Consider the following 72,089-nt stretch of genomic DNA (forward strand, 5'->3'; position numbering starts at 1 on the left):
TCATTAACACTTTTAAGAAGAGGCCTTTATTTTGTAGAAGGCTGAGACTGTAGTTTCTTAGGAAACAGTCAGAATGCTGTGTGAAGTACTGGCACAGAGTTACAGAGGCTATAATATTGTTTTTTCTTTCTGCTGGATAACAAGCATCTCTGAACTGACCACATTTCAGCCCTCTCACTTGATATGAAACACAACTGAGCCCTAGCACCAGGTCTTGTGAAACTGTGTGCAAAAGTAGATCAATATAGAATGAAAAATGAGTACTTTAAACCATTATTTGCCAAGGTATGCTCATGTGTTTGGTAAAATGCCCTATGGAAACTCCCCATAGGACTTTTGGTTACCCAAAATGTATACTGCCAATAAAAACATTACTGTATGGCAACCTCTTGGTGTAGAAACATAATCCTGGTCTCAAATGAAAGGTACTGTAACACTCTGAGGTTTCTTGTAGACTATTTGGATTGTATGTCAGAGGTTCTGATTTAGAATGACTACACAATATATGGAATAATTACACAAAAGTCTGTATTTTTGGATTTTCTTTGTTGTTTCAATGGGTGTGTATAAGATGGACTAAAACGTGTTTAAAAAAAAGAGTTGTTACTGTTTCAAGCGTTCACTATCCGAAATTTGCCAGATAGAACAAATGTGGGAGTGCTTTGTCTAGGTCACTAGTCAGGGTCCTGACAAGCTTCTCTGGAACACAGCAGCTCTGCGCGGCATTACTGCTCGTGGTCGCGAAGTGCATCACGGCATCACGCCGGGTGGGAACTGCGCTGGCAGCCTGCGCCTGAGCTAAGAGTATATTACCATTTAATATAAATGGTGACCAGGGTCCCGAAATGATCTCCAACCACCTCAACAAAGCCAGTAATATTGGGACCCCTGGCCAGGACCCAACAGGGGATTAGTATGACAGTGCTCGCTGAGATTTCTTGAAGTCGTAAAGTTCAGCGGGAAAATGAAGACGGTTGAGTTTAGGCAGCCTGATTGGGAAGACCGTCATTTACCGCCGTGGTGGCTGCACCAATCTTAAAAGAATGGGTAGACTCGAGAGTTAACAAACATGACGAGCCGAGCAATGAGCTTGCAGTTGCAGAGTTCGGGTCAGTGCAGGGGAATACAGCTTGCAGTTGCAGAGCTCGGGGTCAGTACAATGGGAATAGAGGAACTGGTGCAGTTGCAGGCTCATGGCCCGTGATTTGACGATTTATGAGTGAATCACGATGACATCCCAATTTAACTATCTACGATTACGGTAAGCTGGAAGCAGTGGAATACTGTAACTAACAGCAAGAAAAGTGGTGAGCAGTAGAATTATTAGAGAGGATTCCAAGGGACAGAGCAGAGCTACAAGCTGGTGTAGGTGCTCCCTTGGTCAGCTAGGAGAGTAACGGAGCAGAGCTACAAGCTGGTGTAGGTGCTCCCTTGGTCAGCTAGGAGAGTAACGGGTGTAGGTGCTCCCTTGGTCAGCTGAATTGAGCCCAGATGCAGAGGTGTGCTTGGAGCTGCGGGATGTGGATCCCTGCTCTGGACCCACAACCGACTTCCTGGCGGAGGTACAGAAGTCGTGGGAAAAGCCATACTCGGCCTGGTCCCCAGTGCAGGGCTTCGGCCCTTTTTCTGCCCTGGACCAGGGGCTGGCTCGTCTCCCAGAGGTGGAGTAGACGCTAGCGTACCACTGCCCCCAGGGAGCATCAGCCCGAGGGCCGCCGACACTACCATCCAAGTCCTGTCGGGTTATGGCTGGCCAGGTATCTAAGGCGTATGCCTGTGTGGGGCAGGCTTGCCGGGCTCTCAACACAGCGGCCGTTCTCCAGGTGTAGGCCGGGGGAGAGTATGTGGTTGCCCGCCGAGGAGGAGGGGACCTCGACCCCACCCCAGAGTGGCGGAGGGCCCTGGACCTCTTTCTACGAGCATTGAGGTGCGCTGCTCTGGCGCAGGGCGATGGGCCATTTGGTGGTGCTGGTGCGTCACCTGTGGCTCACACTGTCACTGTCACTGTTCCGTTGCTCGACGCGCCACTGACCCCCTCGGGATTGTTCGGGCCAACCATGGGCAACATGAGGCAGCGTTTTGAAGCGGCACAAAGGAGTGCGGAGGCACTAAAAAAAGCTCTCTGCCTCGGCGAGAGGGGATCTCCCACCCTGCTGCGCAAGCGGCGACAATGGCCATGCACCGCGTGCGGGCAATGCGCAGGCGTGCGCCGTACCCACAGTGACAGCAACAACAACAGCCACAGCAGCAGCAGCAGCGGTCCGCTTCACGCTCAGCCCCCACCGGCCAGCCCCAAGCAAGCTGACTGTTGGGGCAGGAGGTTGGCGAGCCGATCCCCAAGTGCGCCAAAGTGTTCTCCCAAGTGACAGTTCGACTGAAAGCCTAGTTTATCAGAATCGTCACGTCTAGACACATGGCCGTTTGCAATTGTGATTCACGAGATATTTGCTGATTATGATTTCACCCTATGCCAGGGCTGTAAGTACTCGAGTCCGGTCTTGGACTCGAGTCCGGACTCGAGACCGTTTTTCTATGGTCTCGGACTTCTATGGTCTCGCTAGTATTTGGACTTGGTCTTGTCTCGGTCTCGGCCACTGGTCTTGCCAAATATGGCTTTTGGTCTCGACCGAGTCCAGGTGTCTTTAGGGCCATCAAAATTAACGCCGCCATTCATTTTGAAATACATAATGCGTTACAAAATATTAACGCAATAGTGTTTACCTTTGTGGGGTGCTGATGTCACATAACGGAAGCCGCAAAACCTAAAACCGCAAGTCTGAGAGTTTATTTTACTGTCTGTGGAGTTAGCTGAAGATGAAGAGGAACCAACATTTAGCCAATAAATAGTAGCTTTACTGCAAACTGCTTTTCACTCTTGTTAGATAACGTTTACAATGTCAAAATGCACCAACAGCAACAGTTACATAAAGATGATACTTTTCGAGTCCTCTCCATTAAGATCCAACTTGAACGTATGCTACTCCATTTAATTGAGAGCGCGTCTGAGCGCACACGAGAGGGAGAGAAAACGATTGGCAGGCTCCAGCTGGCTTGTCGTTGTTGATGATAATTGATATCTCCTTTTTAATATAAGAAACTTATAAAAGGAAGGCAACAAAGACGAGGTTAGAGGAGATTGCTGATTTATCCGATTTCCACTACTGACCAGTTAAGGCCTAAACTGAGAGCCAGGGCACTTTGACATGTAGGCTGCACTCACTGTGATTTGAAAAATGGACAAAAATATGAATTGTCTTTGCCTTTGTGTAATGGAACTGGTGAGTCTTGAAGTCTTCAACAATTTGTTTACATGAAGCACATATTATGCCGATTGAAACACATTCCACTCAGCTAGCTAGGTGACTGGCTCAGGCTCATCATTCACTTTTAATTGCAAACAGAAAATGTCTAGCTAGCATCATGTCATTACATGCTTCTATTTCCAAATGAATGAAAGCTGTTTATACCAACTTAATATCATGCTTATCATTGTTAATATTGTACAATACATGTGGTACAAACAATATTAGAGCTTGTGGACTAGCTATAGGCTATATTTCAATGGAGCTGGTAAAAAAAAAGATCATTATGAGAACGTGGCCACAATGGGCTTAAAGTGACAGTGCACCATTTACAAATGAGTTAATCGAGATTAATTCATTTCAAAATATATATTTTTGATCGTTTGACAGCCCTATAATAATATTGGAGAAGGGGAATGGCTACACTTACAAATCCTGGGTGTGTTCACACTGTTTTTGCTTTTAGATAATAATAATAATAACCCAAAATGATTGTCTTGATACTGTCATGCATAAGACTTTTTTTTATCCTGGACTCGGTCTCGAACCTTTTTGGACTCGGTCTTGTCTTTAACTCGAACCTCTTTGGACTCGGTCTTGACTTGGTCTCGACTAGTCCTGGTCTTGGACTTGACTTGGACTCGACAAAGGTGGTCTTGACTACAGCCAGTGACGGACTGGGATTAAAAAACGGCCCTGGCATTTTCACCAACCAGCGGCCCACACAGGGACGCGCATGCACTCGCGTGCATGTGCCCGCAACACACAGATATAACTTCACATGCACGGACATAACACGTTTGTAGCTAACTGAACTCTAACTTTAATATGCATAAAGACTGAACCAAGAACATGGATATATCAATGCACAACTCCAAAAATATGAAATATGAAAATGAAAAAAGAATAGCCTAGAATAGGCTACATGGATTTCTATGCAACGTCACGAAAACATGCGTGCGCAAGAGGCAGAAAGCACCATAGAACAGCATAGAGCAGTGCTCTCCATGAAAAGAAATTCGTTTTTGTGCTGAAAACTGCACCAATTCGAAATCACGATGGTTAGAGAATGTTCAATATGTTCAATATCCCTAAAGGAATGCATTTCTTCGCCAAAAATGACAAAATACGATGTTAATGCAATGAACGGCAAACTCTGAAATATAGCCTGAAATGAGATGTTATTATCATTGAGACAACAGGGACCAGGGGTATAGAAAAAATTCCGATTGTAGATTACAGCAGCCAACTATTTAAGTCAAGTTTATAACACTGTGGCACCAAAGCGTCTTCTGCCCCACGGCTGCGCGCGAATGTAGGCCTAGTTTTGTTGGTAAACGGGAAACCCATCAGAGCAGCCGCTCCACAAACGTGTCTTAATTAACGTCATGCAGTTAACAAGGTGCGAAGGAACTTGCTCATCAGCATCCAAGTTCATTATAGGACCTCTTTCTCTGTCGCCATCAGCATAAAGGCCTCCAAATTATCCTGTGACAATCGTGTCCTTAGGCGATTCTTGATGAATTTAGGAGTAGAAAAACTCCGTTTGTATGCCACTTGAGTACATGACAGTGTTAGTAGGAATTCATTTGCTAACCATATATAGTTGTTGGCACAGGTAAAGAGGTTTAACTGCTGGAGAAGGAAATAGCAACAGATTGCACAATTCTTGCAGGTAGCACATTTCTTGCTCACCAGGTTTATTTCTGTATCTTCCTATATCTCCGCGGCATCATCAAAGTCCGACGCTTTGACTGTATACTCGTTTAGAGGAGACTTTTTCAGGCTGTCCCAGTGCGTGGCGAGATGTGTCAATTCCGACTGTAGATTTTCAACCGTAGCACCTTCACTGAATTTAAGCAGACATTCTCTTATGTTTTGAAGTGCATTTGGGGGCAGTTTATTAGCTTTTATAAGAGGAAAATTCCGAGGATCAAGGCATGCTAGATCGGCAATTCCCCGTGCTGAAGGAAGTAGACGCATTCGGTTTTGAAATTCCCAGAAGTCATTGCTTCATGTAGCCTAACTTTTGTAAACCAATAATAAAATAAAAGATACAGGCAGCATATTTATTGAATTCCAATTTCAAACAATGCACTTTTAAATCATTTGATTGAATAAGGTTACAAAAGAATGATGTAAATATTGAGGGTCACCATGTAGTGTAGAGACTCATGTCTGGTATAAATACTGATCAGGTTCATACTTTGAAGGAGGAAAAGGGAGTTGGAGATAAATGGCTTATTGGAAGCCATGTAACACTATTGATGCTTGATAGTGGGCCGATAGATATTGTAAAACCGTCTTTACGATAAATGGGCCGCGCAAACCCGACAAGCATTCCGCTCCGTGATTGGCCGGCCCACGAGGGGCCGCGACCCATCTGGCATCTGCCCAAATGCCAGACCGTCCAGCCAGTCACTGACTACAGCCCTGCCCTATGCCTCCAAGCAAGTGTAACCTGCATTGTGTTGAACCTGCGCGATTCAGCCCTGCACACCCGGACTCGAACCCGCGAGCAGCAGCACCTCGGATCGGGAGGCGAGCGCGCTAACAGTTGAGCCAGTAGCATGCCAGCAGCACTCTTGAGGCGTCGGGGAGCGAGGTTTACCAACGTTCCACAAGCACAGCTAAGCTAGCTGGCATCCGTTACACAAGCCTAAAGGTAGAGGCTACTCTGTGAGATGAAGTATCTATGAACAAGCCCGACGCGACCGAACACTAGCTGTTAGGTAGAAACAGGCAATCAGCAAAACAAGTGGCTTCAACTGGCATACATGTTTGCGACATGTCTCTCAACGAACGAGTGGGCTTTACATAACAGCTCTAATACGAATGCAACAACTGCCTCACTCCAAGAGTCCCCGTGCAGACGCAAATGAAAGTCTGTAAACAGACGGATTTAATGGGCAGCAAGTTCTGCATGAAACGAGAGAGCAAACCGGTGGCTACTGCGAGCACGAGCGAATGCTGCAGCGGTGCCAGCAGGTGAGCCTTGACTAACGGCTCCCACACACAGCTGCGTGCATCGCGTTGCTGGAGACGCATCCCATTCACTTTAAATGGGCTCACGTGATCCGTTGCCGAACTGAATTGTGGGTCCGTCGCGTCGCGTTTCTCCCGCCGCTCGCGTTGAGGAGTTCAGCTGTTGCTGCACCGACAGACGGCACTGGCCAATCAAGCCAATCTACGGACGGCACCAACCAATCACATTACGGTTTTACTTCAAGTCATTTGCATATCTACTGTCGGGAACACCCACTGGCATGCGTTGACGAAACGCAGCTGTGTGTGGGAGCCGTAAGGGCCTGTCCACACGGAGACGCTTTTTAGGTTAAACGCAGAGGTTTTGCTTCGTCTTGGCCGAGCGTCCAAACGAATCCTGTAAACGCACTGCCCGAAACCGCACTTTTCTGAAACCTGGTCCCAGAGTGGAGAAATCTGAAACCGTAGCCCGTTTGAATTCGTTTAGACAGCGAAACCGCACATCCTGCTTGCGTATCGATGATGTCATTGCCACACCTCAGCTGCCCTGGACTTGCACTTATAGTATTGCCTAACAATACTAGTTTTCATACATGACATTACCTACGATTACACTCTGTAAGATAAATATCACAACTGGTGCTGCGCAGCGCCGATAGCTTATGACTTGGTGGACTGAACACTGTTTTTCCCGGTGTTTTTTAATGCATTCTAGCTACTGTCAGTGACGCGAGAGAACTTAAGTTATTAGGAAAGTGCGGTGTAAGTTTAGGCTACATTAATTTGTGCGTAGTGCCAGTGTCATTCATTTATTTTACATGTCTTACAACATATATACATGCATTCACAGTCGAGTGAAATCAGATATAAGCATACAAAGACGGTTAGAACTCACGTTAAGCCGATGGTAGCACACTGAATGCGAATGCGCGATTTGATGCAGGCAAAAGTATTGACTGTTAACGAAGGTTTTATAGCAATAGTATAAATGTGGCGACAGAATAGCCTAGAACTTGCGTTTAGTAGCCTAATTGCAGTGATAGCCAAAACTAATGTGAATCACGGACTATCCTACAACCAAAGAAAGTAAAGGTAGTAGGCCTACCTGCATTAGCCAAATAAAGGACGGGACTGCACCCTTCACAAACCGTAAAGTTGACAGTTCACCATCAGTCCACACAAACAATTCTGGTTTCCTTGCACTAGCCATTTGGTCGTAGCCTATTGTGTCTGTTTGTAAAGCGCAAGTTTTGGTCAATTTCTGTAAAGAAACAGTGCCACCTATAGGCCTGGGGTATGAAGTAACGTGTTGAGTCGTGTTGAGATGGATCCGTTTGGACGCAAATATTCTTGATGCGGTTTCAGGGAAGACGGAGGAAAAAAAGATCGGTTTTGTACGTGTGGACTAGGCCTCTGGTTAATGGGAAGTGGAGGCGTGGCAAGGTTTCCTCACGTTCCTCATGAACTTCCGTTTGCAACAACATAACTGTGACATCTGTGTAATTCCAAATAGGAGTGAATACCAGGCATTCCTGGCACACATTGGAAATGTGACTTCACATATTGTAAGCAGAGACTTTCTAATGTTGAGACACAGCACTCAAAAAATACTCCATAGAAATGCATGGGGCTAGTTTGTCACGCCAATATGGCCGTTGTCTACACATATCCCACCCCTTCCTCGGCAAAACGTCGACATGTGAATACGTTAAGCCAATCATGTGGTGTGATGTGAATACATTGAGCCAATCATATGGTGTGTTGTGAAGACATCGTGTGTCATGTGTTGTGATCTCGCCGCTGGAGAAAGATTGGTGTCGTGAATCCTTGCGCACGCGCAGTTCGACCCAAAGACTGTGCCCGATGAGTGCCCATAAAACGTTGGTATATGGCCACCGAGTGGAGGGACTTGCCTAAAAGGACTTTGTTGTAAGTCAGTGTAGCATCAAAATGCCTTCTTTTGAGGCAAAAAACTACATTGTGTTGCTTTAAAGCAATACTCCGGAGTGAAAATAACTTAGGAATTCTCAAGATGCCGGCGACTGGATGACAAGTTTAAGGTAATGCACTGATTTCCTTAACAGTCCTCATTATAACCTCTCTGTACACAACGTTTACAATACTTTCATTGTCTGTAGGGACCCTCTCCACACTACTACTGAACCATTTCATTGTTAATGCAAAAATCTCAAAACTCCTCTGATTAATGTATTTAAATTTGAACTCCATCCATAAATAGATCCTTGGTGGTTTTACTCCAGATTATTCCTTTTTTCAGGAGTCCCTATTCAAATGATGAAAATTTGCATCAAAAAGTTGGATAGAAACCCAGCTAGTGAAGACAGTGAAGTTTAAAAACAAATGAAATACTAAATTATATTATGGGCTTGTTATATGTTAATAAATAGTCAGCATCATATGTAAATAATACATTTGACAGATAATGTGTTACAATTTGTCTCATTAAGATTTGATAGATAATGTTAATAATAATCACAGAGCACATAGGGTTTTCAATAACTATTTTAAGGGCTGAAAAAAACGGTTAAACCCAAAGACCAAAACCTGCTCAGTTGCTGTCCTTCTGAGGAATAAAATAGCCGTGCAGATCCATGTGAACAGACACATCCACCTCTGCACGGGCAATCTCCTCCAATGTCTTGGCATTCAAGATGAGCATGAAGTTGGGTTTTGCAGGATTAAGAGACACGATCGAGGACAGAAGGACTCCTGAAATGAAGTCAAAGGAAAATAAGGTCATAATTTTTGGAAGACTAATGGCGCATTATGAATCGTTGTGGGTGGTATTCACTTTACATTACAGCACATGCTGTGTTCTGTAATAATTCTCAGAAATAACATCATATTGTTCTGTATTATAGATTATTATAGATTATATATTGTATTATATAATGTTCCTGTTTTGCTTTCTGTGCATGCAACTAACCATCATCCTCCTCAACAGCATCAGGTGAGGCCACAAAAACCGGCTCAGAGATGTAGCACTCGTCATTAGTCCAGATTTTATGAGTTCTGGTGACAATGTCCACTTTGGCAATCTGCAGGAAAGATGACAGATAGTGTAACCCTTATGAGCAAATTAGTTTTTGGTGTTACTTTATGACGGAGTGCCGTCACTACAGTTGAGTATGCGCTCTGACTAAGAGGGCCTGGTTGGTTTAGTAGCTCAGAAACCCAGGTTCGAGGCCGGGTGGGGTTCTTATCGGGTGCTGAAAAAGCATTTTACCTTATTTGGATGTGGAGACCACTCCACTCTTGAGCCGTAGAAATATCTGTACTTTTTGGTATTGAATTTATAATTAATCTGTGGCAATTCTAAACCTGAGAAAAAACATAATATAATAAGATTCCAGGAAAACGTTTTGATCAACAGCTTATTTGATCAAATGCAGCAAGCTAATAGCCAATGAAAGAAGGAAACCTACCCACAAACAGTGTATCAGGTGAACAGAAGACTGAGCCATCATTTTGGGTCACTGCTTTGGCTGATGTGTCCTCTAGTGTTACAAGGTTTGTGCCCACTGGAGTGTTCTGATTCTGAAGGAGAGGGTGTGACCAATAAACACAATATAAACTACATGTACTGCAAAGCGGTACAAAATATGACCACTGCTCAGTCCTGCACATTCTCTCCACAAAAATAAATCGTGCTTGTATGCCGTGCTTGTATATATATATATATTGTATGTATGTATTATATATATATATATATATATATATATATATACAACAATTGGGTTCTATGGAAATATTTATTTGTTTCTGATTGGCCGAGAGACGTTCCATGAGTTGGAATATCCCTGGACATTTCAACTCAGACTTTGCACAGCTAATAATAAATCACTCCGCGATACAATGCGAAGATTTGACACAATGTTCTCATCCCAGCTCTCCACTATTTTAAGCAATGGGTTACTCCTTAGCAAACCGTAACGAAAGACTGCTTCACCACATCTGTGGATTAAGCCACACAGTCAACTCAATGTAAGTAAGATAAACGAGGATGCTAATTGTTCTCAGCATTGCCAGCATTGTGTATAATATGATTATCACTTGGAGGAGACTTGTAGATAACTAACGTTAGCATAGTTAGCTAACCGCTGCTAACGTGCTAGCATCGTCACGTCAGGCTGTGCACAGTAGGCTAGTGTAACATTTATTCACCATAAATTAATAAAGTTGAGTGGTTATGCAATGTAGGCTATGTTTCCGTTTTTTTGCAGTACCATGTCCCTTACATGACATGGCCCAGTGTCCTTTTAACATGCATGCAGCAAACCTAGATATGAATGTGATTTCAGCCCGACTTTCAACATTTCTTTCAAGAAGACACGTAGCTAGCTGCTAAACCACAAAGACCCTTAATAGTGGGGGGCCTTAAGCACATTTTCGCGCAAATTCATCTAAAAGCGCCAAATTTTGCACAGATGTAGCTTAGGTCATACTGAAATGATTTAGCTAGGGCGCCGGAGACAGCGACCCTTGGGGCCAAGATGGTGGCCAAATCCAATATGGCCGCTGCGCGAAAAGGGTTCCGGCTATAACTTTTGAACTACATGAGTTACAAATACAAACTTGATATCTTTTTCAGCTTAATTGATCATGGTGAATACATTGGAATGTTAATATTTATGACCCGGTGCATCTGGACCCCTTAATCCTCCAATTCCAATATGGCCTTACACCCCATTGTTTTCGCCAATTTATCTACAAGCACAAATAACAGGGATCTGGAATGTTGGTTGGTTACCAAGCAACCCTTGATGCTGTCTATTGAAAAGGGAACTATTTTTTGATGCGTAAGAACGATGTCGAAATTAAACATTTTTAAACAATAATGGGATGTTTTCAGATTATTTAGTTTGTGGTAGAATTGTTGTATAAAAGCAATATAGCACTCGTGATCGTGGGGTTGGTCATGGATATTCCCACGGCCTGCCGGCCGAACAACACCCGTGGGAATATCCATGACCAACCCCACTCTCACTCGTGCTATATTGCTTAAATATATGTAGCGTAGGGTGGTTGAGACAGTAACCTAGCGTTCATGGGCTTCCTAAAAACCTTTCTCAGAGTGAAAAGCTCCGTCCGGCATTTTTTGTATTTGTTATTTTTTAAATGTATTTGTCTTGTCTTGATGTCATGGGTACGCTGGCAACTACGCAGCTCCATCCGGCATCTTTTGTCTTGTTGTTATGTGTCTTGTTTGTGGAGCGCTTTGGATTGCACTATGTGCATGTTAAATGCGCTTTATAAATAAATCTGACTTGACTTGACTTGACTTGACTTGAAAACATCATCATTCCGCGTCATTCACGTCCAGTGATGGGCAGTAACGCTTTAGAAGTAATGCGTTACTGTAATCCAATTACTTTTTTCAAGTAACGAGTAAAGTAAGGGATTACAATTGCAAAAATAGTAATTAGATTACTTTACTTTCCTGCAAGCAGCCTGCGTTACTGCGTTACTAAACCGTGATTTTGTCATAGGCAGTAAAAGAATTTGGGATTTTGCCATATGGATTTTGTGAGACTAACTCGTGACAATGATGTAGGCTATAGCTGTGTGATAGCCTACTGGCCCGTTATAACAGAAGCCAGGGCATTATAATATTCTGGCTGCATTCACTGTGATTTGGAAAATGGGCAAAAATATAATGTGGTCTTTGCCTTAATGGGGCTGGTGAGTGTTGAAGTCTTCAATAATTCGTTTCCCTTAAACCAGCGTTTCTCTACTGGTTCGCGGAGACATGCCAGGTGGGGCGCGAAAAACAGGAGTTTTTTTTTATTATTTTTTTTATCTGTAGCCTAGGCCCAGGTAGCACCCGATGCGCAATGGACGCACTGTGTTATTCATAGGGAAGCGCTCGTGTCAAGGCAGCGTGAGCGCATGTTTGAATCTGCAAGCACGTTCACTAATGAACATTTCTTAAAGCTGGCCTATCTTTGCGATATATTTGGAAAGCTCAATGAGTTAAATATCCAGTTACAAGGCAAAGACAAGCACCTACCTCACCTAGCAGATAAGATTACTGCATTCACCAAAAAACTTGAGGTATGGGACAGGCGCCTCGATCGCAACAGTAGCCTATGCCTTTGAGAATCTGAGTGAAATCGCTGAAACGTCTGCTTCGGGAGCCACTCTTGTGATCCCATGTATTAAACAGTAGGCCTACATCACATCCCTGCAAAGTTTATTTCAAAAATATTTCCCAACCAGCAGTGCTCAGTATGACTGGATTATGGATCCATTTAATGCAGCATGTTGGTATTTCATTGAATATATTGTACAATGCTGTAAAATATTGGCTTATGCTTCCTAATATGTTGGAAAACAGAAATATGTGTGTTTAATTTACAATGGCACATTATGTATTTATGTATTATTATATCTGCAGCACCAGCTGATTTTAACTCTGCTGAAGAGGATACATTTAGAACTTGTCATTATTTCAATACATTTGACAATTTTAAGCTTGACCTACCACTTTCTTAGAGCAATGAAGGACAGGTGGGGCTCGAAAAGGCCCCCCTGATCAAAGTAGGGAATGAAAGAAAAAGTTTGAGAACCACTGCCCTAAACTAAGCATTTACATGAAGCACAGTAGCCTATGCCGATTGAAACACATTCCACTCAGATAGGTGCTACCAGGCTCATATAGGCTATCACTTTTAATTGCAAACAGAAAATGTCTAGCTAGCTGTTTATACCAACTTAATATCAGGACTATTGCTAATATAGTGCCAAATGTGGAGTTTGTGGACTAGCCATAGGCTTATATTTGAATGGAGCTGATCATTATGAGAGTTGTATGCTCTTAAAGTGACAGCGCACCATTTATAAATGAGTTAAACTGCATCAAATTAGTAGTATTTCTTAAGAAATATTTTAAACTAACAGTTCTGCTTTGGGCACCATTACCATTTATTTACATCTATTCGAATGAAGGAGTATACACACCAAAAAGTTAAGATTGAAACTAATAAAACCAAGTTTTAAAAAAGCGTATTCAGGTTGTGTATAGCTAGTGTGTTTTTGTAAAGTAACTAAGTAAAGTAAATAGTAAAGTAACTAATTACTTTTGAAAATAAGTAATCAGTAAAGTAACTAGATTACTTTCTTGGATAAGTAATCAGTAGAGTTGGATGTCTCGAGACCGGTCTTGGTCTCGAGACCGGTCTCGAGACCACTTTTACGTGGTCTCGGTCTTGTCACAGTCTCGACCGTCTTTGGTCTTGGTCTTGTCTTGGTCTCGGATCCCTTGGTCTTGTCTTGGTCTCATTGTCTTGGTCTTGCGGTCTCGGGTCGACATAGTTGGTCGGGAGATTTGCAACAAATATGTCCATGATACAAAACATAACATTCGATAATGCAACATTAAATTATTTCGCCTTTCACGCCCTTCAAATGCAACCTTTCAAATGCAACCAATCAATGACATACATGTATTTTGTTGTGATTAAGAAACTGGCGCTCATCCAATCAAAAGACGCAAGTGTAGCCAGCGCAAAACGTTAGGTTTACGTCGTAGCTGTCAGTCTCAGTCAGACCTAGTAATAATAATGTCAGCGAATTCCGCCATCATTAAATTTGCATTCACGGAACATAAAGAAATTTGCAGTCCAGGGGCAAGAAAGAAGCATTCTGCAAAATGCAAGTTTTGCAAAGTCTCTCTCATTGTCATGCAATTGCTATAGCCTACATAGTTTATCTCACCCAGTCTACGAAAACATTTACAGTGAGTGAGCTCACAGTCACACACATTCATGACATGCTCTGTCTCTGCATTGTTCTGTCTGTAGTTGAATAATACCTTCTTAAATTTAATTTAAACTGGGACTGAACCTCTTACCCCAGCAGGGTTCTCAAGTCTCACGCAATGGGCGTGAGACACACACAATTCAACAAGTTCACACGCCACACCTTGCATTTCTCACGCAGAAATATTACTAGGGATGTCAAGGTATCTGCATAATTATTAGAGGAGGCGCAGGGATACGAGAGGATTTCTCGCAGGGTTCAGAACTAGCGCACCGATCACCAGCAAAAAAAAAAAAAAAAAATAGCCACCGACATCCAATCAAAAAATAGTAGGCTATTCGTTGTATCCGGGTAAAAATTCAAAATAGCACATCCCCTCCCTACAACCACGTTTTGCTTGTGTGGGGTTACACGTTTAAGATTTCAAAACTACACCAACATCCTTTTTTTCAGAAATTCAACTGTCTGTTATTTGGTAAACCAGCCTATGGTACTTTACAGGGTGTGTAAATCAAGCCTTTTCACGGACATTTGGCCTAGCCTATGGCAAAATTATTTCTTATCTATAAACTAAACTAAACTGTCAGTCATTAAGAAAACCTAATGATTGTGTCGTTATAGCTTTGTGTAAGCCAGACATCAGCAACGTTCATTTTACACGACCAATCACTCTCGTGGCTGCCTGCACTTTCCCTGTTGTCACGACTGCAACTTTCGCACTCGTTTGTGCTTTTTACCCATCTGAGCCTCCATGGACCATGTCAACAATGAATAAAAATTAGCTTATTATTAACGAGTGTTATCAATTTGAGCGAGTATGCTACACATACATTTTTTTCTAAACATACAGGACTGCTGCAGACAATGACCTGCCAACCACCATAATGTATAATGAACTTGCTGTCCTCGGTTTCGGCATGCACATGCTTAGTCTAATGATTCAGTGACAATATAGGCTACTCAAGTGAATAAAGCAATTAGCCTAATAAATAAAATATTTGTCTCACTCACTACATATAGGCCTACATCTCGTAAATTGGTGAGCCATAGAATATCCCAGCGTCACGATTATTATATTTCAAGATTCCAATCTATCCCACCTAAATATGAAAAGTTATTTCTACTGACATGCTTCCTGGTGACATAAAAAAACAAATGGTTTCCCTTGATAAGGCTGACATAAGAGACATAGGCTATGCATTATACTTTCCCAGACAAAAACAAGATATAGGATGTATAGATTACAATGACAAATTCAAGGTCTCAAAGGGTTAATGCTTCTTTCCAATTTTTTTTTTTATAATTAGTGAGTGAGTGCACCCCCCCCCCCCCCCCCAATCTCACTCCAAGCTGAGCTCAAAACTTGAGAACCCTGCCCCAGTATGCTGCTCTTATTCAATTGATGCAAGTTATGGTGTAACACCAGAGACTTTCTAATGTGGAGACACAGCACTCAAAAAATCCTCCATAGAAATGCATGGGGCTAGTTTGCAACGCCGTTGTCCACACATATCCCACCCCTTCCTCGCCAAAATGTCGACATGTGTATACATTGAGCGAATCATGTGGTGTGAGTTGACTACTTTGAGCCAATTATGTGCTGTGTTGTGCATACATTGTGCCAATCATGTCGACACTGGAGCACGGTTGGTGTGGTGAAGCCTTGCGCACGCGCATTTCTGCTGATTAGGATGCCCGATGAGTACCCAAAAAGCGTTGCAATATGGCCGCCGAGTGGAGGGACATGCCTAAAAGGACTTTGGTAACACTAGCTCGCTAGCTGTTTTTTTTTTTTTTTTGGTCTCGGTCTTGGTCTCGGTCTCGTCTCGACTTTGTCTTGGTCTTGACTCAGTCTGTCTTGGCCTTGGTCTGGTCTTGGTCTCGGTCTTGATACCCTCTGGTCTTGGTAGTGTCTTGGTCTCGGTTTAGGCGGTCTTGACTACAAGTCTAGTAATCAGTAACTAATTACTTTTTCCAAGTAACTTGACCAACACTGTTCACGTCATGTAATGTGTGAGTCAGAGGTCGGAAACTGGGGCTAGATTTTGCTAACAGAGTTGCCCAGTTAGGGGCTCGTCATCACTTTTGTCGTCACGTTGTAGTTCGTTTGTAGTCCATGTGGCCTTTCATGTCCAACAGTTTTAATGTGAACTTGGGAATTTGCCCTTTTTATCACTTGAAAAGCTGCATATCTTTCTTTCACGAGCATCTTACACTATATTTTAAGCAAATACAGTTGTTTGTTTAGGATTAGTGAGTGTATGTTTTAGCCTTTGTTGTGGCATCCGTGTTTGTCACACATTCGATGGCAAAGCACTTGAACACTTGCTGTCGGAAAAACAAAGTAGCCATGGGGGCGGTCCTTGTCATTCCGAGGTGCTCTGAATGCACCATTAGCGCAGCTTGAAGGCCGTCCCACTGACGCTGATTATTTGGATCAGGTGGCACAAGTAGCGCTTCCTTTTAAATGTGGAGTGAGATGCGGAAAGGAGAACAATAGTGCGGTGTGCGTTGAAGAGTGAGCTTTGTGGAATAAGCTGTGCAAACAGGAGAACCTCGGCCTGGTGTCTGTGCGTATGGTGACCAGTAAATGGTACACGCAGTTTCAACTCTACTTTGCTCGCATAATAGCGAGTAGGGAATCCACACTGGTTTGCAGCAACAAGCAACGCTGATGCTGGCGAGAGTGTGCACAGCTAGTCATCCACACTGGTATAAGTTCATTGGTTCGTCTAATTCATCTTGGCTGGTCTTAAAAACGAGGATTGCCTTCGTCTGTCCAACAAGCCACTGTTTTTCCTGGATCTAACTATTTCGTTTTATTTCAATTCATGTATGTCTGTGCCTCGGAAGTCTACCACATCTGTTGAATGTTTACTGGGAACGTAGGTGGGCCTAGGGGGAAGCCTGCTGGTGGTAACCTGTTAGCTTAAATGTTTTGTTTGTTTCTTTGTCTGTTTGTCTGGCAGTCATTGTAATACGTATTCGGCCTGGGAATTGTGCAATATTTCTTATGGGGACAGTGCTTCGTTTGCAGTGCTCACTAGTGTGAAGTGTGAAACGCCGTGTCTGTGTGTACGGCCCATTTGGTGTGAAGTGCCTCTTGCAGATTGGAGTGTTTTAGATTGTGTATGTGAAAAGTATTTATTAATGTATTCAACTTTATACACTGTAACTCATCTGGAAGACCTATTCATTTATTGTAGAGTTTCATCCACTGTTGCCTATGTGGAACATTTGCTTGTCCTGATTGCCGAGCAGTGTATTTATGGTGTCTGTCTAGTGTCTAATAAATGTATATTTTTTGATTACATCAGTTCCATTCCTCTTCCTTCATTGGACATAACCTGCCTAGATAGTTTGAGGGAGAGCTCTGTTTGGTGGCCTAGCTTAGCTATACAAATTGTGAGCTTGAGCACCCCCTGGGGGTCATATATATAATATATATATATATATATGGGCCCTATCATGACATTCTAAAGTGCATCGTCACTCGTCAAAAGTCTATTCAAATTTAGTAGGATGTCCAGTTCACATTGGGAGGGGTTTCGTTCTCAAAAGTGGAGCGCATGGCGTAACAAGGTGTTCCTGGGTCTTTTAATCAGTCATATGGGTGTGTTTGGGGCGTAACATCATTTTAAACCAATGAGAATAACACCTGTCATTCCCTTTAACGGCGCAACGCGCGATATGTCAAATAAATGCATCGGTATTTTGGCATTCAAAGGCGCATTTGAAGGAGGCTGCTTGCGAGACCGTATGGAATAGTCATTCTTAAACCATGCTTTACTAAAACCTAGCATATCCTTCACGCATTTGCACTCGTCTATTATTTGAACTCATTGACAAAGTGAAACTAACTTCACCAAGGAGTCAGTCAACGACAAGACAGTTATATGCAGTTACTTTCACTATTGACTGACAATGGGTTACCATCGAAAACATAGGCTGGAAAAAGCAACACTTACCCTAATGTTGCTCAAATGACTGAATAAAACAACATTTATCCTGCAGAGGAGTTGCTTATATCTCGTGACAGTGTCTTCAGCTGTGCTCCATACGTGTCTCGCCTCTCCCCTAATCACTTTTAACCGTCATTACCAATTTGCAAATGATGGTGAATAACTACTCATCATGAGATGTACAGTATTTCGTAATATCTTTATTCTAATTATGTTTCCCATTGTAATCGTGCAATTTGTAATGCTTTGCATGGACGTGCGCTGGTGTGCGTTCTTGAATGATAGAAGGATGGTGCGTGCACCTGCCAATATGACTGTTGACATGCGCTCTTAAAATAGCATATGAACAACTCGCCATTGACTTCTGACCAGGTTTAGGTGGTGTATGATAGCGATTTTTAGACAATGCGCCAGGTCCCTCCCTAGGTTGTTAATTGCCACACCCCTGGGCGCAATGCTTAAAAAATAAACGTGCAAAATAACGAATTCAACTTTCCGCGGGTGAATAACTAGTATTACGCCATGCGCTGGTGGCCCAAAATACAGCCCTATATATATATATATATATATATATATATATATATATATATATATATATATATTAATTATAAAATAAAATTGCATGCAGAGATATTTACTGCCTTGTACCTTGTCAACAGTGATGGGCAAAACGAATCTCTGACAGACTGGTGGTGAGAAGATCTTGTTGTTTTCGATGAACTTGTCTGTGTCCTGTTTCAGGTTTTCAATGTAGAACATTTCGTACAGGTTGCTGTCTTTGTATGCAATCAGATCAAACACAACATGGCCGTTTTCCTCGTAAGAATTTATGTGGTGGAACACCACAAAGGGATCTCCATAGAACTTTCTGGAAATGGCTTTCCCAGTGTGCCGGTCGATCAGATGAAATATTGTCTACAACAGACCAATACAAGTCATGTAATATCTGGAATGTAAAGTGAAAACGTGCGTACTTCAAAGTACATTTGTCACTTACAACATCATCTTTGTCGTATGTGAGGCAGGCTCCCCAATTAACCCCTCTGAAGTAGGCCGTTGCAAGCCTGAGGATGTCAAGCTTAAAGGCTTGCTCCACGAAGACGATGTAGTTCTCAGTCATGCCAAAGCTGTGGAAGTAACTCGGGTAGAGGGCTGATCTGAAGGGGATAGAGCACACCTGCTCCACTTTACTCAAGGATGGCTGTTTCTTGTCTTCATCTGCAGACAGATAACAGTATTTCTGTAATGCAACAGTTATTGTTATGTCAATGGTTTTTAAACAATGAAACTATTAACTATAATAGTTGGGCAGCCGTGGCCTACTGGTTAGCGTTTCGGACTTGTAACCGGAGGGTTGCTGGTTCGAACCCCGACCAGTAGGCACGGCTGAAGTGCCCTTGAGCAAGGCACCTAACCCCTCACAGCTCCCTGAGTGCCGCTGTTGTTGCAGGCAGCTCACTGCGCCGGGTATTAGTGTGCGCTTCACCTCACTGTGTGTTGAGTGTGTTTCACTATTTCACGGATTGGGATAAATGCCAAATTTCCCTTATGGGATCAAAAGATTATATATACTTACTTATTTACTTATACTTAAAATATGTTAATGTTATCTTGTCCATGTGTTGCTGTGACTGGCCATAACACTTTTTTCTTGTTGATACCTGATGCGTTGGCTGGAACTTTGAATATCATGTACTTGGGTCGGCCAAAACCCATAATCGCTGTGCCCATGTTGTAGGTGTTTCCTTCTTCATCATAGTGAGGGTGTGCAGTAGCCAAGTTCACTGCAATATGGTTCCTGTAATTTACCTGAAGCAAAGTTTATCACAGTTCATCAGTTTCATAACTTTATAAAGGCCTCTCACACCTTGCTCAATGATAATGTGGACACACACAACTCATAAAACACAACTCATACAACAAAGCAAAAAGACTATGGAACAGTCTTGCACACCACTGACAAAAAAACATAACCATATGAAAACTCAGAAATGAACATTTAAATCATGTTTTTTATTCTATTGAATTGTATTAAATACAAATGTGTTCATATTTGAACTCACTCTCCCAACTGTCTCCAGAGTGTGTGGGTCGACCTGGTTGATGTAGTTCACTTCAGATGCAGCATAGTAGTCCTCACCATATCGTATAATATTCACAAGGTTGTTGTCCGTGAAATCCGGGATGGCATTGCTGAAGTAGGAGAAAGCCCTTTGGAGAGGCCAAAAGTGTCATGGGTTTTGAGATTACTCCTGCTTTATGTAAATTAATTTAGAACTGTTCCTTTGTAATTTCAACTGAACAATGAAAATGTATTGCATTGAAATTCAGGTATTACTTTGAAAATATGCTTTTGCAGGGATCAGGATAGGCCATAGTCCCAAATTCAGACACCACAATCCTGTTGGCACCTGTGTTCTTTTTGAAAGTATCACTCTTGAGAAATTTACTCCGGTAGTAGACATCACCTGGAAAGTGACAGCATTCACTATCAGTAGCTGTTGTATTGCATTGCAACTCAGTGCAAATAGTGATGTGTGCTCTGCCCTTCCTTCTCACCATCTTTAAAGGTGAAGCTATGGAGGAGAGCCATGCCATCAAACCAGTGTTTGTATGCAGTATCCCCAACAGAGAACATCCCAGGTCCATTGCGCACAAGGGTTCCCTGTAACCATTCAGGAACTGTGCCTGAACGCACACAAGAAACACAAGAAAATTATAACAACCTGCGGTTATCAGCTAGGGTAAACCAACGGTACAGTTAATGATATTTATAGTGATACTTTCATTTTGGTAATAATCAATCATCATAACGTCACCATATCGTTCTCATCGAAATAGCATGCGCAGATGAAAAATGCAACGCCAAGAAAATTATGCAAATCAAGCTATCCCAATTGGTTTGGACATAAACTATAACCATCCGTCATCAGTGTAACTAGATGAGTAATACAGAGACACTGTATTTTTTGAAACTGTAGATATTTTATGTAAGTTTCAGTGGAAGTTGATACCTGATACTTTCGCTTTTACAGGCTCCGGGGTCTCTGTTCCATTTTTTGCAAATACTTTGTCCATGATTCCGTGCTGTCAGCAAACTATTTTCCGTGTGGTAAGTGAGGTTGCTCTCTCAGTCCAAAAGGTCACTATGCTCACCTACTTATGCGTCGACTATATATTACAGCCTAACAACATGTTTTTGTCTTACGTAACGGACATTTGTCAGCGAATTGGCGAGTTTCACAGAAAACTCAAACTGTACACATAGTGCACTCTTCAGAATTTTTTTTCCTCTGGTGTGTCTGTTTATTCACCATGAGGAGGACTGTTAACCTACAGAACTGTCTTAAACTAGATGTACCGCAGAGCGGTACAAAATATGACCGCCGCCCAGTCCAGCACATTTTTTCCACAAAAAGAAATCACGCTGAAAGGCCTATATGATTCTAACTGTCTCACTAAATTGCATTATGCACACTCAATTCTCACTGGTATCTGCTAGACAACAAGTCCCAAAACATGATTAGTTCATAGATTTCACATGTAAAATTCATTTTATACAACCCCACCTCCATCTTGCCTGTTCATAATTCTGAGAAATTCTTGATTGTTTGTGATATGTTTATGTTATGTGTGTGTGTGTGTGTGAGTGTGTGTGTGTGTGCGTGCTTGTGTGTGTGCCTGCGTATGTGCCTGTGCATGGAAGCGTACATATGTCTGCTGTGTGAGTATATGTCATACGTATAATTACTGTGAGTGTGTGTGTGTGCGTGTGTATCTGTTTGTGCACATGTGTGCACATGAAATGGGTTAACATGACCCCTGGAGGCAAATATATACGGAAAAAAAATGGTCATCCTAGGCCCTACAGTTCTCAAGATATTCACAGAGAACTGTGTCTGGCCTAACCTCCTTTCGGGGGGTCCAGTCCAGCGGGGGGGGCTACAGATCAAAACGAAAAATGACGGTTCCATGCTATCCATGTGGGGGTACATGCCCACCAAGTTTTGTGTACCCCGGTCTTTCAGTGTCCCGGGAATCCTTGTTGGTGTACGTCACTAAATGTACACATAAATTATTTTATTGTAAGGCCCCCCATGAACGAAAGTACACAAAACTTGGCATGCATTCGGAGGGTGTCATAATGATCCTACACTTTCAATTTCGTGCAGTTTTGATCATGTCAGCCAGAGATATTGTGATGAAAACACCTAAATTTTTGCTTTTTAATTTTTAACTAGGTGGCGCTATACATGAAATAAGTGGTAATGGGATGGGTTGACATGGCTCCTTGAGATCAACATACAAAAAAAAGGTGGACCTCCTAGGCCCTACGGTTCTCGAGATATTCACAGAAAACTGTCTCCGGCCACCTACAGGCCAGTTGGTGTATAGTAACATAAATTAATTTATTGTGTGGCCCCCCATGAACGGAATTCCACGAAACTTGGCGTGCATTCAGAGGGTGTCATAATGATCCTACACTTCCAATTTCGTGCAGTTTTGACTATGTTAGGTCACAGATACCTGCGATTACAACACCTCATTTTTACTTTTTTGTGTTTAACTAGGTGGCGCTATACATGAAATGAGTGGTTATGGAATGGGTTGACATGGCCCCTTGAGATCAACTTACAAAAAAAAAATGGTCCTCCTAAACCTTACGGTTCTCGAGATATTCACAGAAAACTGTGTCTGCCCTACCCTCCTTTCGGGGGGTGCAGTCCAGCGGGGGGGCTACAGATCAAAACGAAAAACGATGGTTCCATGCTATCCATATGGGGTTACATGCCCACCAAGTTTCGTCTACCCCGGTCTTTCAGTGTCCCGGGACTCATTGACGGAAATTTGGACATGCGAAAAAGAAAAAAAAAAAAAAATCTGACTAAACCTATATGACCGCCGCTTCGCTGCGCGGCGGTCATAATTATTTAACTGCGATAAGTGTTTTACTATCTAACCCTATCAAAGGGACCGGAGACATGGCACACGCGATGCAAAGTTAAAGTCAAAAACGTCTTTAGGCAATACAAACTAAGTAGCCTGTAGCTGCCTGGCCATTTGAGTTCAAATCACCTCTGATGCACACAGACCATTGCAATATCTTAGAGAGACACACATTTTTAAACTTTGACAATTTTAAACACTTCAAGTATGCTTGTTTGGTATACAAAGTGCTGCACAATCTTGCCCCCCCTCCGCTGCATGGCTTTTTCCAGACTTGGAAGTGGAGGTACAGTAGTACACGGGCCTCTGTAAAAGGGGTCTGTATAATACCATTCAGACGCACCGCTTTTGGCCAAAACGTATTGTCAGTAGTAGGAGGTAAATGGAATAGCTTGCCCCTCCCAATAAGAGAGTGTCCTACATATAACACTTTTAAAACTCACTGAAAACAGTGGCTCCTAGAAAACCAGAGATGCACTCACCTTTAACTGCCACACATGTAATTTCATCATCCACACACGTTCACTATCAATTGAATGTATAGAGGTGGATGAATAATGTCTTCATGTATTTCTGTTTTGTTTTGTTTGTTTACTCTGTCAATGTACTGCCCTTATGTCCTCCTTGTCTTCATGTATTTCTGTTTTGTTTTGTTTGTCTGTCGTGTTTTGCTTATTCTGTTAATGCATATGTCACCCTTATGTGTTTAATTTTACAGTGTGTGAGTGCTGTATGACTGCTGGCTATATATGTTTTGTCCTATGTCACCTGCCTAGGGACTGCAGATGAAAAGTAGTTATTTTTACTAATTCTGGCATATTTACATGGTGTTTTTTACACAATATTCATTAATATGCATGGTCCCCTATCAAATAAACCAATAAATAAATAAATAAAACAGCCTTTCAGCATAAAAAATCCTCTCATGCAACTAGCTAAAAGTACGTCTCTGGATAACCTAACATAAACACTAAAGTCTACATAAACACTAAAGATAATTCACAAGAAAAAAAACTGTTGCTGCTCAGAATGCAATACACAGAAATAGCATCTCACCAATAAATGGCCAACTTCACAAAGCTTATCTTCCAAAGCCGACAGTGGTCCTGATACCTCACTATCCACCCTCTGGGATTACAGATTGGCCTGCAGTTATTTACCCATGGGCCTTTTACAGCATGTTCACTACAGGCCATTGTTCACAGTAACACCACAATGGACGCCTCACAAAGCAACCAAACAGCCAGTCCGCTGTGTGCGAACAGGTCATTTTATGGGCCTGGAGTGACATGAAGATAACTGACGTCAGCATGCTTTAAATGTGCAGAGCTTTAAGGCTGCCTGCACCAGTTCACGGGTAGTGGCAAAGATGGTTAAAGGTGTCCTTGCAGAGGTGGTTCTGCTAGCGATTTTACACATAGCCGCAACGCGTGGTCAAGACCCCACAGAGGCGCTGGGCTGTCCAGAGCACCAGGAGCCTTTTGACGGCTCCTGCTATGAGTTTGTGGCACAGCAGCGCACCTTCCAGAACGCCCAGCGCTGGTGCGAACGAGGCGGAGGGCACCTGGCGTTTATTCTGAACGATGAGACCCAGCAGTTCCTCCAGCGGCACATCCAGCCCCAGCAGGACTGGTGGATAGGGCTGGCCCCGACGTCCAGCAACCTCACCCTGGACTCAGCTGCGGCAGAGGGTAATACCAAGGCTGTGAGGGGTTTTAAGCTGATTGCCCTGATTTGACAAGTTGTTTTAGTATTCATCTCAATTTGTGTTTTTAATATTGAATAAAGTGTATAGGCACAAGCATGAACATACTGTAATAAGGAATTCTTACTGTATTTTTTACTTGCACATAATAGTACAAGCTGTTCCTTCGTGTTGTGTGCTTTCTATTTCTGTCTTTTCTTTAGAACAATGTTTCCAGCGTTTTTTGCAATCATTTCTTCTAAAGAAATTTAGAGGAACAACAGGAATAACTGCTTAGGTTAACAACATTCTGCATTATGCTAAGCTTAACCACATCTTTGTTTACCAAGATTAACATTACAAATATCTTTACCTTTTCCAGATCAAATTCTCTGATTTGGTTGGATAAACTTATATTTCTTAAATATGTTACTAGACCACTTGTAGGAGAAAATGTTTAATGCATGATTTTCTGTAGTGGGTGACCAAAAACAATCTGTGAACTTTAACATCTGCTTTGTTTTTCATTTGTCTGTCAAATGATGCTGGACATGTGGTCACTGGACTAGGCTGCTTTTAAAATCAATGTTATCGCTCCCTTCAGCTGGCGTCCAGATGAACGCCTGACAGCCATCCTCGAAACAGTGCCCTCTGCCTATCTCTGATTAGCAGCTGTCTGTTGACAAAAAAATATCGTCTCTTAATGTGTTTACCCTCATGTCTCTGAAATAGGTCCAAGTATAGTGTTGTGGCTAACGAAGCAGCTGCTTTATCTTCTGCACAAAAGAAAAACATTATCACTCAGACCATTGCAGGGCCTCTATTGTTCCATTTATGGGTTTTCCTCCTGTGTTTTGTTTGAGTAATTTAGACCCTGCTGGGGTGAAGCTGCATTTTACGGTATATTTGTTCTGTGATGTTGGAAATGTATTGTTCTGATATGAACAGCTTTATTACTGTGGACCTGTTCTGACAAATCACATTAAGGGTAGAGTTAAAGGCTGAATTTGGAAATATTAAATGAAGAAGCATGTTTGGGAAAGTTTATTTTTTCTAATATTAATAATATTATTTTCTCATAGGAACACTCTCCTGGCTCGATGGCTCTGATGTTAGTTACTCTAACTGGGCGAGTGAACCCTCAATAGGAGCCAGGTGTGGTTACATCCTCCAGGGCTCTGGCTTTCAATGGGAGGCCACAGACAACTGCACCCAAGAGATGCACTTCGCCTGTGAATTTGGTGAGCCTTTTTTCCCCGTTCTCTGTGTGAGGTGTGTACAGGCCTGTGAGATAAGAACTGTCTTAGTAACACTCTTTCTCCCCAGAGACTGGGAAATCTATGGCTTGTGCAAACTACAATGCAACACTTCAGTGTGGCTCTGGGCAGGTGATAGAGGTGGACGACAGCTTCTTTGGGAGGAAGACGATACACTACTGCCAGGGGTTCACCTCTTCCTCCATCACGTCCTCACAAGAGGAGTGCAGCTGGGTGGATGTAGTACATTTAGTAGAAGGTATGATCTTCAACACATCTCTATACCGGTATGCTTCATATACTGTAGGCTTACATTTACACATTCTAAATGTGTAAAATGCACATAACACATATATGGAAATATGTTCAATAATATTATGATAACTGTTTAATAAATGATAAATGTGTAGATTTAACATGATTTTCCAGAGAAACATAGCTTGCAGCTGTAAGAAATGTGGAACATTTTTCTATATACTATATACTGGCACAATAGGAATCACTGTGACAGTGCTGCGGCCTATTGTGTCTTGCTTTGTGCCCGAGATACAAAATCTCTGTATGAAGACTACTATGTGCAAACAGCAGTTCAATTAGACGCTCTCTGTATAGAATTAAAATGAAAAGTGCTATGCATAATGTTTGTGTGGTCACTGATAGTTGAACCACAAAAGGATCTCTGTCCTGTAACAGGCTCTGATGACTGAGATAAATAGAGCTTGAACATAATCAAGTCAATATTTACTGAGGCTCCCAGAAATAACTCTGTGTTCACAGAGGAGACCTACGAGCTACAGGGATGAATAGTCAACACTGTATGTATGGGCTCCTCTTTATAAAGTACAGTGATTATTGTGAATCCAATGCTTGGCACAGGGATACGTTCCGTTGAAAAGAGAGCCTTGCAGAAGGAGAGAAGAGGGTAGACCAAATGTCCTGAACAAATGGTAATGCACTGATGGCTATTTGATTTCAAGGGCAGTGTCACGGACTGCAGGCCTGCCAAGCTCTGGCAGATGCATCATCCTTTGGAGAACCATGCCCTGGTCTTGGAAGCTACTTGTCTGTGGAATATCATTGTAAAGATGGTAGGAGGTCTCTGTCTTAATTGATTGATTGTTTATGCTTTCCAATGTTGTCCATATTAATAGATACATAAAATATGATGGCTGATGGTAGTGGTAGCAGTAAAACTGTGGACTGTAAAAATGTCACACTAAATGAATGGATCAGTATTCAGAATGAAATGAGTGATTATACAGCAACTGTCAATACTAAGTCTCAGGGAACTCTATAATAAGACTCTATTGCTGTAAATGGCAAATGTCAAAAATCTGTGGCAAGAGGCTCTTTTATCTGCAACACATTCATAATTGTTCTTTAGGTCTTCACCTGCTCATGGGCAAGTTGGCTGCTGTCTTTGACGACGTCACAATCAAGGTCAAGTGGCTTTTGCACCCGTTCCAGGGTAACCTGACATGCACACTCATTGCAGGGGATGGCCACATCATTGACCCCTACATTCCTGATGAGTGAGTCCAAATGCACATCTCTACCTTACACTGTACATTGATTGCAGTTGTGCACACTGCCACGACATATAGACTACACCCATATTCACAAAGAAGGTTGATAATTTACCTTGAAAGTAGTAGAGGTGATGATAAGGACAGAGATGAGGCAATGGATGACCTTTGGAATGTAGAAAGGATGTGTCAGGTATAATAGCGTTGGCATTGGCATTAGGCATGAATGCCTACGTTGGAGGGAGAAAATGGGGAAAGCATTGATCCCTGGGGATCAATAAAGTATCTATCTATCTATCTATCTATCTATCTATCTAAAGTAGGCTGAGATGGGATTCTTTCTGATTGAAAAGAGGGATAGAACATGGAACACAAGCCTGCATTCTAAGCTTCTGAGGAGAAGGCGTAGCGGCATATAAAGCACTATGGTTTTTTTTTTTTTTAACTTTTTCCAGTCGCATACCACATGGTAGCTCATACTAGTTTGACAGTGATTGCTGTGTTCACATTGCATGTTTGACTGCTCACACTGCAAGACAGCCGACAAAAATGGCATGCCAGAAATCCAGTTGTATCGCACCGGAGCTTGAACGCTGATTGTTACGTCTTCTCATCGCGTGTCTTGAGTCTGCTCAAACGACATGAGAAATCGGACAGGAATTCAGGAATCAGACTGTTTTGGTCAAAATAATCGCCCAGTTTCTGCTTGGCATAAGTGAGGTTTAGTCAGTCTCTCCTTTTGTTAGGTCACAGGCCAGTGTGGTGCATCAGTACAGCCATCCAGGGGTCTTTACTGTCGGGGTGGAGTGCACCACCAGTGAGTGGCACGTCACTGCACAGAAGACCATCACCATCCAGGAGCCACTTGGGGAATATGGAGTGGTCAAGTGCTACAGCATGGGCCAGCCAATGAACAGCACAAACTGCAAAGCCTTCGCTAACAACCCTCTTACAATCCAGGTCAAACTGGACGCAGGTAACCAAATTTTTCCACGTGAAGTACACAAGAGAAATTAGTTATAGATTTGACAACGATGAACAACACACAATTTCACTTAATTTTTACAGGAAGCAATGTCACCTACAAAGTTCAGAGAGACGGCACATTGTTGGCCTCGTCGTCCGCTGCTGTGGGCATAGTCCCTCACAACATCACCCTGGGTCCAGAGGAGGTGCAGAGCCTGGGTCCAGGCTGTCATCGGCTGACGCTGCTGGCCTCTAACAACGTCACGGCTGCTGACCCCTCCACAGCGCTGGAGGTGTGTGTGCTGGAGCCGGTGCAGGGGCTGCAGGCGTCCGTGTCCACCCAGGCCGGGCCGTGCCCCGAGGCGTACCTCCACATCACCGTCTCTCTGGACCACGGGGCCCCCGCGCAGCTGCTCTTCCAGATATCCGACAGTGACAACAACACCGTCCAGGAGACGAGAGAAGTGGACAGTGGCAGTCTTCAGGTTTTCAACATCTCAACAACCGTCCAAGGTTTCCACGCCTTTGAAATTTGATTTCCATCACAAAGTAATCCATCACAGAATGAGTCGTCATGAAATGTATGTTGTATATGTTTGATTTTAGGAATGGCACAAGTGAAGGTCAAAGCTAGGAATACATTCTCAGCCACAGATCAGGATGCAGGAAATACAACAGTCGTTTGCCTCCCTGAGATAGAACTACTGTCAAATGATACTCAAAATTCAGTAGGTTTTTGTCTCAATGACATATACAGTTATTGAGCCCTTACTTGTTTCCCTGTAACTCTCTTGCCAATACTACTGGACTAACCCTGATCTAAACATCTCGCATTACATTTATACCTAGACAGAGGAGCATCTGAGAATTCCAAGAGCCAGTGTTAATATCCAGATGGACCCTAATGAGCCCAATATTGGTGACCCAAGCGTCAAGCTTGAGATCAATGGATATGGAAATTCAGATTTTCTCTGGGAATGCAGTAAGTCTAACATTTATAGTTCACAAATGTACATTGTTGTATGTTGACAGGCAGCACGTCGGTGACAATTTAATATGGATTTTTTTCATTTTTCTGCCTTTCAGTTGGGAATTGTATATGTTCTGACACCTCTGCTGAGAAGAAAATTGTGATTCCTAAGGAGTGCCTACAAAAACCTTTTGAATATGTGGTATACTCTCTGACTGTTACAAAGAAGACAGGAAATGAAGAAGTGTCGACGGCAACCAAATGTGTAACCCTTATTCCAAGGAGAGAAATAACTGTCACAATACAGTGAGAATCTATTTTGGTTCAATGATAATATTTTTGCAGTATTCAGGAGTTAAAGTACAACATATTGCTGGATGTCATATTGCTGGATGTACTCCAGTATTATAGTTTTAGTTTCATTGTCGCATAGGATACATCAGTACCTTAATATGTGAAGAAATACCAATTCAGATTCTGTGTTTTTTTTTACCTTTCTAAATCATTTCTACCTCAGACAATAAGCAATGTCTTTTTCAGCTGTCAGGACTGTAACTCTATCAACATTCTAAATGACCTCAACCTAACAGTGGATTGTCCAGGTTGTCAGACAATAGTGTGGTTAATTGAGGACACATCTCCAGTCCCTGTAAGTATGTTCATTTATACATTAACATTCAAAAGTAGTGGATAGTAGTAGATAGTGATATGGCCTCCCTGGGCAGATTTAATTAATATGTCGCTTGTGGGGGGAGTATAACATAGAAAAAAACACTAAAATCTAACATTACAATACATCTCATTCAACACTTGAAGTGCACCAACAAAAAGGACATTTAGCACACAAAAAACCCATTCAATCCTCACACACATTACACCTTTTAAAGAGTCTTACAATATGTCCAACCGACACACTAATGCTGACAAAAATAGAAATATAACTGTCTAGAATCATTTTCAATCTAAGACTCCATATTGATTGAAAGAAGTTGGGGAATGATTTGAAAATAATGACGAATGATGTTTTTTGTTGTTGAATTTGATGTATTTGTTGTTTCATTCCAGGCTGCCCTCAGCTCCTGTTACAGCAATGGTGAAAAGCGATTCCGAGAGGTAGCGAACTCAGTCAGCTCATGGGCAGTCCCAGCAGCGACCCTTCAGAGTGCACAGCAGCTCATCACAGTCATTGTTTATGGTAATTGTCTTGTGCTGGGGTCACACACTGTGTGCATGAATCTAATAGTCTCTGTATGTTACTCACTGGTTGCTCTTCATCTACTACATTCACTATAGGCACAAAAGATACAGGAGGTGGTAACATAGAGTCTGGTTATAGTGAATTTGGCATTACATTACCTCAACCCGGTGCCTCAAGTGTGACCACACCCTCAACTGTGACCGCAGCCTCAACTGTAACCACACCCACAACTGTGACCACACCCTCTAGTGTGACCACACCCTCAACGGTGACCACACCCTCAATTGTGACCACACCCTCTAGTGTGACCACACCCTCAACTGTGACCACACCCTCAACTGTGACCACAGCCTTGAGTGTGACCGCAGCCTCAAGTGTGACCACATCAGCCTCTGTTACATCGTCAGCCTCTCCCGGGACAACTGCAGGTCCACCCAGTGTCCTGTCATGCTGGACAAACCGCACTGCTGGAGATGTTCTTTCTCCATTTACCTTCACTTGCAGTGTAACCCAGTCCTTCTGTAGCCTTGCACCTTGCACCTACTGCCTCAACACTGCCAGTGGTAAGAAACTAATTTTGGTGGCATGTCAATGTCAACGTTTTGACAAGTTTCTGTGAGTAAGGTAAGGTGGGGATCGCTTGGAATGCAATTCATTGAAGGTGTCATGATTTGTTTATTTTTATTCTTTTATCTTCATCAACATGTACATTTTGTTATCTCTTTTACATCTTATCTTATCAAATGTTGTAATTGTTTTTCACAGGCAATTACCTTTATTGTGGTAATAACCCTAGCGAGAGGTCACTCTTTCTGCCACTAGGAGACAGAAGTAATGACTACACCCTAACTGTGGTTGTAACTTTGCAGAACTCAGCTGGACAAACCTTAAACACCACAATTCTCGTCAAGGTTTGTGATACCTAATAAGATGATTGTACATTCTTTCATTCATTCATTTTGATCAATTAGCTGCTCAAAAACGATATAGAATGCAAATGGAATGGTAGCATGTTATCAGCAGGTTTCAATGTTAGGCTAACATATTACACAAGGTTTCTATAGAAGGAGCACACTCACATCCAATACAGCCACTAGAAAATGTGTTTGAATATTGTTCATCATTGTGCCCAACACTCTTCTGACAAGATGTGATACAGGGCGTGGAAAATAACACAGCAAATAGCAACACAACATACACTGTAGGCCAAAATGTGCAGCTCAAGTAGGATCTGTCATTTAGATCCATCTGTCTTCTGTATACGTAGGCCTACACAGTAAAATGTGTAAAATCTGAAGTGTTCAATTCCAATATTCTTTAAGAATTTATTATAACACTGTGGGCCCTATCTTGGCGATCTAAAACCCGGTCAGTAGCGAAAAGCTTAAATGCATTTAGGGGTGTGTCCAGTCCACATTCGGGGTAGTTTTGTTATCAAACGTTGGGCGCTTGGCGCAAAAAAGTTGGTCTTATGTTTCTTAATCAGTAATCATGGGTGTGTTTTGGGGCATAACATCCTTTAAACCAATCAGAATGACATCTGTCATTCCCTTTAACAGCAAGCAGTGCGACTTCAAACAGCGCATTGGTATTTTGATGGTCACTGACGCATTTGAAGGAATCTGCTTGCACACAAGACCATTTGGAACAGGTATTTCACTAAACCATGCTTAACTAAAACCTGTGACTAGAAGAGTATAGGCTACACGTATCTGCCCTCGTCTATTATTTGAACTCATAGGCAATATGAAACTAACTTCACTGTGGTGTCATAGTCAATGACAAAACAGTTATACACAGTTAATTACTTTCACTATTGACTGACAATGGGTTACCATCAAAAACATAGCCTGAAAAAAAGCAACACTTACTCCAATAATGTTCGAATGCCTGAATAAAAAACCTAAGGACATTTATCCTGCAGAGGAGCTGCTGCTTACATCTTGAGACAGTGCATCTTCAGCTGTGCCTCATGTGCGCCTTTCGCTATAGACCAGGTTTTTCTTGGTCAGTGGCGTAATGATTTTTAGAGGGTGTAAGATAGCGATTTTTAGATCATGCGCCAGACCACACCTTATGTCGTTAATTGCCACACCCCTGGGCACATCGTTTAATAAAGCGCATGGCGATTTATTGAGTTTAAAATAGGAATAAGCTTTGCGCTGTGATAAGATCGACAAGATAGAGCCCTGTAAGTGTTAAACACTGTAAGGCCACTTTTGATCTGGGAAGAGTAACAAGCTCTACTGAACTCTTGTCAGAGAAGTTTTACCACTTAAACTCAAAATAGTGTTAACAGACACTGTCCAATTTGTGTATTATATTCACCTAAACACTGATGAAGCTATAAAATCACAATAGGTTGATGTCCACATTACATACCTCTGTGTCTATCATCTAGGTGAGGAACTCTGTTTTGGAGTCCTCTGTGCAGGATCTCCAGAACCTGGTGTCAAATCAGGTGGCAGAGTTACAGAGCCAAGGCCAGTTTACAGGGGCAGCCTTAGCTCAGATGTACCAAACCGTGTCCAGTGCATTGAATGGAGGCTCCAATGACAAGGACAAGAGTGCAAGAAAAGAGGTACCAGTGTCCATCATTGAATGCTATGTGTCCAATTCTTCAGGAGAAAAAAACGGCACTCTTCAGTTAACTTGCAGTGTATTCAATACAGATTAGGCACAAAGTGGCATTACAAGTCTGACTGGTCATCAAGCTAACATTAGTGGATATTTGAACAACACAGAGCATACGTTTCTTTGACATTATATCAAAACTCTTTCTTTCACATTCTGTTATTATTTCTAGATAATTTTTTTATATTTTAAACTAAAAACACTACACATAGTTCTTCTAATTAAAAATAAGCACAAATGTTTATCCAAATAAATTTCATATGACATATAATGGGGATTATTGAGATGCTTGTGAGTAGCCTATGGTAACGCCTGCAAGATGCTGAGACGTGAAGTCCAGTTCATGATTAGTATTGTTTTCCTTTCAGCTCAGAGAGCAGATGGTCACCAATATGTTTGTAGCAATAGAGAGTGTCCCCATGGGGAGCCCAGAGGAGGTGCAGGCAGTCGCCAGTGCTGTGGCCGAACTTACTAAGCAGGATGATGAGCTGACCACAGACACACAGGTACAGGACGACTTCTGGACGTTTGTATTGTACTGTGCCCTATTTGTCAAGGAAAGATTATCTCTGTCACATAAGGCTTGCAGTACAGTTTGAGTAGGAGTGGCCACCCACACATGGACAGATCTGTAGTTTACGGGCCCCAGGAAGTGAGAATCCTGGACCTGCATACTGGAATCAAAGGGGTGAGAGGGGGTTTGAGGAATCCAGTGTGGTCATTTCAATCAAGGGGATTGTGGTCCCATTGCAACTGCTGTGGCTATAATTGTCCATAGTAGCAACAGCCTTTGGCTTAACCAGTGGGAAGACAGCAGTGGCAGTAACATATGGAATTACAACTAGATTAGATAGATAGGTAGGTAGATAGATAGATAGATAGATAGATAGATAAATATATAGTGAGATAGAGAGAGAGAGAGAGAGAGAGAGAGAGATTGTATTAATCCTGAATTTACACATATAAATATAAAACAGTAATATGTTTTGTTTCCTTCCGGACAGATCCAGGCAAGCAGTATTTTGTCAAAGCTCAGCGAGTCCCTCAACTCACTTCCACTCCCTGAAAGTAATGTAAATGAGAAGATGTTAGAAGCATCCAAGCCTCTCATTGAAGCTGCTAGTAACATCATTGTGGTCTCAGCAGCGACAGATAAACAGGTACTTCTTCACTTCTTCTGCATGACAACCGTGGTTTTAAATCACATTTTGGTGCAGATACTCATATAATGACTTTAACGTCTTTTCCAGAATGAGATCTCCGAGCACTTACTCAGTGCTGTAGACAACGTCCAGAGTGCCCTTCTGGTTGGGAAAAAGACCAGCCATGGGCCCACAGTCATAACCACTCCTCAGATTAGTTTATATGTCAACAGGTAATAACCAGCTGACTAAGTTGCAGAGTCCTTTTATATGTTATTTCTTTTATGCATAGCTGGACAATCCATATCCTTTTTGGCAGTCACTCAAAATGGTATGTCGTTGACAGAATTAGTATTGCTTGACTACGTTTTTAATTGAAAGATCAATTTAATTTGTATCATCCGATGTGCTGATTATGTCTTTTAGTGATATTTTCTAGTTCAATGTCAAGTTCCTGCGCTCTACAAAAAAATCTAAGACATATTACTCCTGCAGAATGTCTCCAAAGAACCTTGTGAAGCAGCCATTCACCATTCAGAACTCCAGCTCCAGCTCTGCCAGCTTTGCTTTCCCACCTTTAGGTCTCTCTGTTGTGTCATCAACGCCCGTGGATGTCCGGGTAAGAGCAGGCCCTCAATGTCTGATGAATGGATGCTAATGTATGTTCTCTCTCAATGGTGTGTAAATGCAATAATCTATTATCATTATCATTTTTTACTTTCTCTAATGTAGAGAAATGCCCCCCCATACACACACATCATTACACCATCTTCCTCCACACATGCACACACCAGTGGTTGACCACCTTTATATATGTTCCATATCAGATGATGACCTTTGAGACAAACCCATTTGGCTGGAATACAGCGCAGTCCATCAATGGCACAGTGGGGGCTCTGTCTCTCACCCAACAGAATGGCTCCCTTATCCCTATTGCTAACCTGACAAACGAGATTGAGGTAGACATGCTTACCATTATTTTGTACAGAGTATTTTTAAAAAATGTATTCTGATTTAGTCTTATTGTAGTATACCAATTACATTTGAAACCCTTTGTGTAGTTAAGGATCTTTAGTTGAGGCCCAATTGTCCATTAACTGATGTGATTTTGTTCAGATTTTTTTGCCGAGGCAATTGGTTGCTGAAGTGAACAGCACATTTCTGGACCTTGGAAACTTCAGCACCATCGTGATCAATGTGACGTCCCCTAACGTGTCCCTGGTGCTCAAGCTGGACCCCTCAGAAGACGTCTCCTTACATTTGCTAATAGGGTTCCAGGAGTACCCCAACGACACAACCTACAAGGCACAAACCTACCTGCCGCATGACAGAGACACACAAGGTTTCCACATCCTAACTCATTTCTACTTTTTTTTTAAAAATGTCAAAGAAAAGAAACAAGATAACTGAAGTTACTTTTTTGTTTTTCACTCCACTGATTCTGGGCAGAGGAGAGATACACATGGGTGTTGAGCCCCAGGGATATGACCATAGATGAAGGTGTATACTACCTTCTGGTGAGGCCTGTGGTTGGGGCAGGAGTCAACTCTACAAAAGTCACAGTCTCCATCACGTCCATTGCTGCTCAGTGTGTGTACTGGGATGAACTTAAGCTAAACTGGAGTGACTATGGATGCAGGGTATGTGCATTCACGTTACATTTCTCTACTATTGCAAGAGTAATTGTGTATATGACCCGAAGTTAGTGTCTGAAATAATTTTAGGAATCATTGTAATCAGTGAATGTTTTGTTCAAGCTTGGCTATGTAGAGCACCTTGGGGTGTATTTTTAGATGTTTAGATTGTTAGATGTTACTATAAATGCATTGAACAGTGCAAACTGGCCTTAGTCAGATTTTGATAGCAATCTCTACCACCTAGTGAATTTTACTTGATGCCGCTCTGTATTTCACTCTTTAGCACATACTTGACTCTGTCTTCATAGGTTGGTCCCCTGACTACACCCCTGGTCACGCAGTGCTTGTGCAACCACCTGACGTTCTTTGGGAGCTCCTTCTTCGTCATGCCCAACGTGGTGGATGTGAGCCAGACAGCTCAACTTTTCAGCACTTTTGTGAACAATCCGGTGGTGGTGTGCTTTATTGGTGCTATTTTCCTGGCCTACCTTGTGGTGGTAATATGGGCACGACGGAAGGACATTCAGGACACAGCAAAGGTCTGTCTCTGTAGAATCCACACTAATGTGACATTCTGGTCAGTATTCCAAAAGAACACATATGGCTAAACTATACTTTATTTCATGTTTTTCTTTGATTGGCGTCCACTGAATACTTTTGAATGCTAAATTGAATTGAACTGAATTTCCATTTTACATTTCATATAGATTATCTTTATGAATGCATTTATAAAATGATATTAGAAGATTGATCAACTCACGGTATATGCTGTTTTTTCAGTTTGAAAATGCCTATTCTGCTGCCTCTTAGGTTAAGATTACTGCGCTAAGTGACAACGACCCCCTGGCAGAGTACAGATACCTGCTCAACATCAGCACTGGGCACCGACGCGGAGCTTCTACATCCTCACAGGTCTGCATACCTCACTACTATGAAGGCTTATTGGCCATCTCTGGTTGGCATCATTGCACATTCCTGTTGTTGTTTTGGCAAACAAAATTTCTCATTCACTGACAATGGCTGTATGATGCTCTTTATGTCGGGTTACCTCAAAGGTCAAAGTTCATACTGTGTCTTTGGTTCCTGGGCAGGTGACAGTGACTTTGCTGGGCACTGAGGGCGAGAGTGAACCACACCATCTGACTGACCCAGACAAGCCAGTGTTTGAGAGAGGCGGGGTAGACATGTTTTTACTGACCACGCCATTCTCGTTGGGCGAACTGCAGAGTATCAGGCTCTGGCATGACAACTCAGGGAATCACCCTGGCTGGTAACACAGATATGCCCATACACTACCACCTGTCAAGAACTGATCCACTAATATTATCCTACTTACTGCAATCTTCAAACTAAAGGCGACACGTTAATTGGACAAATCAAAACGGTCATCCACACAGCTGAAGTTCATCACAGTTTGCTATGTGCCAGATCTGAGCCCAAGTACATGACACAGAGCTAACTAGAAAGTAACTCACTAAAACTAAACCTAAAAGCTGTTGCATTGCTTAACAGGGAGCATAGTATAACTACACCTGTGTCTGTGACATCCATGTTTCACAGTATCTCTCATACTTGTATGTTCTGTTTTGTGCAAATCAGGTACATTAACAAAGTGATGGTGCAGGACATTGAGACGGGGCAGAAATGGCACTTCCTCTGCAGCTCGTGGCTCGCCATAGACATGGGGGAGTGTGTCCTGGATAAAGTGTTCCCTGTAGCCACAGAAATGGACTTAAAGAAATTTAGGTAAAACATTCATTTGTTGTGTTTTGTTCGATTACTACAAGAATATTGTCTGTCATGATAAACCCTAATCACCATTTTGTTTTGCAATTCAGGTATGACAAAAAAGTCAGTTAGTCAGTTGATAGTCATTTGTCCTGTCTTTCATTTTGCAGCAATCTGTTCTACATGAAGACAGTGAAAGATTTCCGTGATGGCCACATCTGGTTCTCTGTGGTCAGCCGCCCCGCAAACAGCAACTTCACATGTGTGCAGCGCGTCTCCTGCTGTTTCTCTCTGCTACTATGCACCATGCTGACCAGCATCATGTTCTATGGTGTGCCCACAGATCCTGCTGAGCAGACCATGGACTTGGGTACGTTTCTGCACATTTCACCTTTTTTCTAACCTGACCCTTGCCAGATTAATTTCGTTCCGCTTAGCTCCGCCTAGCTTCACTCACATCCATCTGGGACCTCTTCCATTGAGAGTGATTTCTGCAACCGACTTTATGGTTCAGCCAATCAGGACGCAGGGCGGGAGTTTCATAGATGTGACGTAGTGGAGAAGCGACCGTGAGACTGTTATCAGCATCACGGGTTGGCTTCGATGTGAGTGGTTGAAGTAGCACGTCAATAGATGACGGACAAGTGGCTTATTCAATCGTATGCAAGCATTTTTTGATTAGGCCCAGCCTTCTGAAACACCATTCCAATGGATCGGTTCCAGATGGATGAGTGGAGCTAGGCGGAGCGAAATTCATCTGGCGAGGGTCAGGTTACCTTTTTTCTACCTGCATGAGAAAAACAGACATCAGTAGCACTCAACTCTGAGGTTAGATGCCTTTTAAAGTCAAACTATTTCTTTGTCTTATTTCCCCACCAAGGTCACATTGAGTTCACTTGGCAGCAAGTGATGATTGGCGTCCAGAGCTCCATCATCATGTTTCCCATCAACCTCCTCATTGTCAGCATCTTCAGAAACACACGCCCGCGGGAGAGGAAGTCCAAGAAGCCTGTAAAGGACAAGAGTAAGGCGGACACCTGCAAACAGGCCAAGAGTGGCCGTGTGTCACCAACCCAGCCGCCCTCCCCTGAGAGCCAGCACAGGGACATAACACCAGAAGCCGTAACCAAGGTACAAAAAACCTACACAGATATTGAATAACCGGATATTCAATTAGATGGTCTTTAACCATCTAATACATGTAATATCATCTAACTATCTAATAAGTGGAATGGGTTCCTCAGTTTAATGCTAATAATTACTTACATGAGATGTCTGTGTCTCCCAGGACATAAGAAGAATAGCACAGTCACTCTCCAAGGTGATGAAGAACCCTCTTCCCAGGATAGATGTGACATCTGGCAAAAACCCTGACATCAACACGCTTCTTTCACTCGTGGAAGATATCATCCGGCAGCAAAACCGTGCAGGGGACATGTTTTACACAGACAGCTCCAAGTTCACGGTCACTTTGGAAGGTTACTAAACCATTGTCTCATTATTTTTATTATTATTTTTATTATTATGCTTTTGTATGAGGTACAAAAACACATGTCACATACAGAGAGTATATGGATGATAGGATGGGGAGAAAATGGGAATATAGTAACACACTATTATCTTATGAATGGTAATTGTATCTTGAAGAGGGAATTTAGGATTCCTTGAAATTGCAATTGTAAAGTTGTGTCCCCTGAGACTGGAGCTCTCCCTAGTGGTGATGTTGTGATCCAGCATGCAAGATGACAAAAGTGTAATTCTCTCCCGCTGATAGAGAACCCTTCCTCTGAGAGCCCAAAGAAAACATCCAGTGACGGCCAGAAGGGCAGCCTTCACAGCCAGTACCTCTACCGGCAGCTTCAGCACGTGGAGAAAGATCTGGGCCTGCTTGGGCCTGAGCGCTTCTCCAACCCCGACAGCTACAGCCAGGCCGTGCAGCAGGTCCGGGGCATTAAAGGCGTCCTGGAGCCCCACCTGTCCTCCACCTCCAACGGAGACCACCCCAGCCGCAGCCCCAGCCCCGAGGACAGCGCCGAGGGAGGGGACAGTAGCGGTGGCAAGAGATGCTGTCAGGGAGGCCTGCCCTGGTGGTTCGTGTTCCTGGGCTGGCTTCTGGTGGCGGCGACGAGCGGGGTGTCGGCGTTCTTCACGATGCTGTACGGGCTGAAATACGGGAAAGAGCGCTCTGTCAACTGGCTCATCTCCATGCTGGTGTCTTTCTTTGAAAGCCTTTTTATCACTCAGCCTTTGAAAGTAAGAAACTGTGGAATTCACTTTAAATCGACTGCATTTAATTCAATGGATTTGTATAAGAATACTCATATTCAACACAACACAGGTGCTTGGGTTTGCGGTGTTCTTTGCCCTAGTGCTGAAGAAAGTTGACCAGGAGGAATATGGTGATGTTCCTATTGAGGAATCAGTGTCGAATACAGGTACCATTATTGCAAAATCCTTTTAGGAATATATAATTGATCAATCATGTGTAAATGATTGAACGCAAATAAAATGAATACATCCACACATGCTTTAAAGGTGATCCTGATGCCGTACGTATTGCACGGAGAGACAGCACATGCAGTTTCTACCAGCCACCACCACCCTCAGACATTGAGAGGATGAGAATGAATATGATCAAGGAACAGAAAGTGTTTGCCCTCATCAGAGAGATTCTCAGTAAGTCAGACCTGCCTACTGATCAAACACATTCTTTCCAGCCATGGAAAAGAGAGAACTAACAGTTTTTTTTTCTTACACAGTATACATGGGGTTCATGTGGATGTTACTCTTGGTTGCCTATAGTCAGAGGGATCCAAACGCGTTCTATCTGACCCGGCACATTCAGCAAAGCTTCAGCAGTGGGATCACAGACTCGATGAGCCACAAGGAGGTGTTTACGTGGGCCAACACGTCGCTTCTGAACAACATTTTTGGACAATATCCAGGTATCCAGTTTGTAATATTGCAGTTTTCATATAATGTTTTTTCATTATACACAGAGAAATCAATAACAGGCAAAGAGGCAAAGTGAAACATAAGCGTAACCCTATTCAACCATATTAAATACATTTTTTAAAGCACAAAATATTTAAATATATTATAAACAATGTGAGCAACACAGTCTGATATACTCATTTGTCTGTATTTACTTCAGGCTTCATAACAGATGGGAATTCCAAACTTATTGGCAACACCCGCCTTCGCCAGGTGAGGGTGCAGAAAGACTCTTGTCGCATTGCCCACTCCATGGAACTGTCGGTCACAGACTGCCATGCTCCGTACTCTTGGGAGATAGAGGACAGGGGCTCCTATGGACCAGGCTGGAATCGCTCCAGGGATACAAACACCTCCCAGGCTGCTGCCTCCAGCCCCTGGCAATATCTGAGCCAGTCCCGACTCAGAGCTCATCCCATATGGGGCAACGTGGCCCTGTACAGAGGAGGAGGCTTTGTGGTGGAGCTGGGCCCTGACCTGACCAATGCTACAAGGTAAAAACAAGACAAATGAAAAACATACATATATGCAAATCATAAATATAACCAGTACAGAGAGAGGAAGTGAGTGACATTACAGTTTGAGGCCACTGAGAGAAGTGTGAAAACGTGTTTGAGAGTCTACTTTTCTGATCCACAGTGCGCTTCAGTACTTGTTTGACAACAGATGGCTGGATGTTTACACTCGTGCTATCTTTGCGGAGTTCACTGTGTACAATGCCAACATCAACCTCTTCTGCATTGTTACGCTAATGCTAGAAACAACAGCTGTGGGTAAGGCAGACATCTCATTGATTGAAGCCATTTCATATTTACCGTAGATATGAATGAGTAGAGATAAGTACAATTATTCTCCACTGTATAATTACACTCAAATGTCTGCACAGGTGCATTCCAGTACCGTAGTGAGATACAGACTGTCCGTCTCTATCAGTCTACGGGTGGTTTACACATTTTTGTCATGGCCTCTGAGGTCATCTACTTTCTTTTCATTCTCTACTACATGTATGTCCAGGTGAGCAGTTTTCATGAAGTACTTAAGAAGAACTAAAAAAATTAATACCCCACCCTGTTTATTCCTCAGTTGGTATATATTCCTATCTGTAAAGCCGTTATTCTCTCTGCAATCAGGGCAAACTAATGAGGCAGCAGAAGTGGGCTTACTTTAAGACTAAGTGGAACCTTCTTGAGCTGGCCATCATCGTCCTCAGCTGGAGTGCACTGAGTGTGTTTATCAAAAGAACATTGCTGGGAAACAGGGACCTGGAATTCTATCAAAACAACAAGGACCAGTGAGTGATCACCGTCACATGAACATCTTGGGACTGGATAGTGAACTTAGCGGTTATATTGAAACCTTTTCCCCTCATCAGGTACATCAGTTTCCATGAGACTGCCACAGCGGACGCGGTGCTGGGCTACCTGATTGCCTTCCTGGTTCTCTTGTCCACCATTAAGCTGTGGCACCTCCTGCGGCTCAACCCCAAACTGCACCTCATCACCTCCACCCTGCAGAGGGCCTGGACAGACATCTCAGGCTTCCTGCTGGTCATGACCATCATGTTTCTGGCCTACTCTATTGCTGTAGGTTAAAATCACCCACAGTATGCATGGAACACCTGTGTCCAGCGTAATAACTTTATATGATAGAAGCATATTAATTTATATGTAAATCTGCTTTAATATATGGCTTTATGATATTGCTTTGGATACACTGTAGATTTCCTGTGTTCCTAACCAATAACTATTCTCTGCGTATTTTTTGCAGTGCAACCTAATGTATGGCTGGAAGCTGTCTTCATACAGGACTCTCATTAATGCAGCACAGACTATGGTCAGCCTACAGCTTGGTATCTTCAATTATGAAGAGGTCAGTTCCTGGTAAATTACCTTAAATAAATGCAGATGACTGCAAACTCAATGACTCAACGCTAATGATTCTCTATTTTGCTTTTGAATTCCAGGTGTTAGATTATAACCCAGTTCTTGGTGCATTCCTAATTGGCTCTTGCATCATCTTCATGACCTTTGTGGTGTTGAATCTATTTATTTCCGTGATCCTGGTGGCATTTAGTGAAGAGCAACTTCACCATAAGGTTACCAAACATTTGACCTTCTGTGTTTAAGAACATGCTCTGAAATATAACAAGATCTCCCTTATAAGAGTAAGATTTGCAATATTTTAACTCTGTTGTCGTCCACTTATGTTCCTCAGCCATCTGAAGAGGAGGAGATAGTGGACCTGATGCTGATGAAATTCTGCAGTCTGTTTGGGATCAAAATTAAGAAGAAAGGAGAAGCGAGTGGCTCCTCCTCTGCCACTAACAATCCAGCACCATCTGTCATATCGTAAAACTATTGGTTGTCCATTGTTATTTAAGCATGAGTAGAATGTCTATGTTTTGAGTAATGGTGTATAACATGAAGCAAAATCCAGTCGCTGCTTTTGGTTCTTGTTGAAGTATGTTGCTAACTCGAAACCTAAATATCCTAAGATTCCAAGATTTGGAGAAAGTAGTTGCAATGTGTTAAGGAACATCCTGTGGCTTCCATATGTGAATTATTTTGAACTGTGTAAACATTGTAAACTGTCCACATTATCATTACAAGATCATAGTGAAATTATTGTGAAACTTCCTAGCTATACTAATTAGCACTTGACTGGAACATTGCACGCTTTTTGTGGTGTGGAATAAATACATTAGGATAAAAAAAATGACGTGGCATATTTTGATGTAGCAGCTAATGTTCCAAGTTCAAACATTATTCTGGTGCAGAATTCCACTGGATATTTCATTTGTGTAAATCTTTATAATGCACAATGAACACACCTGTTGTATCTTTCTTGTTTATGTTTCTAAATAAAGAGACACTGTAGAGCATTTAAGGGGTTTCAAAAAGATATTAATGATGTACTGCTCTATCTGTGAAAGCCTTAGAATCAATTGTTGCACTATAAGTTACATGGAGATGGTCAAATGTGCATTGTAGATATTAGGCCGACAGACAAGTTTAAGGTGAATAGCCTACCGTCTGGAGTGAAATGCTGTAGCCTTTCAAACTATTGATTTCAAGTTCAATAGTTTAGAGCAGGGGTCGGCAAATAGTGGCCCGCGGGCCAATTTTGGCCCGCCATCTATTCTAGCTGGCCCGCGAGATGACGTTAATTTGCTGTTTAAATAAAAAATAAAAAAAATGATTTTTTTTAACCCCATGTTTTTAAAAAGAAAAAAAGGCCTACAGCAATCCCATCAATTTCAGAACATTTATTGAGGTATAGATGATAGTTCTACTAAAGTGACAAAACAACAGGTGGAACATCCTTGCAGTTATCCATGGCGCACAGGTCGGAACGGTATTGGCACGCGAGCGCGTAATCTTGTGCAAAAAACAAAACAAAAGTGTCCTGTCTCCCTCTTCCAGTGGGCAAGGTCAAAAATAGCTTATGTTTAGTTAAATTAATAGGCTTGGCATTAATAAATGCAGGCAGGCTCAACACATACCTCTGCTTCCATTCTTCTTTGTAGGTCCTGCATTCTGAATCAATTTTTCTTTTCAAGGCTTTTGACAACGACATTTTGCATCGATAACTAGCATATAGCAATGTTCAGCTAATCATTTACACGTCATCCAAAAGAATAATATTTGTACACATTAGTTACGGCAAGTTGCTAGGCAAGTCGCCTGTTTCATGAGAGACGACAGGAGATGCAGCAGGCGGCATAAAACAGCGCACATAAGCAAATAAACATTTTTAATGGAATTAAGGATTATTATTGGAAGTTAGATTAATAATTTAAATAGTAGGCCTATAACACCCCCCCCCCCCCCCCCCCCCCCATTACAAAAGCTATGGCCCGCGATGCCATTGTCTGAAAAAAAATTGGCCCGGGTCCAAACGTAATTGCCGACCCCTGGTCTTTTAAGGTGTATGAGATGTCAGGGTGTGTCCATTCCTCAATACAAATCCTAAGATTACAACTTCAGATACTTCTAAAATAAATCTTTGTTTACTTGTACTCTCCTGATCCATGTGAAAAAGGGATAGTGGATGTGATGCTGAAGCTCTTCTGATAGGTCTCACTCCAGACCTGAAAGAGACAGATGAAGTCAGCAGTGTGCAGGGTCCCATCGCGCTCTCATGGCTGATGACTTCATAAAGGCCCACCGTATGTCTGGTGTATGTACTGAATTCGTACAGTACACTACAAGCACAGCCAAACATGTGACACTGGATTAATAATGTACTTACAAGATCAGCTTCCTGTCACCTACTTCGCCCCCTTTGTGAATTTTAAAAAGGTTGCTAGAGGGTATGCAATTTTGGAATGGATTTTTTTATTTAGTAAAAATGGCTTACATGTTTGTTGTTTAATAACAGATCCTACACAAACTAAGGGGAACAATGTAGTATGTTTCATGTCTGTACTTCAATTTTGATTCAATTTCAGGTGAGGTCCACAATTATGTTTCTGATGGGATCCCGGTCATGGTTGACGTTTCATTAAGGAATCAGTTGCTGTAGTTGCAGTATACAACCGTCATATACTACCATCAGTGCTTTTCTTTTTAAAAAGAACGGAAGGGAAAAAAAGACAATATGAAAGATACATTTTGACACAAAGATGGATTTGATGACAAAAAATGATTCCCTTCCCTCTTTTAATCAAAACAGAGCATGTGGAGTCCTTTATCAAAAAGATAAATACAATGCCCGACCAATCCTGTACATACAAACAGGAGGAGGGTACCAAAAAACAAAACATCCTCTCAACTTTAGTCAAGACCGTGTGAGTCCATGCTAGAAGCTCCAGTTCATTTCTTTTCCTTTTTCTCCTCTTTCTTGGCAGAGGCGTCTCCCTTCTCCTTGTCCTTCTCCTTATCTTTGTCCTTGTCTTCTTTTTTCTCTTTCTTGACGTCGTCTTTCTCCTGGCCCTCCTTCTTCTCCGCATCACGGTTTGCGATTTTGTTGTTGATCAGATTGTGGAGGGCGACAACAGAACGGATTAGGGAGGCCAAGTAGACAACCAGCATCTGGTCATTCGTCTTGAGGTAGAAGGCTTTAATGAACTCTTGCAGGTTGACGTCTGGCAGCAGGTTGAAGACATCCTGCAGCTGGTAGATGATCTGGTGGTTGATGGGCAGTTTGCCAGTGGCCACCTTCTCCAGGTAACCTTTGATGTCCAGAAGTTTGGAGTTCAGGCCCTTCAGACCATGCACTTGGTTGGTGATGCGCTGAGACAACGTGCCAACTGTCGTGTCCTTGATATCTCTGTAAAAAATTAAAATAAAATAAGCTACTGTAACAGAAAAATCGAATGACATGAATGCCTATCAATAGCACCATCGCCGGACTCAGCATGTCAAATGACTGTACCTGAGTAAATGCTCCACACCGACTTCCTCAGCCTCCTCAGCTCCGATTTCACTTGTCACATGCTCAAATGTCTTTGAAGTTGGAGTACCATCCTACCACACAGAGTACAAAAACCGATGAGGCCCTGTCTATTATCTTTTTAGAGTTAGATTCACTGAGGTTTTATCTGTGCTTAAATCACTGACTTTATAAATAAATAGTCATTTCAAAGCAAAGCAATCCATCTATTGTGGATCAAAACAAAGCCTCAGTGAATGCAGTCAAGTCGTTCTAAAGGAAGTTAGCACAATGAAGAACTACTCAACATCTTCGCACAAGAGAGCTTCATGAGGTCGTATAAACAAATGTAAGGGAAAACAATTCTCATATGCATATTAAAATGGTTTTATGAACAAGAATACTGAAGAGGATCTCACATCATGCACTTCTTCCACAGAGATGTAGGCCTCAGTGGGCAGCCCCAGGTCTTTGGGCTTCACATCAATGATGACCAACACCTTTGCACCACAAACACAAATCACAGTATTAGGCTATGCAGTAGAATTGCATAATTTGTACACAGTTAAAACCCGTTTATTGGTACTTACAGAATTGGAGCAGTACTGCTTCATGAGTTCATTGATGGCAATGTCATTCTTGTGTAGTTTTGGACCAGTGTGATACCATCCAACTATTCTTTCCCTGGCTGAAGAGCAATCGAACAGAAAATTGAGATCTAGTGGCCAATTATGTTTCACCACTTACTGCAGAGGAAAACAATGTAGGCAAACACAACATATGCCACTTAAACCCCATACAAACGTTGACAAAAACAAACTTACCATTTACTTTTTTGAACATTCCATACATATTTTCCAAGTAATCGTGGTCCAGGAACCACACAGAGTCATCTTTGTCATCCTCATCAAAAGGCACTGTATATCAAAAGACACAATGCATGAGCAATACTCAACTACATTAAAATTCGTAGATTGAATTTTGCTGGTTGTCAGATAAATGATGGGGTTATGTTCCAAAACAAGACAAGCATGTTGTAACCTGCAAAACTGTTGGACACGTCAAGGACCTTCTTGTGCCATGACCCAAGAAGAACACCCACAACGCGTTTCTGACTCCCAACTTTACCGATTCTGGCATTGAGGATGAAAAAGGTTTTAGAAAGACACAATGTTAAGGCATCATTCTTGAATAAATTACGGAATCTCAGGTATTATCCGACATGTCAACTATCAATATACAACTAGCAATATGTGGTTCAAACCAGATCAAGTGCCTTGATGCACATATGTGTAATTTTAACAAATTAATGTTATTTGTTAATGACCTAAGATCTAGGTAGAATCTAGCTAACATTAGCTAGATAGCTAACGTTAAGTTAAATGACTGAGTCATTTTGCTAGCTTGGAGCTAGAGCTATGCAATCAGACAAACTAACGTTAGTAAACAGTCTGACTGACATATGGTCATAACAACCCGATTACCTATTCTAAACAGAATTACCTTTCATCAACAAATCAAAAATAAAAGGCAAAGTATAGATTCAACTACGATGATGAGGAAAGACATGTAGACAGTAAACTGAATTTCTGGCCAAAAAGTTAACACTAACGTTATCATATAACGGTAGCTACGATTATGCTAACGAGCAAAATACTGTCTAAATAACATTACAATAATACATATGAACTGAATCAATTAGCCTTTTCCTGATAGGCACCTTGTTCTGTTAATAAGTTGGTTTGGTGGTTATTCATAGTTTACAACGTAACGTTATTAAGCAAAACGTCTTTAACATTTCACAAGCGCAAATGACTTGCTGTTTAGCTAGGTCTGCTAGAGGTAACACTCAAATGGTAGCCAAGCCTAACGTTAGCTATCGACAGTCTTCTAAAGTCAAGTTTAAGTGAGCTGGCATTTTGCTACAACTATGAAAGTCGCTAACGTTGGCTGTCAAACTAGACTTCCATGCACATACAATGCGGCAAAATAGTTCCAGTAGTAATTCAATGAAATGTTATTTTATCATCCAAGTTACTTTTCTGACTAGCGTTAGCATGGCTAATATTTAGCCAATGAGCCAGCACTGTTGGGCCCCTCAAGTTAAATCGCGACCCAATCTATAATTTCCAAATAAACCCACGGTAAAATTGTACCTGTTGAAATGGTCCACCACACTCAGCAAAACGAGGGGATGTACAACAACCTTTTCAACAGCTAGCTCCGGCATTTTGGTCAATGAAATTTGTCAGTAACCTAGCTAGCTAACGTTCAATCGAACATTTACTTGACGTGCTCTCCGGCTTGTTGCTTGTTGGTTGCTAAACAGTTCCTGTCAGTTGTTCTCGAGGCCTTTCCACATTATACTGCCATCCATTGGATTGGAGGGTAAAGTTGACAGGGCTAACTCTTGAAATTGTGCTTGGGCATGAGGAGTAGGACTATGAGTATATTCTGGTGGACAGCCCATAGAGCCCCATTGTGGACCCAGAAATGTTGAGTACACCAAAGTTTTATAATGGAAATATATAGTATGGGTTCCCAGCATGTAGAAACTGCCGGATGCTAATTTGCACATGTTGGGCAATTTGTGTAATTGAACTAATTAGCATAAATTAGCATAATCGCCTATATTGATGATATTATAAGAGCTGCTTGGCCAAAATGGACAATGTTAGTATGTTTTTAGGGGTTACTGGAGATGTTGAGTCCATATCTGACATTTTCAAGATTCAAAATCACTATTTAAACTTGGTTTGGTCACGTTTTTACTCTCATTAAGCTGATTTTGCTGAGTTTTTTGGTCCAATTTTGGAGGATAGGGCTGTAGCGATATACAGTAGGGCTGTAACAATACACCAACTTAACAATTCGATTCGTATCGTGATTTTTGAACCACGGTTTGATACAAACCTCTTTTTTTGGAAGGGGGGGGGGTGGCTAGACTACAATATAATATATCTTATTTTATATCCTGATATAAAAAGAGAGAATACTGAATGTCTGATATTTATGACAGCACACTTTATGCAGATTAGCCTATAGCTTAGGCCTACTATTTCTATTATAACTCTACCACATTCAGCTGTCTGGTTGAAGCCTGGAAATATTGTAAACAAAGTAGCATAGTTGGCTAGCTTATCATAGTCTACTGATTGGACTGTTCAGTTTCCTCATGTGTGTTTAAGGTAATATTGTTCTCCTTGGGACATGCCCTTTTGGGAAACATTGGTATTGAGATGATCATTCAACTTGAATGCAAGAGCTTTAACAAATATGTGCAGCATGCTAATGATGCTAAGCAGATTTAATAGTGTAACGATTGATGAGACAGCGTTGTCTAATCAAAAGCTTTATTAAAGGTCTGGAGCAGGGACATTGGCACAGAACATAGCACACGCTAGGGAAGTCAAGAACACTCGCACCTTACACACATAGGGTTGGACGCCAAACCATAAAGGCACAAGAACACATATTAACAACCCCAAAGTTCTCCCAGAATCCCCAGCGCAAAACATTGTGGGAATTTCAAGCACAGTCCAGCACGCTACACAGTTCCCCCAACAAGCAATTGCCGTCCTTGGCACGGGCGTTCCCACATTCAGTCCAGGAAAGTCTCTGGCACTGCCACACAGCAGGTGGGGTGCACACACCACAAGAGCCCTACTCACCCCGAGGAACCACAACCACCAGCGGCCCAATGCTGGCGTGCTGGCAGTCACCTGGCCGTCGCCGCTCGTCCCCAGCGAACCCCCTCAGGTCGCACTTTCGCAGTGTGCACCACAGAAATGTTCCTCCAACACCTGGCAGGGCCTAGCCTCCACTCTCACAGACCCCCCGGCACTGAGCACCGTAACCGGCACCACACCTCCGACGCTCCGCTCCGTCGTCTTGCCAGTCGGGGCAGCAGACTCCAGCTCCATCGCAGCCGGACCACGCTGCGCAATCAGGCTACAGCTACCGACGTTGGCATCCCTCCTCTGCTGCCTTGTCGCAGAGCTGTCCTCCGCTGCTCGGATTTCACAGAACAAACTTTTTTTCCCCTTATTTTTCTAAAGAGCGCCAGCGAACAGGCCAACTCGAACAGGCGCCCGCACAGCATGGTGCTTCCCACACGCACCCAAAGGCTTACAGTTTAGTTTTTCAGAGGGCCCTTCCACCGAGGCTGCCCAACCGTCGTGCCTCAAACGGCTCCACCTCCTTGCCGCTCACTTCTGATCCACCGGCTGTGGATATTACCACGTTTGGATGGAGTAAGAAGACAGGTATGAAGAAAGGAGAAGAACTCGCCCACCCTCGATTCAAGTCCTGTTGCTCCTCCCGATTTTGTTAGATGTTATCAGCTGTAACTGCACAGCTGGGTTAAAACTGTGTATACATGTATCTGGAAAGTGCAACTGCAGGCCTGGCCTGTACTAATTATTGTTTCTGCAAAGGCAGTGATGTTACATGTTGCAATATATTAATACAGCAAAAAGAGCAGAAGGACAGGGATGAAGAATCTGGAGAAGATGATGACAGGACAACGGATGAAGACAGAGAGGAGTAGTAGAGGCTACTGTAGTTCTTCACTTTGTTACTCAATTGTGAGTCACAGCAGAGGGCCAGTGAATAGCTATTTTCAAAATTATTGTGGAATTCAGAAAATACTTGAGGATCCAAATTATTCCTGAACACTGAACATTTTTATCCTCCAAAAATCTGTCTAAATCGGCCCCAAAAACTCAGCAAAATCAGCTTAATGAGAGTAAGAATGTGACCAAACCATTTTTAAATAGTGATTTTCAATCTTGAAAATGTCAGGTATGGACTCAGCATCTCCAGTAACCCCTAAAAACATACTAACATTGTCCATTTTGCCCAAGAGCTCCTATAATATGATCAATATAGGCGATTATGCTAATTTATGCTAATTAGCTGAATTACACAAATTGCCATATGCAAATTAGCATCCGGCAGTTTCTGCATGCTGGGGACCCATACTATATATTTCTATCATAAAACTTTGGTGTACTCAACATTTCCGGGTTCACCTTTCTGTCCACCGGACTAGTAGGACGAAGAAAGAAAAATATATATCACCATATGACACCAATGCCAGAGTTTAATTTATTTTATTTCAGCGTTTCTTATTTAAGAGCCCATAATAGGCCTATGTAGACTATATCAAGTGACTGAGTGGGTGTTGTTGTACATTTGTGGTGCCAAACCTGCAGACACTCCATTTCATATAAATGTCATAGAAACAAATAACCTAATTCAATGGATACAGTAGTAGCTTGTAGCCATGATTTAGACTACTTTGGTGATATAGGCAGTTAGTGTGTCATATCAGAAATTACCACTAGGGGACATGCACATTGTTTGACAGGGTCCGTTTGACAGGGCTGTAGGAGCCCTGAGCCAGACACTGCATGTTAGGCCATACCTGTCAACATTTAGCTTTCCAAAAACGGAAGATTTTTTTTCGGGGGAGGGGGGGGCAGTGTTTTTACCGGATCTGTGTATGCATATTTAACACGTTTCATACACGTGTTTCAACACTGCATTTCGGTCGTTGCTTTTACCTTACCATTACCTTATGCATGCCAGTTATGTAGGCCTATCCACCATATCCACCTGCCTGCAGCCTACTTCCAAAACTCCAAAGCAGGGTACCCCCAGAATTGTCAGACCTAAATTTAAGACTTTTTAAGACCTTTTTAATACCACTTCAGATGAAATTTAATACCTACATCGCACCCATTCGGATAGAATAAATAATATTAAAGGTAAGATTAAACTTCAAATAATTACTATTTACAAGTGTTTGAACATGCCAACATGAACATGACAGCAGTGCAGTGGCAACGCAAAGATTTGTCGTGGTAGTAACGTGACTGAATGTCCTGCTTCATGGACAAAAACACGGAATAGAACCTAGTTGATTTCAGGGATTAAAGTGAAAAAAAAAACTTTTTTCAGGCCATAAGTCATACGTTGTTCATATCTACCTATAGAGATAGCACCCCTATTGCGGTCGCGACCTATTGGTTTTTAATGTACAAAAACATGCAAACAGCAAAGTAAAGCACCAAATAAACACCAAAACGAGGCTACAGGGTACTCTTAAGTTACTATATAATTAATGCCACCTACAGGTGAATGCATATGAACATAACAATCCTATGGTTTGTGTACCCTGTAGCCTCGTTTTAGCCGCCAATGGCCGCCATGTGAATAAGGCGAATTGAGAGTGTTCTTGATTGAGATTGAGTTTTCCTGATGAACAAAACAATATTTCAATACCATCCCTGACCATTGCTGATTAGCCATTGCTGTTCTTTTCTACTGCAGCAATATTGTAGCAAGGCTTTAACTTAAATTCTTATTTAATTACTTCAGGCCAAAAGTATTTAAAGGGGAGATTTTTTTTCTTAATATGCAATTCAACACCAAGTAAAATCTATAAAATCAAGTTTGCAAGACTTCACATTTCCTCCTCAAAGTAATGAATCAGAACAGTCTAGATACTGTTCATATTTCCATTTGTTGCCTCATCCGCATTTAATGAAAACATGGTAATTTTGAGTTTTACAGACAACTCAGTTTTCCAATGAGCAGCAATACTGTGTGTGCTCATGCAGGAGGTCTGCGCATCTGATAACGACAATCTGGAGAGGGCGCTTTTGTCTTCAGCAACAGATTGTATAAGGTTGACAAGAGGTTGCGATATGGTGAGGGACAGGTCGTGTTGCGCTATGAAAGAACATGCATAGCCTACTTAGCGCAAAAACGGTCAGCCATAGATAAACGTACACAAATCATGACGCTAATATGCGAGGTTCTGGTAGGCCTACTGGTTATGGTTTTGTGCTATACATTAATAATAGCAAAGTTTTAAGTTGACTATTTTAATTGCATGGTTATTTTTTGTCAACATATGCTCACTACTGCCAAGTGAGGCCTAAGCAAAATAGGCTACAAGGCTGTCTATACGTCATAAACACGACTGACCCCCTTACTTAACATAACATAATAATGTCGCGAACTGAACACGCTCAGTCAAAACCTTCCGTCGGAAATTGTGAAAAACATTGTTGTACATGTCATAACAGACGGGAGGCATAGGCTACGGTTTATATTGCGTCGCTTTACACATAATGTTAGTTGCATTAATTAAAAACGGTAACAATAATAGTACATCGGGTGGCATAGCAGGCTATCTGTTCAGGTGACACCCAAAATGAATGACCTCCCCTGACAAGAGTTCGCGATAGTAAGAAATTGTCTACATTGATGCATGGAAAGAACACAGCCTCCGAATTCGCACATAGAGCTCACAAAAGCATATCCAAAAAAGTTAAACGGATTGGGCAACCTCATCAGCTGTTTTGTGTCACTGTAATCCAACTTTTAGACCGTCCTCCAGACGTGTTCTTTTTTTTTTAAGCAACCACCCCAGGCCAATGAGACAAGCGTGTAGCTACAACATAAACAAAGCGAAACTCATGGCTGACTTATCTTCTTGAGCGATCTCTGATTGAGACACAGAAAGTTCTCAAGAACACTATTAGGTCTTTAAACATTTACCATCACACACATTCATTCATCGGACCTAATATTTGTAGTTGCCTTAAAAAAAGGAAAAGAAAAGGTGATAGACCCCTCCTTTTTTTTTTCTCTGCATCGATCTCAAATATGACATTTCTAAAATCAAATTGATGGAAATCCGTCATATGATATAGGATATTAGACTAAATCTACTGATCATTTGAAAAATTAAGACCTCCGTGAAAAAATTCCAGACTTTGAGGTGAAATTCAATACTTTTTAAGGCCTTAATTTAGAAAAATGAAATTTAATACTTTTTAATACTTTTAAGACTCCGCGGGTACCCTGCCAAAGCTGCTTGCTGTCAGATTTGGTTCCGAGGGCACAAGTTTAGTGTATCAACAACACTCAATAACAGTTTATGTGATGTGTTAATCAATTAAATTCCTAACAATTTCACAACAGCTAGTTCTGGAGTAGGCCATTCAACTAGCCCGCTTGCTTACGACGAGACTGCGCAGTCGGCACCCGCTTCCTTATTTGGGTTTTGGGTTGCCAGGTTTAAGACTATGACAAAATGGTTGAAATTGAAACTAAGTGATCGTGTATGTGTAGGGTGTATTTCATACACAATCTGGCAACCTGAATGGATCAATGATTTTAAAATGAAGTTTGATGGCCATGCAAATTACGGGAGTTTTCCGGGAGAAATAACAAAACGGGAGGGTGCTGGGAGATGACCTTGAAATACGGGAGAAACCCGGGAAAAACGGGAGTGTTGACAGGTAGGCCTAGGCCTATGTGTTAGGCCTACTACTCAATACTCAGATAGGCTAACATTTTCAATGTCTGTAATAAGAGTTCAACCATTTGAGTCCACTCATCTCCACTCAATGTTGAGTACTTCCTGCAGCTGAGGAGTACTGACCTGCATTCTTATCTTTACTTGATATGATTAAACAAGAATAGAGCTTTTATGGTGAAGGGTATCAGGGAGGTACTTATCAGCTGAATCACAGTTACCAATAAAGACAGTCAATGTCAAGGGTACAACTATGAACAGCAACAATCTGAGCCCTTTGAGATTCACCTTTACATTTTCTTTCTTTTTATAGGTTGACCAATGGGCTGCTTGATAATGTGTAACAGCTGACAAAACACTTGCCGTTTACTGACTCTTGTAATTGCGAAAGTGAGTGAATTCAGATGAGTGACATGTGTAGTTCTATTTTTGGAAACTCGTGATGCAGCAATAAGTGCTCTTGTCCCAGGTTTGAGACTGTTGACCTTGTACCCTTGAGAGGCTGCACAAATTATAACCACATTCAGTGTGCAGCCAGAGAATATCTAGGAGATGGGCTCTGGTGTATGGCAGACACAGAAGGAACAGGGAGGGGAGTATGAATACTTCTCATTTGTAATTGTTAATCTTGCAAAAAAAAGTGGTTTATAAACATAAACTCCATGGGTATTGCTTCTAAAGAGGCTGAACTATTCAGTATTTATATAGCACAAATAACTTCTGTTAGCTTTTCTGTTCTAGAACATTAAGCTCATGGCAACTCTGATTGGATGACCTTAAACTACAAGGGGAAAATGTCTGCTGTAAAAATATTCACACATTCACTGACTTCTGCAAATGTTGCCAAAACATAAGCCTTTACGTCAGTATAAAGAGTAAAGAGTAAAACGTGTTGTGTTGAAGGAACTGCGTAAAATGAAGAAAGTGGCTAGAGGTCAGACTACAAATAAATAATTGAATAATTGGGTATGAAATATGGTAAACAAGGTTATCAGAGGTTATGCATTCATAAATGGAATTGCATTTATCATCTCTCCATTGCCATTGTTACATATTACTGCTAAAAGAACAAAATGGTATAACATCATCCACTGTATCACATCATATAGCCTAATACATGTAATGCAGCTTTAAAGGAACTTGTAATTTTGTCAAAGAAAAGAGGTTTGGTGTCTCACTAGGAGAGAACGGTGTAAACTACAATTAGGCTATAGGTCTGGGCAGTGGGCAGTCTTCTGATCCTCCTTATAGACAGGTGATATTTTTGAGATATGTGCTTCCTAGAGGCATTTTTTAGTAAAAGTTGGGAACAGGACTTTTTAACATAATTAAGGTGTGCTGAATCCAACTAGCCCTTTTCCCAAGCTGAATTTTGAGTTTATGACCATCTAATTAGCATAAACAAAATGGTTGCCAAAATGGTGATTTTGGGCACTTTCATTGGGCGGATGTCATTATACCATGTAAATTAATTCATATTGTTCACAGAAATCTGCCTTGGTCAATAGATCAAGGATACAGGCTGTGAAAAAATTACCTATGTTAATTTCCTGAAAAAACTTTTGAAAAATGTAATTGTTAAAATGTTATAACTGAGCAGGCACACGGTATTTGACGAATGAGACTTATGTTTTTTGAGGGTCAAGAAAGATGTGTAGTGATGAAATGTAAAGTTTAAAATTGTGGCCTACTGGTTAGGTCTTCGGGCTTGAAACCAAAGGGTTGCCGGTTCGATCCCAGACCAGTAGGAAATATGTGGGTGGTGGAAAGGTTGAGCACTAGTCTCCCATGCCCACATCCACGGCTGAAGTGCCCTTGAGCAAGGCACCTAACCCCTCACTGCTTCTTGGGCATTACTGTAGCAAGGCAGCTCACTGCTCCAGGTTAATGTGCGCTTCAATGTGTGACCTGTGTGTTCACTAATTCACGGATGGGATACATGCAGAGACAAATTTCTTGTATACCCAAGTATACTTGGCCATAAAACCTGATTTACATTACATTTTACATAATGTATGTAGTCTCGGATTAAGTTACACAGGCCTTTACCCATTTTGGTAACACTTTACGGTAAGGGTACATGAAGTAATTCATGATTTATGTATTACTTCATTCATTAATATCAAATTAATCATCAGGAATTTACTGAGTCCATAGTTTGTCATTTGTGACCTCATACACATTACTAAAGTATTAGGTACGATGGGCACATATGAATTATGATGTATTAACCATGATCATGACTTTATTTTCATCACTTTATTTATTTTCTGCCAAAAATGTGGTCATTTTAAATTTTATAACATGTCCCCTGTGGTGGACAAAAGGACCGTTTTAGTATGAAAAGGTAGCCATGAAAATAGACAAAAATTGACAAATTATGCTTTTAGTGGTATTAAATTAAGGGTAAACTTAACCAAATATAAGGGAAAAGGCTATTTATCATTCTAGACTACTTTATTTGCCTTTTTGGACAGTTGTATTTCATTTTTCTGGATTGTTCATGTCATTTTCATGTTTTTCTTTCATCTGCGATAATTCATTTTTTAGTCTTACTCTTCCTCGCTATCTTCTTGAGGCACAGGTTCATAGTCCTCATCTCTGTTTCACTCACTCATCACCTGAGAGCTCCAAATCTGACCCCCCCTCATTCATCAAGAGGAGGTTCCCAGCAACCCAGCCAATCACATGATATATCATTAGAAAGCCCAGGATGTAAAAGACCACAGGAATTGATAGAATAGCTCAAAGGGGTAAAGGGGTATGCATCTAGAACTTATGTCCACTATAGAGGACATAGGTCTATGGATTCGGTCTCAGGAGGATTATCCTAAAATTCATGTAATCATGATGATCATGCTTAAGAAATCATAAATCACAATGATATACCCATCACACCTAATGCTTTAGTTGATGTGTTGTTCATATGTGAGGTCATCATGAATGAGAGTATATGAATTCATGTAAATTCCTGATGATTAATAGGATTTAAAGGAAGTAATGCATAAATCATGAATTAATTTATGCATGAATTCATGAACCTTTACCATAAAGTGTTACCCATATTTCTTCATAACCTTTGTGTTAGTAAAATGATTGAATGTCCTGTGAATTAATAGCTAGATTAAAGTTCAAGTTACTTTATTTGTACCCAGAGGTAGATTTTGTTTGCAGTATAGAGTGCTTCAAGAGAATTTGCCAGAACAGGAGCACAGAGGATGCCATCTTTACGGCAATTCACTCTGCCCTGTCCCTCCTTGACAATAGCAACACCTATGTGAGAATGCTGTTCATTGACTTCAGTTCAGCATTCAACACCATTATCCCCTCCAAACTGATCACCAAACTCAGTGAACTGGACATCAATACCTCCCTCTGAAACTAGATTCTGGACTTCCTAACCAACAGACCGCAGTCTGTTAGATTAGATAACCTCACCCACTCAACTCTCACCCTGAACACCGGCGTGTGCTGAGCCCTCCTTTACTCCCTCTTCACCTACAACTGCATACCTGTACATGGCTCTAACACCATTGTCAAGTTTGCAGACAACACTACGGTGATTGCTCTCATCAGCAACAATGATGAGGCAGCCTGCAGGGAGGAGGTCCAGCACCTAACATTGCGGAGCACCGACAACAACCTGGCTTTCAACACCAAGAGGACCAAAGACCTCATTGTGGACTTCAGGAAGTCAAAAGCTAGCACACAAAGCCCCATTTTCATAAACAGGACTGGGGTGGAGCATGTCACCAGTTCATGTTTTTGGGTGTCCACATCTCTGTGGACCTCTCTTGGACCCTCAACACCTCTACTTTGATCAAGAAGGCCCACCAGCGTCTCTTCTTCCTGAGGAGACTAAAGAACACAACCTCTCTCCTCAGATCCTGGTGAACTTCTAAACCTCTACCGCTGCACCATTGAGAGCATCCTCACCAACTGTGTCACAGTATGGTGGCAACTGCTCTGCCTCCGACTGGAAAGCACGGCAGAGGATGGTGAAAACTGCTCAACGCATCACTGGTTCCTCACACCCCTCCATCAACGCCCGGTGCCTGTGCCTGTTGAGGTGTCCATTAGTGCTGGGCGGTATGACCAAAAATGTATATCACGGTATTTTTCTAAATTCTTACGGTTTCACGGTATATGACGGTATTTTTTTTCCCATGCATAATCAGATGTTCACAGCATTTTCTACAGGTTGAGGGAAGAATTGCTGCAGTACATTGACTAAGGATGGTCTATTTTACTGTCATGATGTAGAATAACTCCACACTAGTGGTAATGCAGTTTTGCATGGCCCCAGAAAATGATGCTGTTTACAAAGAGCCACTCATGATTCTAATGAAGAATCTAATCAGAATGCAAAGACAATTGCAGTCAAAATACAGAACTGTACTGTGCAAATTTCACAAACATTTTGTAGCCTATAAAACCAATACAAAACGTTGTGCAACTTTGTACTTTTTTGAAAATTATACAATTTAAAATGAAACCTCTCTGCTAATATGCTTACTCTGTCAAATAGGCCTATCAGAAACATGCCTTATTGTTATTGTGTGGTTTATATGACGTTAGTGGTAGGCTAACGTTAACTTCATGTGAATGTGGATGTCATGTTAGCCTGCCATGAGCTTCGGTTCGGTTCGCTAGGCAAAACATTAACAAAAAAGTTTGTTTTGGTGCACTGATGACAACTAGCCAGCTTGTATTGCTCAGTGCATGTCTATAACATGCTTTAGCTACCTGGATAATTTCAGCGAATATTCTTAAGGTGAGATGAATGATAACCTCATTAAACTTCACTGTGTTTGGTGGGTTGCTAACTAACGACATCATCACCTACTAGCCAGCTAGTTGCTGTTGAACAATCTCAAAAGAATTTTCGTGACGGTAAATCCCTTTCGCAGTATCCCTTAACGTTTTTCCTTAACTAAAGAAACCATTTAAGGTATTCTGTGCAACACCCTTAAATAAACCCCTTATCTAAGGATAAATTAAGCCTTAAGGGTCATGCTTCAGGGGAAAAACTTCAGGTGTTTTGTGTTTACCCTCACTATGCCTTGCAGTGGCACCATGCGTGCGTGTGAAAAAAGTCCCGCGGCGCAGCGTTCCAAACGTTGTGTAATCAAATACACCGGTATGACGGTATATTAAAAATTCATATCATAACGAAAATATACACCGGTATACAGTGTGAACCGGTATACCGCCCAGCACTAGTGTCCATGTCGATGGCAACCTTCACAGGGACAACAAGGAGGCGAACATTTTGCCCCTATCCCACCCATAGTATTCTATTTATATTTACACACTATTACACTTAAACATAGCGATATTCTACTGATATTTATACTGTTCATACTGCACATACACTTATATATTTTCAGTACTCTGCACAATGACAATGAAGTTGAATCTAAGATAATCTAATCAAATGAAACGTGACTGCTGGCCATCTTACCTTTGGAATCAAGGATATGATAGCTTGTTAGTTAACGGTTGTTTGTGATTAGTTCAAAGGAACTCCAATGATTTTAAACTCCAAACATGTGTCTCCCCACCACGAAGAAGATGTTTACCAATGAAGTCAGGCCACACTCTTTGCCAAAGAGGACCGTAAACATAGTCAAGAGTATACCGTAATCAGTGTTGCCACAGTTACCTTGAAAAAGTAATCTGATTACTGATTACTGATTACTCCTTTAAAAAGTAACTTAGTTACTTTACTGATTACTTGATTTTAAAAGTAACTAAGTTAGATTACAAGTTACTTTATTAGTTACTTTCAGCAGCTGCCGACAACACCCCCACCGCCTCAACATAAAAATGATAACTGGTTTTGCCAATACTCACTATACTGGAAGTGCATTTTAACAGCAATGTATAGCAGACATCCCAACCTAACCTATTTAGATACTGAAATTCAGATGTTTGTTCAATAATGTCTAAGTACACCAAATAAGGAAGGCCTATTGATAGAAATTGTTATAGTAAAATTTGTTTTTCATGTAGCCTTGGCAACTAGCCATCTTGTAAAGGACTGAGTAATGCAAATTAAATTACACTTGTTAAACTCACCTCAACAAATATTTTGCAATCATTTAACCCGCCGTGAGCAATGATAGTCGCTGTTACAAACAGTGCAGTGTGCAAGATTATCATTATGTTTTAATCTTTTGAGACAATTGGATACACTTTTGTGTAGTCTGATGTGAAATGGGTCTTAAATCTTCCTTTTTGAGGGGCACTGACGCTGTCATCACGCTCCTGTTCCTAGATACACTGACTGAACTGATTAATTAAGTTTGGGAGAAAAGAGATATAAGCACACTTACACTGAAAACTGATTGGTTGATTTAGCAAAACAGACCAGGATGCTCTCTGTCTTGGATGGCTTCAGGCACAACCGCACCACTCCTCTCTCTCTCTAATTTGCGGGCGTCAGAAAGCCGCTTATTATTTTATATGTGGGAGACTTCCAAAACTTCGGGAGACTTGGGATGTCTAGCTAGACAGCACTTTGTCGCCAGCACAGAATGTACAATGTACCTTAATGTTGTCATGTTTAGCTGACACAAACTCAAAGTAATGACTGATGAAATGTGCATCTCTCTCTCTCCCTCCATTGTTTACGTTTGTGTCGCTGCATGGTTTTACACGTGAATTGTGCTCATGCTGAAAACGTGAGCATAGCCTACATGACATTAATCCCCAAGACAAGAAGAAAGCAAAGAATATATCTTTTTATTAAGGAAAATGACAAAAATAGTAACGCACAGTAACTTAGATAAGTAACTTTAATCTGATTACTGGTTTGTAAATAGTAGCACGTTAGATTACTCGTTACTGAAAAAAGTGGTCAAAATAGACTAAGTTACTAAGTAACGCGTTACTGGCATCACTGACCATAATAAGGTGATAATAAGGTTAATTAGCATAATAATCTTTTTTTTTTTGCATTTTTATATTTTTCATAGCCTTTACTTTTTATTTATTGCCCACAGGAGATTTCTGAGATGCACAGATGTGAACAATATTAATTTATTTACATGGTATAATGATGCCCGTCCGAAGAAAGTGCCCAAAATCGCCATTTTGTTTATGCTAATTAAATGGTCAAAAACTCAAAATTCTGCTTGGGAACAGGGCTAGTTGGATTCAGCACATGTTAATTATAATAAAAAGTCCTGTTCCCAACTTTTACTAAGAAATGCCTCTAGACCCATATACAAGGACTTTTTCTTGAAATAGCACTTGTCTATTATATGTCCAGGTGTGATTGATATTGCTTTTATTGTTTTTATGGCAGTTTATCAATAATCCAAAATACTTTTACCAATCATCAGACATATGCAAACAAGGCTTTTAAACATCAGTTCCCAGTTGTATGGCAGCAATAGGGGTATGGGAGACTGTGATGGTTGCAAAGCGGCCACACACCAAATTCCATGCTAACTCAATCCCCCTTGCACTCTTTACAGTGCATGAAAATTATCCGAAGTCTTCTTCTTCTTCTTCCTATTTATTCTTCCCAAATTTCTGTGTCTGATTCATTTAACATATAAACTTTGTTCAAACGTTGTAACGTAGGTCTTGAAAAAGACACTTGAGCAATGTATTTTTCATTTTTGTAAACGTTATACTTTTGAGATATTAACAAAAAACAAGCTTATTTTTCCCCATAGACTTTGCATTAGCATGTGTATTAATGTAATGCTGAAGCTAGCGTAGGCTAGTGACTGCTGTGAATAGGGCAGCTGGCAACTAGGGAAAGACCTTGTGACAGCACGGAAAGACGGCTGACAGGAGGGAATAGACCCCGCCGGGGCTACAATGGGTTAGCAGCTCATTGTGGCAGTAGCCCAGGCTTCACTAAGCTATGGGCTGCACCCTACTAAGCTACAGTACGACATAATGAAAAAATACCCCTAGAGTCAGCGAGAGCAGGGGCGGAAGATGACTCACTTGTGATGGACATGGTTACTGACCCTGGAACGAATTTGATTACGAGTAAGGAAAACATGTTTGTGGAAGCCACTAGTTCAGAGAAAACTGAGAAAAAGCTGCAGATGTGTGTGTGTGGTTGGCAGAAGGTTACAAGTCTAAAGGGCCTGAAAATTCATCAAGGGAAAAAGAAGTGCTTGGTAGAGGGAACACAGGGTCCCTGCATTGATAGCTATTTCTTAAGAAGTGCATCAAGTCAGTCGGTTGAAGTTCAGCGACAGGAAGAAACCCACAGTTCGCAGGACATCAGTACCCCTGTTGTTGAGGTAAGTTCTAGCACTGAGGCAGAGAGAGAGGCCAGTCAGCCAAGGAGGGAGAAGATTAATGGTCATAGGCCTGGGGTTAGATGGCCAGGCGCAGCAGAATGTAGAATGTGGGAAGATGTTAATAGTGATTTGGTCAGTATCCTGGGTCAGCTCAAGGGGACGGCTGAAAGCAAATAAGAGAAAATGGGAGACATTATTTATAGCTATGGTAAGGAAAGATTTGGGACTATTGAGAGAAGGACAAAACGGCAACATGAGGTAGTTAAATCTAGGCGCCAGCAGGAGATAGATAAACTTATCAAGGAGAGGAGGCAGCTTAAGAAGCAGTGGCGAAAAGCTACAGATGATGAGAAGGAAGGTATTGACTGTCTACAGGCAGATGTGAGGGAGCGGTTAGTAGTGCTAAGAAGAGCTGAAAATATTAGGAAAAATAGGAAGAAGAAATCACGAGCCCGACTAGCATTCTATAAAGACCCATTTAAGTTTGTTAAGTCTTTATTCGAAATGCAGAAGAGTGGTAGTCTTTTGGAACCTAAGCAGAAGCTTGAGGAGTATTTAGAGGGAGTGCACAAAGATAGGGAGAGGTTCGGGGAGATGGTACTTCCTGCTGATATCCCACCTATTGGTGAATTAAGTAGCCAATGTGACGATAGTCCACCAAGGTGGAAAGAGGTGCAAGAAGTAATAAAACGTGCAAGGGCCTCTTCAGCCCCGGGACCTAATGGAGTGCCCTACCGGTTGTATAAGAGTGCACCAGATGTTTTAAGATTTTTATGGCAATTAATGAAGATAGTTTGGAAAAAGCAGAGTATTCCCAAGGCTTGGCGGAGGGCTGGGGGAATATTTATTCCCAAAGAAAAGGACGCAGTGGAGATTAATCAATTAGTCTACTGAATGTTGAAGGGAAGGTTTTCTTCAGTGTGGTGGCACGGAGACTGACAAATTACCTTGAAAGGAATAAACTAATTGATACCACGGTGCAAAAAGCTGGAATTCCTGGCTTCTCCGGGTGCTTAGAGCATACCAGCATGATTTGGCACACAAATTCAATTAGCAAAGCGTGAGAAGAGAGACCTGCACGTTGTGTTCTTGGATTTGGCTAATGCTTTTGGGTCTGTGCCGCATAGTCTGTTGTGGGAGGCCTTTGATTATTTCAGAATCCCAGGTAGCATTAAAAGCCTAGTAAAAGCATACTTTCTGGATATTCAATTATGTTTTACTACAGCTGATTACACCACAGGTTGGCAACAACTTGAGATAGGAATCATGGCCGGATGTACCATCTCCCCACTTGCTTTTACAATGGCAATGGAGGTCATCATTAGGGCCTCAAAATGGGTAGTGGGCGGGGAGAAGTTGCAGGGAGGGCCACGCCTCCCCCCGATTCGGGCTTTCATGGACGACATGACAACCTTGACGACAACCGTTCCATGCACCAACAGGTTGCTGGGTAAGTTAAATAGTAATCTGCAATGGGCCAGAATGAAGGTGAAACCAAGTAAGTCTAGTAAACCCTTGTGGAGTAAGGCTTCTGCAGGAGAAAAGAGGAAAATGGTAGTGGAGGAAATTCATAGACAGGAGGAGGCTGTAAGATGTACTAAGGCAGTGTCACAGGCAAAACAAGGGCAGTGGGTGAACTGGGAAGGGGTGGAAAAAAGACGGATTAAATGGAAAGATCTATGGGGCATGGAAGCTGGTAAGATCAGATTTATGTTAGGTGCTACATATGATGTGCTCCCATCTCCCAAGAATTTAAGTCAATGGTTTGGTGAGGATGATAAATGCATACTTTGCTCGTGTGTGGGCAGTCTCCACCATATCCTATCAGGATGCAAGGTAAGTCTCACCCAGGGGCGGTATACGTGGCGTCATAACCAGGTATTGAAATGTGTGGCAGCGGAAATAGAGGATAAAAGAAGAGAAGTCAATTCATTAGCAGCTAGTAAAGGGGTAAGGCAAATTAACTTTGTACGTCAGGGGGATAAACCTTGTTCCGCGAAGGCCAGGTGTAAAACTGGCCAGTTGAAAAATGGGGCGGGCTGGGAAATGAAGGTTGATCTTGGCCAGCAGATGGCGGTACCTCCACATATAGTGAGTACAAAGCTACGTCCCGACGTAATTCTATGGTCGGATTCAGAGAAGATAGTTTACTTCATTGAACTCACCGTTCCTTGGGAAGACAGAGTGGAAGTGGCCAATGAGCTGAAGAGAGCTAAATATACTGAAATAGCAGAGGAGGCAGCTAAGCGAGGTTGGAGTGCACGATTAAGGCCTATTGAAATCGGTGCACGTGGGTTTGTGGCCAGATCTGCTATTGGCTTGCTGTCTGAATTGGGCATTTGTGGTCGAAGTCTAAGGCAGGTGGTTAGTAACATGTCTTTAGCAGCAGAACGGGCAAGCGAATGGTTGTGGGTAAGGAGAAGTTACCCTTCCTAGGGCGCAAGCTAAGGTAAGCTAACTGGCTCATTTGTTTTGGTCCTGGGTAAGGAGAAGTTACCCTTCCTGGGGCGCAAGCTAAGGTAAGCTAACTGGCTCATTTGTTTTGGTTGTGGGTAAGGAGAAGAGCTCCAGAAGAACTGCTAACTGCTGGCTAATTTGTTTTGTGTTTGGGATGGGGCCTAAGCTAACAGGCTAAGCTAACTGGCTAATTTATTTTGTGTTTGTGATGGGCTGTGCCTAGGGTGATGGTTGGTTGGCCAAGGTTTTTTATGGTTATGGTTCAGTCCACATCAACGGGACGGACCAACCTAGCCAACCTTGACCATGCCTGGGCTGGTTAAGAGTATTTTGGGTATTGGATATTTCAATGTGGTAATATGGTGGCAGCATGGAGGGGAGTGTCTCCAGGACGCTGGTTTCACTGTTAAGCCTTCATGAGGTGTCGTGGGCCTAACTTAACGAAACATCGGTGAATGAGGGTGCCCACTTGATAACCCCAATGACATGCCGCATACTATATAGGCTACTGCTGTTGGATAGGCCATTTGTATTGTGCTTGTGACCATTTGTTGGAGGATTTGTGGGTAGTGTGCTTCTTAAAGTTAAACTTGAGCAGGGGCTTCTGAATGTGTTTTTACCTTGGATTTTGGCACAAGGGATTTTAACATCTAATCCTGTGTATTAATGTAATGACATCATAAAGGGCCAATTAAACTGATTTGCACCTGTATCAGCTGCCAGCTGCTCAACTAGGCCCCCACAAAGCATTCGGTTATTATGTGATGATGCAATATTGGGATAATAAATCTCTTTCCGGGTTCAACGGCTTTCAGAGCCGCTCGTTTTTCTCTATAGACAGTACACTAAACGTTTTTTTCCGCTATTCAGAATAGCCTTGAAGAAAATTGCCATCCTACTTGTTGCCTCAACCTAATAAAATCCTATTTTTTTGCGGAAGCCTGGACATTACCCCGATTGTATCATCTGGCTGCACTATAACTATGTTAAAGTTAAGCGATTTTGGTCGATAATGCATAATTAAAAAATAACTCAATTTAGAAATCCCGATACTCTTTCAACTACATGAAACTTAATAGTGAACAGAGGTGGGCGAAGTACTCAATTTCAGTACTTAAGTCAAAGTAAAGATACTACTGGTCAAATGTTACTCCGATACAAGTAAAAGTTGCATATTCAAAATTGTACTTAAGTGAAAATACTGAAGTACTTGATTTTAAAAATACTTAAGTATTAAAGTACAATTTGAAATTACATGTGTAATGTTTAACACTTAAATGCATGCCCCTGACTAGCTTGTATAAGCTGCAGAATAAGGGATTATAGAATGTTACAGAATGAAGAAACCCAACTGACAGAAAGAAAATGTTTATTTTCTATCAAACTGGCTTGACATGAAAGCAACATTCAAGCAACTTTACATCACAGGTCCAACAGTGGCTCATGGTTTCTGAGGGCAAGTAAGGTAGGTGTGTGTGTTCATCCGTTCAGTAAACTTAAACATTTTGTCGAGATACGGCCATGGGTGCGAGTACTCGACAGGTCATCCGCCTTCATCTCCGTCTACCTCCATCTTGCTGTCGATTTAGGAATAGAGAACGGTTAGAAGTTGAACTTGGTTTTATAGCCTAGCGCACAGATGTGACGCAACCCTGATTAGTGATAGGCTGTCACCTGCGAACAAACCATCACATTTTAGAAGAGAGGGGAGGGGGGGACAGAGTTTCGATATAGGCTAGACCTAGTTTATTGAAAGTTAAAAGTAACGAGAGCCTTAACAGAAATGTAGTGAAGTTAAAAGTACGATTTTTGTCATTCAGATGTAGTGAAGTGAAAGTGAAAGTATTTAAAAAAAAAAATTAACTCAAGTGAAGTACAAATACTCAAAATCTGTACTTAAGTACAGTACTTAAGTAAATGTACTTCGTTACTGCCCACCTATGATAGTGAACCATCAAATAGCCCCAGATTTCAGTGCCTATCAGTCTCAACATTTAGCAATATAATCAAACAGTACAAAAGTAAATTAAATCCCAAACCAAATCGAAAATCTTCTGCTTTTGATAGCCTACCGGTATGCCGCTCCAAATGAAACGCATGTCTCACAATAAAACGCACAATGTAAGAAATAAAGGCCTGCCTCGAATACAAGCCTTCCCCAAATAGATAGATAAATAGATAGATAGATAGATAGATAGATACTTTATTGACTTTATCAGGGGGTCTCAGTAGCATACAGACATCACACACAACATGCACTTACAGCAGAAATGGTAAATATAAGTATAAACATATAACTAAACTCCAATGTACAATAGAGACAGTAAGAGATAAGAAAAACTAACAAAACTAAATACTACATAAATTAGATGTAAAAAGTGTGCTTGAGGGTGATCAAGCATGAGACGCTTGTAGTGACAGGGCCTGTAGTTCTGTGTGCATGGTGACGTGCTCAAGAGAGTGAGTGTCATGGTGAAGGTGCAAAAAGTAGTCCAACAGTAGTCCTTTATAAGCGCAGATATAACCTCCGGAGTATATGCGGAGGTTTGTCAAACGGAGGTCCTACCCTTCGGATGATTCAGATATGATGCTAAACTGCAGACCTTATACTGACCTTATACGGATGTATGTGTGAACAACATACACGCACATTACAGAATCTCCTTGTGGTTTTCGAGTGAGGGGTGGGGGCTTGTAGCTTGAATATATGCGACCGCTGCCTGTCACAGCTGCTTTGTGTTTACAAAGTGTAGCCTATGCATTATGTAGGCTAAAGAAGATAGTATTAGTATTAGTACTATACAGTATTTGTATGTGTGCTTCGAATAAACACATTTATCTGTTTTCAACGTTATGTACCAGAATTTACTTGGATATATAACCCCAAATCTGGTTTGCGTTGGAGAGAGACCATGCAAAAACGTTATGGTAGGCTAGCCAATTCAGTAGGCTAACTCAAGACTTCCAAGGCCATCATACAACGTTTTTAAGCAACAAACAAAATACTAACATAACAGTGAAGTTGTTTGTTTTCTCATGGTTTATTTTTTCCAAAAGCATCCTCTCCCCATGTGTCTATTGCATTTACGTAAGGAGCTTGGAACAAAGTTGCGTTTTCTTCGTTTTCATTTTCTCTAGCCATATTTATGCTCAACAAATATCAGCGAGCTCAGCTCTGAGGTCATGAGAAGGCTATCAATGAACAGAAACCCGTGTTGGCTAACAATTTATTAAATACTCCTGTTGTCGTCAACGACGTCGCTGTAGGCTACTGCCTTTTCAGCACCTTCTGCTTATGATTCAGTCTTTTGAATTTGTTTGGCCGGCTTGCCATGCCCATACAAAAATGTGATATATGGCAATATATGAACATGTATATGTCAAATAACAGGGACTTATAATTTTACTTATATGGACATATATGTGATTCAAATATTTGTGTCAAACATATATTCAAAGCTATATGTCCATACATGCATACAAAATATTTTAATTTCCCATATAAGATGCTATATATCTTCATATACTAGATCCAATTATTTGTTTTCCAAATATATGGAGAAGTTTATGTGTGAATATGTGACAGACTTATATGTAGTCTCTATGTATGGTGGCATACATATCCATACACTAGATTCCACTACTTATTTTCAAAATACATGGAAAACTTTATGTGTGAATATGTGGCTGACATATTTGTAGTCTCCATATATGGTGGCATACATATCCATACACTAGATTACATTACTTATTTTCTAAATGGAGAACAGTGTGAATATATTTGTTTATGTCTTGGCGTCACAGGTATGGTGTCGACTATGCTGCCTTATGTGTCAATGTTTTGTGTGGAGCGCTTTGGGTTGCACTATGTGCATGAAAAATGTGTGAGGCCAAAGCTACTTTAAATATAACGGATGCTTATCACATCTTGATATGCGCATGCGCACACAGCAATACCCATCCCCCACCCTGGACTGACATTTGAACTCCAACCACGGTGACTTCAACCGTCACTTTTCTGTCCTGTCATGCATCCGACTGTGTAAGCTGTACAAACTCTGCTGTCATCATATCCAAGGTGAGAAAGCCTTTAGTAAACGGGAATTAGTTAGAAAAATATTGTTTTTATAATGTAATGTTAACCAAATCCGTTTGTTAACAGTCTAACCATCATGTTAGAATTAGCTAACGTTAATGTTGGCTAATAATGGTTGGTTAATAATGGACAACTTGGGAACTTTGTGAATGAGTTGGACATTCTACTGTCTGCTATTCCAATGGATGCATGCCCATTATTAATCCTTGGCGATTTTAATATTCATTTGGATAACTCGTCTTCAATTGACTTCCTGTCCTTACTCTCCTCATTTAATCACACGTGTCCACAGTCCTCCTATTCACAAGGCTGGTAAAGATCTTGATTTAATTCTGGTACATAACTGTAATCCAGACAACGTTTTGGTTAATCCATTCCATGTATCGGATCATCACTTTATCAGATTCTCTGTGCGTCTCCTGGATAACCCAGCAGCTCCTCCTCCGATAATTTCGTTCCGGCGAAATCTCAGAAGCCTCTCAAGCGACCATTTTGCAACATTAGTAACATCTGCTTTACCTACTCCTAGCTCATTCTTGGCACTTGAGGTCAATGACGCTACAGAGACTCTCTGCTCTACACTGGCATCTTGTCTGAATGCAGCATGTCCTCTTTCCTCAAGACCTACTCGTTCTAAACCTCGCCATCCATGGCTGACGAACAGTATAGTCTCAGTACGAAAGGAACTTAGAGCTGCTGAGAGGAAATGGCGTAAATCCAGAGATGGAAATGATCTTAGTAACTACCAGTCTTTGCTGTCATCCTTTTCATCCATTGTTACACTTGCAAAAAAGGCATTCTATCAAAGCAAGATTGAGAGCGCCACTGACCGTAGAAAACTTTTTTCTACTTTCAAATCTCTTCTCAATCCTCCACCACCACCATCAACTACTTCACTGTCAGCAGATGACTTTGCAACATTTTTCACTGAAAAAGTTGCTAAAATAAGTGCTCAGTTTGATGCTCCTATAAGGAGGGCTTTGCCTTGTGTTAGTATGACCGCATCATTTGACTCTTTCTCTCCTCTTGATGAGGAAGCAGTCTCTCAATTGCTTCAGCGATGTCGTCCAACAACATGCCCATTAGATCCTGTCCCGTCCACTCTTCTACAGTCTATCTCACTCGCTGTTCTACCAGCAGTCACACATGTATTTAATGCTTCACTCAGTTCTGGAATAGTTCCTTATTCTTTTAAACAGGCTAGGGTTACACCTCTGCTTAAGAAAAGTACACTTAATCCAACTGAGGTGAAGAACTACAGACCTGTCTCCCTTCTTCCTTTCTTGTCAAAGGTTTTGGAGAAAGTGGTCTTCAAGCAAGTTTGTGACTTTCTTCATCAGAATAATCTACTAGACCCTATGCAGTCTGGTTTCAAGAGTGGTCATTCTACTGAAACTGCTCTTCTGTCTGTGACTGAAGCATTGAGAGTAGCTAAGTCCTCTGCTCAGTCATCAGTATTAATTCTACTAGATTTATCTGCAGCCTTTGATACTGTTAACCATGACATTCTCCTATCTATACTATCTGAACTGGGAATTTCTGGAAAAGCTCTTGACTGGTTTGAATCTTACCTTAAAGGGCGTTCTTTCAACGTGTCTTGGCAGGGACAGGTATCTAAGTCTCATGACCTCACCACAGGTGTGCCTCAGGGATCAGTATTAGGACCCTTGCTTTTCTCTATTTACACCACTTCCTTAGGTGATACCATTCGCTCCCATGGATTTGACTATCACTGTTATGCAGACGATACTCAACTTTACCTGTCTTTCCCACCTGATGACTCTAGTGTTTCCCACCGGATTTCTGCATGCCTTAAGGATATTTCAGCCTGGATGAAAGATCGGCACCTTCAGCTTAATCTCTCAAAAACAGAGTTTTTGGTGTTTCCAGCTAAAACAGCTATTCCCCAACAGATTAACATCCAGCTTGACTCAACTTCACTGACCCCAACTAGATCGGCACGAAACTTGGGCGTTGTGATTGATGACCGACTTAACTTCTCTGAGCATATAGCTTCTATTGCAAAATGTCGGTTTACAACATTAGGAAGATCAGACCTTATCTGACACAAGATTCCACACAACTTCTTGTTCAGACCATGGTCATCTCTAAGATGGACTATTGTAATTCACTATTAGCTGGCTTACCCGCTTGTGTAACAAGATCATTACAGCTGATTCAGAATACTGGAGCACGCCTGGTCTTCAATCAGCCAAAGAGGACACATGTAACTCCTCTCCTAGTTACTCTCCATTGGCTCCCTATAGTAGCCAGAATTAAATTTAAATCTCTCACTTTGGCCTATAGGACACTAACTAGATCTGCTCCTAGTTATTTTAATTCAATAATCAAGCCTTACATCCCCAACCGCCCACTGCGGTCTTCTGGTGAGCGTATGTTGTGTCGACCAGTCATGAAAACTGGGTCTAATTCCAGACTCTTTTCTTCAGTGGTTCCATGTTGGTGGAATGAACTGCCCAGTGCTCTCCGTTCCTGTGGTAGTTTTGGGTCGTTTAAGAGGGGTCTAAAGACATTCCTATTCAACATATACTTAGTTGTTTAAGCTCTTATGTGTTATGGTTTATATAATGTTGTTTTATTTTAATTGGGCTGTTAATTAATTTGACATTATTGTTTATTATTAATATTCTCCTTAATGTAGTCTTAGCATGTCATTTTTTTATATTATTGATTGAATTGACATTATTGTTTTATTATTGCCTTTCCCCTTTTTTTCCATTGCTTTTTTTATTAGGCTATTGATTGAATTGATATTATTGTGTACTACAACTATTCTCCTTACTATATTTGACCTACATTTTAATCTGTTCCCTGTTCAATT

General features: G+C 41.7%; 3 protein-coding genes across 3 annotated transcripts; 1 reads left to right on the forward strand and 2 right to left on the reverse strand.

The window, feature by feature from the left end:
* Nucleotides 1-8,856: 8,856 nt before the first annotated feature.
* LOC143126342 (beta,beta-carotene 15,15'-dioxygenase-like) lies at nt 8,857-21,109 on the reverse strand. Its single transcript, XM_076288235.1, has 11 exons — nt 21,046-21,109; nt 20,591-20,719; nt 20,370-20,499; nt 20,095-20,242; nt 19,693-19,840; nt 19,029-19,249; nt 18,680-18,946; nt 9,734-9,839; nt 9,535-9,629; nt 9,235-9,346; nt 8,857-9,017 (listed from the first exon to the last, which is right to left on the reverse strand). Exons 1-11 carry the CDS (start codon nt 21,107-21,109, stop codon nt 8,857-8,859), a joined length of 1,581 nt encoding a protein of 526 aa, XP_076144350.1.
* A 3,238-nt stretch (nt 21,110-24,347) lies between these two features.
* On the forward strand, nt 24,348-43,557 carry pkd1l2b (polycystic kidney disease 1 like 2b). The gene is made up of 36 exons (XM_076286636.1): nt 24,348-24,669; nt 25,745-25,903; nt 25,989-26,177; nt 26,896-27,006; nt 27,303-27,450; nt 28,191-28,420; nt 28,513-28,923; nt 30,785-31,141; nt 31,344-31,489; nt 32,980-33,159; nt 33,581-33,718; nt 34,217-34,372; nt 34,463-34,587; nt 34,850-34,973; nt 35,182-35,313; nt 35,471-35,696; nt 35,804-35,994; nt 36,300-36,530; nt 36,802-36,903; nt 37,083-37,261; nt 37,591-37,737; nt 37,890-38,089; nt 38,600-38,850; nt 39,008-39,197; nt 39,494-39,972; nt 40,058-40,154; nt 40,255-40,395; nt 40,479-40,664; nt 40,874-41,207; nt 41,353-41,486; nt 41,600-41,727; nt 41,844-42,004; nt 42,086-42,296; nt 42,481-42,582; nt 42,677-42,808; nt 42,928-43,557. The coding sequence occupies exons 1-36, from the start codon at nt 24,348-24,350 to the stop codon at nt 43,063-43,065; spliced, it is 6,888 nt and encodes a 2,295-aa protein (XP_076142751.1). The 3' UTR covers nt 43,066-43,557.
* Nucleotides 43,558-45,030: 1,473 nt separating this feature from the next.
* On the reverse strand, nt 45,031-48,406 carry psmd7 (proteasome 26S subunit, non-ATPase 7). The gene is made up of 7 exons (XM_076287842.1): nt 48,243-48,406; nt 47,128-47,219; nt 46,911-47,003; nt 46,677-46,774; nt 46,506-46,586; nt 46,090-46,181; nt 45,031-45,984 (listed from the first exon to the last, which is right to left on the reverse strand). Exons 1-7 carry the CDS (start codon nt 48,314-48,316, stop codon nt 45,528-45,530), a joined length of 987 nt encoding a protein of 328 aa, XP_076143957.1. The 5' UTR covers nt 48,317-48,406; the 3' UTR covers nt 45,031-45,527.
* Between the last annotated feature and the right edge of the window lie 23,683 nt (nt 48,407-72,089).

The sequence above is a fragment of the Alosa pseudoharengus genome, unplaced genomic scaffold, assembly GCF_046254945.1.
Source record: "Alosa pseudoharengus isolate Yale_2024_CS ecotype anadromous, Long Island Sound unplaced genomic scaffold, YU_APseudo_1.1 YU_APseudo_1.1_scf_16, whole genome shotgun sequence".
In the NCBI taxonomy this organism is placed as follows: Eukaryota; Metazoa; Chordata; class Actinopteri; order Clupeiformes; family Clupeidae; genus Alosa; species Alosa pseudoharengus.

Excerpts from the sequence above, each read along its gene's own strand:
- LOC143126342 (XM_076288235.1), bottom strand. The coding sequence starts at position 21,109 with ATGGACAAAGTATTTGCAAAAAATGGAACAGAGACCCCGGAGCCTGTA. Across the intron at positions 19,250-19,692 it reads AGTTCCAGCCAACGCATCAG|ATGAAGACAAGAAACAGCCA; the intron begins GTATCAACAAGA and ends ATCTGTCTGCAG. Across the intron at positions 9,840-18,679 it reads TGCCCATCACTGTTGACAAG|AACACTCCAGTGGGCACAAA; the intron begins GTACAAGGCAGT and ends CTTCAGAATCAG.
- pkd1l2b (XM_076286636.1), top strand. The coding sequence starts at position 24,348 with ATGGTTAAAGGTGTCCTTGCAGAGGTGGTTCTGCTAGCGATTTTACAC. Across the intron at positions 27,007-27,302 it reads GGAATATCATTGTAAAGATG|GTCTTCACCTGCTCATGGGC; the intron begins GTAGGAGGTCTC and ends ATTGTTCTTTAG. Across the intron at positions 34,974-35,181 it reads CAACGCCCGTGGATGTCCGG|ATGATGACCTTTGAGACAAA; the intron begins GTAAGAGCAGGC and ends GTTCCATATCAG.
- psmd7 (XM_076287842.1), bottom strand. The coding sequence starts at position 48,316 with ATGCCGGAGCTAGCTGTTGAAAAGGTTGTTGTACATCCCCTCGTTTTG. Across the intron at positions 46,775-46,910 it reads AATGTTCAAAAAAGTAAATG|CCAGGGAAAGAATAGTTGGA; the intron begins GTAAGTTTGTTT and ends ATTGCTCTTCAG. Across the intron at positions 46,182-46,505 it reads CTGTGGAAGAAGTGCATGAT|GATGGTACTCCAACTTCAAA; the intron begins GTGAGATCCTCT and ends TCTGTGTGGTAG.